Below are 72,089 nucleotides of genomic sequence, written 5' to 3' on the forward strand. Positions count from 1 at the left end.
GTCTCTTAATTAAAAGAAGACCCTAGAAGGCGTGTAGATAAACACTATGGCAGTTGAATTGTAGAAAGACTGAATAGCAAGTACACCTCCGTCTCAAGCCAATCGATGGAAAATTGGGGTCCCGATAATCATGGAAGACACATAAGGGCCACAATAGTGTAATAACGTAGGTAACATTTATTAAAAAGAAGAAAAAAACGCACTTACATATAAACGGTAAAAAATAGGCATGTCAAATTTGGAGCTCCGGCCGGAAGCCAACCAAAAAGACCCGTCCAGGTAGGTAGGGAAAGGTGCAGTCAACGGGGGGTGATCCGATACGACACTCGTTCCGCCCGACCGGTTTCGCGAAAACTCGCTTCCTCATGGGGCACGGGTAGCATACCGAATCACCCCCCTTAAATAGCAAAAAATAGTGGCCACTGGGCGTCATCGTACACACGTGAACGCGCATGCGCGCGTACCGGAAGCAATACAGGTCAGACCAAGTCTGACTCTAGTATGTCCTAGGCGCCAATGCGCATGCGCCCGCGCTCCGCGGAGCCCAGGGCCACAAAAACACGGGAAAATACCCGATCCGGATAAACAGGCATTAGATAAAAGAATCGCCAGCCGGATACCACGAAAACGGGGCCCGTGACTGGAGTATACCTGACCCCAAGACCGCACCGTGACGATCGAGGTGACCTCCGCATCACATGACCGAGACGCCGACGTCACACGTCGGCGTGCGGCCGCAGCGATCCCAAGCCACCAGAGAGCACGGCGCGGACCAGAAACAAGGGGGCCAGGCCTCGTTGTGGATTGCCAGCTCCACCTCCCTGACACACTGATTGGTCAGAGAAGCCAAGCCTCGTTGTGGGTGCGGTGAAGCTGCCGCACAGTCACAATAGCATCCCCAGGAAACAAATGGGGAAAATAAATATATAGATCGGCAGAGCACATCAATACTCTAGCGGACTAGAATTATAACTTTATGGCTGGCACAGCTATGCACCGCAAGACCCAAACGAATAAACAATAAATGAAACTAAAAAGTTAATACAAACATTAGTGATGTTTAAAAGGTGCTGACATTCTGTTGACTGCACCTTTCCCTACCTACCTGGACGGGTCTTTTTGGTTGGCTTCCGGCCGGAGCTCCAAATTTGACATGCCTATTTTTTACCGTTTATATGTAAGTGCGTTTTTTTCTTCTTTTTAATAAATGTTACCTACGTTATTACACTATTGTGGCCCTTATGTGTCTTCCATGATTATCGGGACCCCAATTTTCCATCGATTGGCTTGAGACGGAGGTGTACTTGCTATTCAGTCTTTCTACAATTCAACTGCCATAGTGTTTATCTACACGCCTTCTAGGGTCTTCTTTTAATTAAGAGACCGCTGGTCATCTGGGACCCCAATTTTTCATCGATTGGCTTGAGACGGAGGTGTACTTGCTATTCAGTCTTTCTACAATTCAACTGCCATAGTGTTTATCTACACGCCTTCTAGGGTCTTCTTTTAATTAAGAGACCGCTGGTCATCTGGTAAGCAGACATATTGATTTATGGTGGAGGTTTTTCTATTTATTGGATCGTCACCACAGCCTTAGATCATCACTTATGGACTGTTTCTTCTGTTTCCTTCACTTCACTGGGGATCAGGACTTTCTTTACGTTTTAGATCATTTATGGACACTGATCTATGTCATGACTTTTAGAAAAAAATAATCTTTTTTTGTATAGCGCATCTTGTTTTTTCCACTGAATTGTGTGCTTAAGCCTGTTGTGTTGCCTCTTTGCTAAAGTAGACCATATACTGTATATATATTTTTTTGTTTTTTTGGGCAAATTAAAATTGATTTTTTTTCACAAGATGTATCTCTAACATCTGATTTCCCCCCAATTCCTAAAATTTGTAGAGGATGCTGTAGGATAATTGAGGGGTACAGACCAGTTCCACTTTTATGACAGTGCTTGAGTAAATTTCCTTGAGAGGGGGTCTGCCTGAGCAGATGTACTAGATTTGCTGGTTCATTTACTAATTGAAAATCTCCAACAGGCATACTTTGACTTTGACTCCAGAATCAACACAGTGTAACAAGTTGTTGAAAGCTGATATATTGGCCAAGTTGTATAAGACTCTTACATTGGGGGTGAGGTGTGTTTTTCTGGCACTAAGATTGGCTACAACCAGTGTTGATTCCCACTAAGACACACCCTAGACTGTTTTGTGTGTAGTCTTCCCAAAGAAATGTAATTCTGGGTGGCCCGGACTAACCTCAGTCACTGGATGAGATGGCTGCTGTAATGGAAGCATACAACTGGGCAAAGGGCTTCTCAGAGGGCCCTTAATCAAGAGGATAGCTGCTCAAGAGCAAGGATGCACCTGGTCAATGGATGTAATATTCCCATCAAAGCCACCCCAACACACTGACTTCTTGAGATTTGGCAAGTTAATACAAAGTATAGAAATGTGAAAATATGCACTTACCCAATTACATAAAGTAAAAAGCAGCAGACTCAAAAATGTTATACAAACATAAATATCATAAGAAAAAAAGGGGAGTTGCGCTAAACATGTGAGTATGCCTTATCACAAGGTCATATAAATAATGTGAATGATGTGAATGGTTCACAAGCATAGAAAATAAATAAAGTCCAATAATAAATGTGAAGACACTACAGAAAAAGTCCACAGCGTGTCCCATCTATAATGTTAATCCTGCTGCCAAGGTGAAAAAATCTGGAGCCATCACCCAATAAGAAATTCTGACCCTTACCAGAATTTCAGATCCTAACTGATCAAGTCGTGCAGAAATAGCCAAATCAAATGGATAGCAGCGCAGCTTGCCTTCTGATTGGATCCTCCAAAGGGTCACCAGTCCACCGACGGAGCAGCCAAGAAAAATAATAAAAATGCTAGCATAGTGTAAATCTGTGCGATGATTAACACATACAGGACATCCCCCAGTGAGTGATGGACAAAACAGTGTGCAATAGACCAAGAAACCACCACCGATGAACACACTGACCCTTACCAGAGCCTTTGATCCCTAGGGATCAGGTAAAGCAGAGGGGATGAACCAGCATGGAAAAACGGAGCTTCTTTAAAGTACTATCCTCAAGTCGCCAATGTACACCAGAATGTTCATAGGGAGAAAGAACTCACAATAGTCTGATACCGCATATACAATTTTAATAAAAGTAAGCAAACACACTTACAATAGCGAAGTATAAAAACAGCATGAATGAAAGCCGGCCGGCATGTCAGAACGGATTCGTCCTCAGCGTGCGGTGACGTCACCTTGGCAGCAGGATTAACATTATAGATTGGACACACTGTGGACTTTTTCTGTAGTGTCTTCACATTTATTATTGGACTTTATTTATTTTCTATGCTTGTGAACCATTCACATCATTCACATTATTTATATGACCTTGTGATAAGGCATACTCACAAGTTAATACAAAACCTTGTGATGTTCATTAATGGACCAACGAGTTCATCTGGTGGGCCAGTTCTAAAAGCAAGATGAGCCAATAACTGCTTATAAAGTATTATCTGGAGTTTGGCTTCCAAAAAGTTAGTGTATTTTAATCTACTACACCATCTCAAAACGTGAAGGTCCCTTTAGCCCACAATGATAAAGAGTAACTCTCTGATGAAATAACTAATGTCATGCTTCAGCCTAAGAATGGCATTGATGCCATTCAGAATCAATGTTAACCTGTACAAACTGACCCAGGTCCAGTGGTGGCATTTGCAGGATTAGAAACTGAGACCCCTCTTTTCTGAGTCAAACCTTCTAGATTTGGCACTCTTCCAACAAATATTTCTTAATTCTCAGATGAGGGAGCCCACTCTACATTTTGGTGGTTCTTTACTATGCCGCCTGATATCTGGAGATGGCCCCTTTAAAAAATATGTCCTCCAATATTATCAAACAGGAATTGTTTAACATGTTCTCAAGAACAGAGCTGTAAGCCAAGATCCTGGCTAGTCAAGGTACCTTATTTATGCCTGAGATTTTGAAGAAGCTCTGCAAATTGTTTAAAATTAAACACTTACAGGGGTTGAAATAAATAAAAAAAGGATTTTTAGGGAGAACCACACCTATTTTGCTTGTGAGATCCCCCTAAAATCTCTCTCAGACCGAAAGGGTCTCTGATGGATTTCCTTGGAGAACCTCGTAGAATTTTTTGTTGTTTTGCATGGGGTACCCTTTTAAAGTCAAAACCAAACTGAAATCATCTGGTAGGCATTTTTTTTTCATTCTTGCTGTGGCATGTACTACAGCTAAAGTAACATTTACAAATAAAAAAATAATACATTTTAAATGGTCGGTAAATGAAATCTCATTGCTGGGTCAGTACACAGACATTTTTAATGCTCCACTTTAAGCATTAAAAAACTAGCTTCTGGCTGAATGGAACTTTTTTCAACTTTTTTTGACACATGTTCCCCAGGACAGTGTTCCCGTACCCCCATGCTATTTTTTTTTTACAGCTCATTGCCTATTATTGCAGAAAATGGAAATGTTTATTTTAACACGGCATTCGGCGTGAACATTTATAGGACTTCAACCAATCCAGTTAATAAATAGTTTGAGGCCTGAGCAGCGGGTTCTTAGGCCTAGTTCTGTATAGGGTCTTTGCTCCTGAGGCAGCTTTCTGGAAGGATCTGTGTGCAATACACCAAGGTCCCAGCTAGGCTTAGATGGGGGACCTATTCGCAAGCTGAAAACCAAGGATTAAGTGGGGTCTGAAGAAGCTCACTGGAGAGAGCCAGAAGGAGGTTGGTGGGAAAGAGTCCATCTGTCCTATGGTGGTGTGAGTATATATCTCCCACTATTAAAATGTATCTACATTTTTATACGTGCATACAAAGTCAATTTTTCGAAAAAAAAAAAATCCAATCTACTATTAGGATGTGGCACCTTTGTATTGAGGGTGTTTGATTAAGACCCCAGGGCATTTGAAATCAATCTACAGTACAAACTAAAAGTTTGGACACACCTTCTCATTCAAAGAGTTTTCTTTATTTTCATGACTATGAAAATTGTAGATTCACACTGAAGGCATCAAAACTATGAATTAACACATGTGGAATTATACATAACAATATATTTCATATTCTAGGTTCTTCAAAGTAGCCACCTTTTGCAGCAGACACATCTCTAGAACTGTTAAGAGGAGACTGTGTGAATCAGGCCTTCATGGTAGAATATATGGAATGGACTTGAGATCTTTGGTTCCAACCCCTGTGTCTTTGTGCGACGCAGAAAAGGCGAACGGATGTACTCTACATGCCTGGTTCCCACTGTGAAGCATGGAGGAGGAGGTGTGATGGTGTGGGGGTGCTTTGCTGGTGACACTGTTGGGGATTTATTCAAAATTGAAGGCATACTGAACCAGCATGGCTACCACAGCATCTTGCAGCGGCATGCTATTCTATCCGGTTTGCGTTTAGTTGGACCATCATTTATTTTTCAACAGGACAATGACCCCAAACACACCTCCAGGCTGTGTAAGGGCTATTTGACAAAGAAGGAGAGTGATGGGGTGCTGCACCAGGTGACTACCTCTTGAAGCTCATCAAGAGAATGCCAAGAGTGTGCAAAGCAGTAATCAAAGCAAAAGGTGGCTACTTTGAAGAACCTAGAATATGAAATATATTTTCAGTTGTTTCACACTTTTTTGTTATGTATAATTCAGTTTTGATGCCTTCAGTGTGAATCTACAATTTTCATTGTCATGAAAATAAAGACAACTCTTTGAATGAGAAGGTGTGTCCAAACTTTTGGTCTGTACTATATATTCTATATATCTCCCTCACTAGAAAGAGCCTGGTGGATACAGGAAACAACTGATGATCCTATGGCTAAGTGAGTTAGTGACTGTGTGTAGCTTTTAAACTCTGGAGGGAGTACAGGTCACCATCAGCATAGAGATACTGTGGCTCATTCAGCAGTTGTGCAGTGCAGCCAGCAGGTTGTGAAATTGGGGAGTCTTCAAGTTGTCCAGTTCTACAGTTTTTGGGGTATCCCATGCACCCTCACCCTATCCCAATTCATCATTATCAATAAAAAAAACTTAAAAGCAAACCCCTAAAATGTTCTGTGGAGTCAGAATGCAGGAAATGCTGTGTTCCTGGCTGTGTGTGCTCTGATGGGGAAATAGGACAGAACGTTTAACAGCTCTTTAGGGGTTGCACTACATTATGTTGACAGATTAGGGTCTCATTGGATTTCCATGGGGTTCAGGTTCGGTATCCGAACATTTTTGGAGTTCACATAAACCAAACGTAGAGCAGTTCGGCTCATCCCTATTGGCATATGGCTCTCTTTATAACACTATTTTGTTAGCAAACATTTTTATATAGTTTGCCCCCAAAAAACATTAATTTGCTCACAAAAGATTTATATGTATTGGATCGATGTGTCAATGAGTACATCTAGTATGGATTACACATATTTGCACATCCTATAAAACATGTCTGCCTTGCTTCATTATAAAGCTAGTTAGTGGGGTTGCCAAGCATTTATGGATCCAAAACTCTCTAGTGGATGAAGTCCAGATTTATGTAGTCCAATGATGCAAATGGAAGATTGGTTTAAATAAAAAACTCTGGTGGCCTTGCATTGCTTCCAGGTACTGTATTTAATGAGTGCACTTTTTTATAAATTCAGTATATCTAAAACTTTCTCGACAAAAATATATAATAATCTACAGACAATACTCTGGTTTATGCTTAGGCTTTTCACTGATTACTTAAGTCTGATTCCCAGTGTAATTATAAAGAAAATTGCCCACTGTTGCTCTGTTCAAGGTTATATCTGGCAGCTGTTTCTCTGAATTAAATCACATCATTTTTAGTTTCTGCATTTTTTTTCTTTTTTACATTTTGTATGCATCCTGGAGACTGTAAAGGCCAGAATGGTACATTTCCAGATGTTTTTTTTTTCACATAAAGCAGCAGACATGTACAGTGATGAGTTGACATTCTTGATGTTTTATCATGTTAATGCTTAGATACGTATTTTATTATTAAAAGGTATTTTAAAACAAGTTCAAGTTTCAAGTGCATATAAAGTACAAAGCTTAGCTTTGAAAGCTTTTACGACATTTTAGTCAAATATATACGTGCTTATTGGCCTAAAATCTAAAAAAAAAAAAAAAAGTACAGCGATTCAATTCCAAATTCTGATCTACCTCTTTTAAAAGCTGCCAGAATCAAAACAAGTCATTGACTCTTTCCACTGTATTTAATTGAGCGCAAACTGCTGCCAGACAATTGTATATTAAGTTGTGATAAATGAATATAATATAAATTATGCTAGCATACATTTTAAGAGTGTGAAGTGAAGCTTGGCTATACATTATTTTACAGGTGCATAGAAGCAGCTAGGCGACGCTAAAATTAAAGTACTATATGTGAAAGTTCTGTTCTGAATGTATGAAATGCAAAACTATAAAATTCCTGAAAATAACTGGATACCTGTCAAAAATGTGTGTGTGTGTTGTGTGTGTGTTTTTTGCCCCTTCCACACTGGTGGAGTCCGTCAGTGGACCTGCGCACTCAGCAAGTGATCTCTCCGCTGATTTCCACTGAGCAGGCAGATGAGAGATCCATGTCTGCTCCGCTGGTGCAGGGTGGACACGGACACAGCCAGGCTGTCCTCTATGGAGACTGTCTGATGGAAATGGACTGCTCTTTTTGACTCCGTTTCCTCCTGACTGTCATCCAATCCACTGGATGGATGGGGAACAGATCCCCATCCCTCTGTTTTTAGCAGACAGCATCAAATCGGATTTTGACACATGTCCGCTGACATCCGCCATAAAGAGAAATGGATGGTCCGATCGGGACTGTCTGAAAAACTGACAGGCTGAACAGATCAGTCAGTCAATGTGAAAGGAGCCTTAAAGCAGTGGCGGCCCGTCCATAGGGGCGCCCGGGCGCCGCCCCCCATCACACAGTCAGTAAAATAAAAAAAAAAAAAATTTTTTTTTTTTTTTAAATCTGTCCCTTTAAGAATTTTTTTTTTCCCAAAAAAGGGCCTTATGTCCGCGCGCCGGACGCCGGGAACAGTCCTTTAGGAGTAGCGCCACGTCTGTGCAATCACGGGATTGCAGACGCGGCGCTACATTGGCACAAAAAATATGCCTTTGTGGCGCTCTCCATCGCGCCACTTGCTTCTGGCGCGATGGAGTGTATTGTTATGGCCGGGCGGGTGCATACACTGTCTGTGTGCACCCGCCCGTCTCTGTGCTCGTTCCGACGTCACTGTAAAAACCGGAAGTGACGTCGGGTCAGCGCGAGCTCACTGCGCCCGACCGAGGAACAGGTAAGCCTGCCTGTCTCTACATCGACGGCCGCTTCACAGCTTCACAGCAGCATCCAACCCCTCCCGCGATTGGCACTATCGCATTATTCTTCGGTGGCCCCCCCCCGCTTATTCTAAGTTTTTTTTTTTCTATTTAATATTTGGCGGCACCCCCCCCCCCCCCGCTTATTCATAGTCTTCATTTGCATATAATATTCGTCGCCCATCCCCCCCCCCCCGCTTATTCAAACTCTTTTTTTTTGTAATATTCGGCGGCCCCCCCCCCCCCCGCTTATTCAAAGTCTTTTTTTTATCTAATATTCGGCGGCTGGCATCCACCCTCCACCCCCCCTGCTTAATCCAATTTCTTTTTTATATATTTTTTAATATTTTTTTAAAATATTTTTTAATATTTAATATTCAGCTAAAATAATGCCAGGCAACAACCCCCCCCCCCCCCCAATGTTTTTTTTAATTTAATATTAGTTAAATATATTAAGATTATTAACAGTTTATTTTTTATATTTGATTCAATTTAGCATTAAGTATAAAAAAAGTTTTTTTTTTAATAACTGGGGGGGGGGGGGGGTGGTCTGGTGGGGTAGTGTTACCGCCCGCTGTAGTGTTACTTGTGCTGTAATGAATTTTTACAAAGAAAATAAATGTTGTTAATAAATGGGTAAATGAATTATAAAAAAAAGATTTTTCCAATAACGGTTATTAAAAAAATCTTTTTTTTATAATTCATTTACCCATTTATTAACAACATTTCTTTTCTATGTAAAAATTCATTACAGCACAAATAGCGGGCGGTAACACTACCCCACCAGACCACCCCACCCCCCCACCCCCCACCAGTTATTAACATTTTTTTTTTTTTATACTTAATGTGCAGGGAAAATATCGGCCGTCAACACCACCCCACCCCCCGCTTGCAAATTGTCCTGCGACTTGGGACTGGAAAGTTGCAGGATAAGTTGGACCCGATGATTTCCAATGAGAACTGTTCATATCTGTGCAACTTTGAAGTAGTCCCTGCATTACTTTTGTCCCACCTTGATGTGACTTGAGGTCCATAGACCTCCAGAATACATAGGCATTGCTTCAAGTCGCTGCAAAATCGCACCAAAAAATTGTGGCAGAATCTTGCGACTTTCAGGCTAATGCAGTCTGAAAGTTGCACAATTCTACTGCAATTCTGATGTGACTTAAAGCAATGCCTCAAGTTGCATCAATGTGGGACCAAAGTAATGCAGGGACTACTTTGAAGTCGCACAGATATGAACGGTTCTCATTGGAAATCATGGGGTACGACTTGTCATGCAACATTTAAGTCCCAAGTCGCAGGACAAGTAATTCCTGCAGTCTCTGGTAATCTTGTGCAGTATGTCCGCAGTCTCTGGTAATCTTGTGTAGTATGTCCGCAGTCTCTGGTAATCTCCTGCAGTATGTCCGCAGTCTCTGGTAATCTCTTGCAGTATGTCCGCAGTCTCTGGTAATCTTCTGCAGTATGTCCGCAGTCTCTGGTAATCTCTTGCAGTATGTCCGCAGTCTCTGGTAATCTTCTGCAGTATGTCCGCAGTCTCTGGTACTCTTGTGCAGTATGTCCGCAGTCTCTGGTAATCTTCTGCAGTATGTCCGCAGTCTCTGGTACTCTTGTGCAGTATGTCCGCAGTCTCTGGTAATCTTGTGCAGTATGTCCGCAGTCTCTGGTAATCCTGTGCAGTATGTCCGCAGTCGCTGGTAATCCTGTGCAGTATGTCCGCAGTCTCTGGTAATCTTGTGCAGTATGTCCGCAGTCTCTGGTAATCTTGTGCAGTATGTCCGCAGTCTCTGGTAATCTTGTGCAGTATGTCCGCAGTCTCTGGTAATCCTGTGCAGTATGTCCGCAGTCGCTGGTAATCCTGTGCAGTATGTCCGCAGTCTCTGGTAATCTTGTGCAGTATGTCCGCAGTCTCTGGTAATCTTGTGCAGTATGTCCGCAGTCTCTGGTAATCTTGTGCAGTATGTCCGCAGTCTCTGGTAATCCTGTGCAGTATGTCCGCAGTCTCTGGTAATCCTGTGCAGTATGTCCGCAGTCTCTGGTAATCCTGTGCAGTATGTCCGCAGTCTCTGGTAATCCTGTGCAGTATGTCCGCAGTCTCTGGTAATCCTGTGCAGTATGTCCGCAGTCTCTGGTAATCTTGTGCAGTATGTCCGCAGTCTCTCTGGTAATCTCCTGCCCATTTCGAGTCCTTCATTACTAACAGTGTCATATTTTAGTTTGTTTGCACCGATCTGTAAGGCTGCGCTATATACCATGATTTGTGATGCTGGGGCTATATACTCTGTGCTGTGACGCTGAGCTGTATACTCCTGAGTGGAAGCAAGTGGAATACAGGGGACGGAGTGGTGGATTCTATAAGGGGTGTGGCTTATGAGAAGTGGGAGGGACCAAATGTGGAAGGGCGGGGTATTGCGCCCCCCCATCATAAAACTTCACCAGCCGCCACTGCCTTAAAGTGTTAACCAACCAAAGAAATATACAGATTCTGGTCCCTTAAAGCAGATTACACAGCACAGTGCTTGTGCTGTGTAATCTGCCCCCTTCTAAACTGTATGCCATCTCTATTCTGACCACAAAAATCTGGGCTGCTCAGCCCTGATCACTGCGGTCAAAGTATGTCCCTCCGTCATATGCTGCCCTGCTCTGCTCTCCTCTCTCCCCCCTCACTCACTCCTTCTTGCCTGTCAGCTGTGTTTGTGTCTCTGTCAGGGCCGATCCTAGGCAGGGTGCACAGGGTGCTTTGCACCCAGGCGCCTGCAGAGGTGGGGGCGCGAAGTGCCAGAGTTCTCCCCTCCCTCCTTTTATCTTTGTTTGTGTCTGTCCAGAACTAGTGTTCTGAGCATAGGTGTGTGTCTGTCCAGAACTGATGTGTGAGCATAGGGCAGTCCATCCAGCCTGGCAGTGCTCGGGGGACGGGCCGCTCCTCTTCCTGACACAAGGGTTCTAGTTTTCAGTGGCTGCTGAGTGCTGATGTGCAGGAATGAATTCCTCACACTGGGAGTCTTGTATCCCGCACTCCATCAACTCCAGTTAGAATGCCTTCCCCTCCCATCTCTATCTTGGGCTGCACAGAGAGAGAACCGAGGTGAGTCACAGTGTTCAGTGTGCTAATGGACAATAGGAGAGAGACAGGGTTTCATGTTTTGTTTATGTTGTCCTGATACAGAGGGTGAGTGAGTGTTGTCGTTCCAGGGCTTGAAGTGTGTTTCTAGCAAAAAAAAGCCTGAAAAAAAAGGAAAACTAATGTAGCCACCACATGTAAGGACTGGTTAGTGGAAACATATTGGGCAAGATTCAGATAGGTAAGCGGATCTTTAGATCCGCGTAACCTATCTGATTTACGTTACGCCGCTGCGGCGGCGTATCGTAAATCCCCCGGCGGAATTCAAATTCCGCGGCTAGGGGGCGTGTACAATTTAAATCAGGCGCCGATCGAACAGCGCATGCGCCGTCCGCAAATTTTCCCAGCGTGCATTGCTCCAAATGAGGTCGCAAGGACGTCATTGGTTTCGACGTTAACGTAAATTACGTCCGGCCGTATTCAAAACTCATCTCGGGAACGACGGCCATACTTAACATAGGATATAGCAGGGGTAACTTTCCGCCGGAAAAAGCCGAACGCAAACGACGTAAAAAAAAAGTGCCAGGCGGTCGTTCTTTTCTGAATCGGCGTAAATGCTCATTTGCATATCCGACGCGGAAAAGATATGGAAGCGCCACCTAGCGGCCGGCCTGGAATTGCAGCCTAAGATCCGACGGTGTAAGTCACTTACACCTGTCGGATCTTAGGCATATCTATGCATAACCTGATTCTATGAATCAGGCGCATAGATACGACGGCCAGACTCAGAGATACGACGGCGTATCAGGAGATACGCCGTCGTATCTTCTTTCTGAATCCGGCCCACTATCTTTTTTTTTTACCACTGGGGAGATTTCCTACACTTCTTGTCCTGTAGACAAAACATGAAGTTGGAGAAAAAAAAGAGTCTTTTGGATTATTCCCCTTGTTCTTGTTCTGGATTTGTATTTTCCACTACTTTCAGTCCCTGTTTTAGTAGACAAATAAATATATTTAAATAGAGATACAGACAGCAAATAAAATTTATAAAATTAATCCTAAAGAAGCGCTAACCGATCATTACTCCAAATTAAAAAACAAAAAAACTAGACCTGAGAAATTCCAGGTCAGTGGCTGAGAAATGTAGAGAGCCAATAGCAATAGCAGCCTAAATATTTCTTTTATGGTAGGTTTCCTTTAAAACTTTATATGATCAAATAAAAAATGGAAATTTTAATAGAAATGTGTAGAGTACATTTTATTTACGACATAACAATGTTAAAAGCGTTACTTTTTAGCCAGTGAAAGAACATGAATCTGTATTGTCATAAAAATTGAATAATTTAGCTAAACAATTAACATCCTGCCTTGTGATTGTGCCTTTATAACAGAAATGCAGCTAAAGAAACCATGAAAGCAATTAGAGACCAATAAAATATATGTGTATTTCCAGTAACCCCAAGAGAAGTAAAACACGTTGGGAAACGTATTGCTTTATAGCGCTGGAAATCTATTTACTATTATTAGTAACATACTTCAGCATGTGCTTTACCATACTCCCAATAATTAGTTTTTATATTTTAACATGTCTCTTTTTTTGTATAATGTTGTTGAAAAAAAAATTGAAATTGTAGAAGAACCCTGTGAAGCAGTTTTTATATCTTAACTATATTTTTAAGTCCCATTTTTGGACATGGAGAGAAAAATCCTAGTCACTAAACACACCGCTCCTTCACTGCTCCAAAGATGCTGCTAGCAGGACTTTTTTTTACCATCCTGCTAGCGCACCGCTTCAGTGTGAAAGCCCTCAAGAAAGTACGTTCTTACAAGAAATCAACTTACAAAAATTCATGAATGCATGCATGCATCTAGTTGCCACCCTCCACACGTAAGTGATTGAATCATGCTTATTTGGAAGAAGTTCTCCATAATCATATGTCCTAATTTCATTTATGTTCTTCCTTCTGGGTTTCTAATAAGCAAAGCCATGAAACATAGATTTTTTTTAATGGGTGGGGGCTTTTTAGGGGTTCTTTACACCTTTGTTATTGCTAACCTTTTTTGATTTTGTCTATTTAATTGAGATCTCTCTTTATTTATTTATTTTTAAATGGGTGGGCAAGTTTTTTGTGGTTCTTTACAGGTTATCCTTTGTTGTTTCTAACCTTTTTTGATTTTTACTATTACTTTTGGCCACTCTAATATATATATATATATATATATATATATATATATATATATATATATATATATATATATATATATATATATATATATATATATATATATATATATATTTGTTTTTGTTTTTTTTTGTTTTGTTTTTCAGTTGGGGATGTTTTACATTTCCAATTTCTTCTTTGATAATTTGGGAGTCACATGTCCTTTAAAATCCATGGTAACAGATGGTATATTTTTTGCCACACATGAAGAAGACCAGAAGTGGCTCATGATGCAATATCACCACAGTGGCCCATGATGCAATAGATGCCCTTCCTACCACAGGGATATCCTTAACTCCATGACTAAAGGTAATCCAATTTATAAGCTGACCTCAATTCACTGTCTAATTGGGCAACTAAGTGGCAAATGTGGTTTAATGTTGATAAATGTAAAGTTATGCACTTGGGGGCTAAGAATATGCATGCATCATACATACTAGTGGGAGTACAACTGGGAAAATCCATGGTGGAGAAGGATCTGAAGGTTTTGGTAGATCATAAGCTCAATAATAGCATGTAATGACAAGCTGTGGTTTCCAAAGTGAGCAAAGCCCTTTCATGTATTAGGAGAGGTATGGACTCCAGAAAGAGAGATCTAATTTTGCCCCTGTACACATCATTAGTAAGACCTTATCTGGAATATGCAATTCAGTTTTGGGCACCAGCTCTCAAAAAAGATGTTGGGGAACTGGAGAAAGTGCAGAGAAGGGCAGCCAAACTGATAGAGGAACTGAATTTATTCCCTCTTAAGAAGAGAGATTAAGGGGGGGTATGATCAACATGTACAAATACATAAGTGGTCCATATTGTGAACTTGGTGTTAAGTTATTCACTTTAAGGTCATCACAGAGGACAAGGGGGCACTCTTTACGTTTAGAGGGAAAAATATGTACTCTCCAAACACGGAAAGGCTTCTTCACAGTAAGAGCTGTGAAAATGTGGAATAGACTCCCTCCAGAGGTGGTTCTGGCAAGCTCAGTCGATTGCTTTAAAAAAAGCCTGGATTCTTTCCTAAATGTACACAATATAACTGGGTACTAACATTTATAGGTAAAGTTGATCCAGGGAAAATCTCATTGCCTCTTGGTGGATCAGGAAGGCATTTTTTCCCCTGCTGTAGCAAATTGGAGCATGCTTTGCTGTTTTTTTTTTTTGCCTTCCTCTGGATCAACTGTGGGTGTAGAATTATGTATATGGAATTTTTTTTTGGGGGTTGAACCTGATGGACTTGTGTATTTTTTCAACCTGACTAACTATGTAACTATGTCTGGGTATGTGGCATGGATGGAGTTAGGCTGAGGCCGTTATCGCCTATTACATGCTGGGCGTGTATGGTGTGCAGTGGCTGAGATTTTTCTCTCCTTGTTCTGTCGAGTTCATGGCAGACTCCTAGCCTGGTCGGAACCCACAGTAAAATACACTGGATGGGGGACATAAATGTCAGAGCGGAGACCCTAAAGTTGGCTTAGGTCCCTATCTTTCAAAAAATACTAATTCATGCACCCTTTTCTTACCCTTTCAAACATTTAAAATAATGCTTAAAAACCTTGTTTGTTTACCTGAATGTGCTGTCATGTTCCTTTCCCAGAGCCTCTTTTAAGTTAAGACAGGTGATTCAGTGCTGCAGACTGTGCCTGCCTCTGACTAGCTCCTTGTAGTGATATCATGACACATTGCTGCATTCTACCGGAGAACAGCCAAAGAAGTTACCATCTTAGCCTCTGTTTGATCGGCAGTGCCATAGTGCTGCACATGTGATCATTTATGACACCAGTCTTGTGATGGATGCATCACATGGTGGCAAATTATCTGAGGGAAAGAGCTGATGTAGAGACCTCACCGATGGGGTGACCTCCTTGACTATTGGGTCACAAGGATGTACTACTGGCCAGAGCCCTTCCAGTATGCAATGTGCATTCAATGCTGTAGGGGGCTTTGTGACAGACAAGAGTGCATCTATCCATGGAAAATGTTTACCAGCTCTCATATGTGAAAATGAACCACTCCCGGATAAGCAGGCAGCTAGCAAATCTCTGCTGCAGATGCTGCTAATTAAATACTTGAGTGACTCTGCCATCCTCCAAAACGTTTTCGCATCTTTGGCTGCTCCTTTCACTGCCATGGACTGGTCCACAGACCATGCTGCAACTATTGCCATGTGTGGTCTTCTTAAAGGGGTTGTAAAGGTAAAAAAAAAAAAAAATCTGAGAAATCCTCACTTCCTGTTCTTCTGTCTGTAACTACACACAGTAATGCAAGGCTTTCTCCCTTGTGTGAAGAAAGCCTCTTGAAGGGGGAGGGGGCGAGCAGGAGTGTCAGGACGCCCACTAACACACAGCTCCTTTCTCTATATGCAAAGTAGAGAGTGTCCTGACTTGTCTGCTCGCCCCCTCCCCCTCAAGAGGCTTTCTCCACACCAGGGAGAAAGACTCGCATTACAGTGTGGAGTTACAGACCGAAGAACAGGAAGTGAGGATTTCTCAGAAGAAATAAGGACATTTAAAAGCAAGATCGAAGGATGAGGTAAGTGAAGGAGGACTGCAATAAGGTAAAGGAAGCTATTTAGGGGGAAAAAATGACCTTTACAACCCCTTTAGAGTGGAGGTTCACCCTAAAAACTAATTTTTAACATTAGACTAAGCATAGTAAGGGCATTTACTTTCGGCAGGTCTTTTTTTTTCTCCGTACATACCTTTATATTCTGATTTGGTCCAGGGCTTCCGCGTTCCGATGACTCCGGGACTGGGCGTTCCTATCCCTGCCCTGGGCGTTCCTATCCTTCGGTTCGATTATTGACGGCTTGTGAAACAGGTCCCCTGTAGCACAACGCGCGTCACCAGATTTCCGGAAATAGCTGAGCTGCGAGTCGGCACTTTACGTCGCCTGCGCAGTCAGCTCTTCACGGCGTATAGTGCCGACTCGCAGCTCGGCTATGTCCGGAAATCTGGTGACGCGCGTTGTGAGCCGTCAATCATCGAACCGAAGGATAGGAACGCCCAGTCCCGCAGTCATCGGAACCCGGAAGCCCTGGACAAAATCAGAATATAAAGGTATGTACGGAGAAAAAAAAAAGACCTGCCATGCTAAATGTAATGTTAATTTTTTTTTTTTTGGGTGAACCCCCGCTTTAAGCACATCCATCTATTGTTAGCACATCCTTCTACCTGCCACTGTTAACATCCCCTGCTGTTGTTGTAAGTCTGGCACCATTGCCATCTACAAATTAGGCCATAGCTGCTGTTCATTGTAAAGGCATTAGAAATGTGGGGCCAGATCCTCAAAAGGGATACGCCGGCGTAACTGCTGTTACACCGTCGTATCCCTGTTTCTAACTATGGAACTGATCCACAGAATCAGTTTTCCATAGTTACAGTAGGCAGAAGATCCGGCATGTGTAAGGGACTTACACTGCCGGATCTTAGGATGCAGTACTGCATCTGCCGCTGGGGGCATTTTGTGTCGAAATGCCGCCTCGGGTATGCAAATTAGCACTTACGGAGATCCACAAAGCTTTTCAGCTTCGTTTTTTCTCCGTAAGTTTTAGTTTGCAAATGCAAAATTAGGGCTGCTTTTACAAAGTGTAAACTGTTTACACCATGTAAAAGCAGACCCTTCTGTCCAGCGACGCGATTTTTTTTTGTTTTGAATTTTTTTTTTTTCGCCGTATCTTTTTTTTTTCCCGACGCAACTTTATTGACCCCTCGCGATCCACAAAGCTCGGCGTAACGTAATTTCGCACTATGCACGTCGGGAAAATGACGTCACGAGTATGCGCAGTACAGCCAGCGCGGGAGCGCGCCTAATTTAAATGGGAATCGCCCCCATGAAAAGAGGAACGCCTTGCGCCGGCGGAATTTAAGTTACACAGCCAAAAATTTCTAGGTAAGTGCTTTGTGGATCGGGCACTTAGGTAGAATTTTTTTCCACTGCTTTATGACCCTAAATATTAAAAAAAAAAAAATATTGTCAGGGTCGATTATCTCCTTTGCATAAATATTTTTGTTGGGTTAGAGCAGTTTGTCTCTATTAATATCCAAATCTAATTAAAAAAAGTTACCAGTAGAAATTGTTTCATTTTTTTATGGGCTGGGTAAATACTGTGTTGACCATTCCTTTTTGTTGTTGTTGTTGCTGTTGAACTGCAGTGCATCGTCATTAAAAATGGACAACACATTAGATTTACTAAAACTGATGCTCACATAATCTGGTACAGCTGTGCATGGTAGCCAATCAACTTCTAATTTCACCTTGTTAATTTAAACTTTGACTAAAACCTGGAAGCCGATTGGTTTATATGCAGAGCTGCACCAGTTTTAGCAAATCTCTCCCTTTGCTTCCTCATGCTGCTCCTCAGTTGAAAAATTTGGAATACACACTGGGGTAGATTCAGGTACAGCTGCGCGCTCCTTACGGAGGCGCAGTGTACCCTTTTTACCCTGCGCCTACGCAAATTTACTGCGTTACGCTTAATTCATGAAGCAGTAGCCACGTAATGTGCGTGGGCGCTGCTCAAAAATGCCCGGCGTAAGCGCGCGCAATTTAAATGATCCCGTAGGGGGCAGGAATCGTTTAAATTAGGCACGTTCCCGCGCCGAGCGTAGTGCGCATGCTCCGTCGGGAAACTTTCCCGACGTGCATTGCGGTAAATGACGTCGCAAGGACGTCATTTGCTTCAAAGTGAACGTGAATGGCATCCAGCGCCATTCACGATTCACTTACGCAAACAACGTAAATTTCAAATTTCGCGACGCGGGAACGACGGGTATCCTTTAGCATTGGCTGCCCCTGCTTTTAGCATGTGCAGCCTTATGCGAAACCCGACGTACGCAAAGGACATAAACTGCGTACGCAGGGCTCGCGTAACGTTGTGAATCGGCGTTAGTATGCAATTTGCATACTATACGCTGACCACAACGGGAACGCCACCTAGCGGCCTGCGTAAGAATGCAGCCTAAGATATGAGGGCATAAGAGCCTAAGGCCGAGTACTCACGACCAAACATGTTCGCTCGAAATGTCCGACGGGCTGTTTCCGGCGTACAAGGCTGTTTTTTCATTTGGCCCGCTGGCTTGTACACACCAGCGGACCATATTTCCCTGCGGACCTGAACGCGTGCACGTAATCCACGTTTGACGTCACTATAAAGGGAAAGGCCAAAGTCAATGGCGACGCCCTCTGTTCCGCTTTTGCTAGTTACGGCTTTGCTCGTGTTAGTGAAGGTTTGGTTAGAGCTGATTCGCGCTTCTCGGTCTCCAGGCTTTAGCAGGTAGTATTTTCTCGTTCAGTGCGTGTGCTTGTGGGTACGTAGTTGGCATTCGGGTACAGGCGTGCAGTTCGTTCTGCTTTGCAGATTCGTACTGTGCGTTCGTATCTGTGTGTCGTGCGTTCTTTGCAGGTACCGCTGGATTTGATTGTGCTTTCTGTTGGAGTGTGTTCTTGACTGACCAGCCGGCCGGTTTGAAGCCATGATGGAGCGGCAGCGTCAATTTTCGCGAGTTGGTGCTGTTTATGGGATGGCTGCTGGATATGTTCATTATTCCAGTACTTTGGCCAGAAACAGGGGGCGGAGGCGTTTCTGGACCAAGAATTGGTTGCGCCAGCGTGACCAGTTCTCACATATGCCTCTGCTTAGGGAAATCCAGGAGAATAATCCTAATGGCTATAGGAATTTTCTCCGCATGACGGACCCCGTATTCAACAGTCTGCTGGATCTTCTGTCCCCCTATATCATGAGGCAGGACACTGTGATGCGCCAAGCCATCACGGCCGAGCAGAGGCTTATTGCCACGTTGCGGTACCTGGCGACTGGGAGGAGCCTGCAGGACCTCAAGTTCTCGACAGGCATCTCTCCGCAGGCGCTTGGGGTCATCATACCGGACACGTGTGCTGCCATCATCAAAGTTCTGCACGAGGAGTATATTAAGGTAAGTTCCCTCATTTGAACCTCACAATGTGTCTTTAATAATGTTGTCAACTAACATTTTTTTTTTAGTCCCAGATATGCTTTGTGTTTAACTAACGTTCCATTTTCTCCCTATGCATGTTGATATCAGCTTTTACATGTTCTTTTTATTTTGGCCTACCTGCATATTTGGATCTTACCCAATATTAACCTGTCCAGCATGCTATCTTCTGGCCAACCCCCACCTTGCCACTTTATATTTTTTGGGTTTTGTTTTCTAAAAACAGTTTAAACAACCCCCACCCCCCCTTAAAAGTGTTTTTGTCCCCATCAGAGGGCTGTGGAGTCTCTTATTAATTAAGTGGGCCTATCTATTTGTGCCCCGAAATTCTCCCTTCATAATTTGCAAATGCTATTTTAAAAATGTAAAGTTGCACAAGGATGCTTGTAGGATTATGTTTGCAATGTTTATGTGCCAAAGTACTAAATCTATTTTTTTGTTTGTCCCCACAGCTACCCTCCACACCACAGGAATGGCAGTCTGTGGCTTCCCAATTTGCCGAGCGGTGGGATTTTCCTAACTGCGGTGGAGCAATAGATGGGAAACACATCCGCATTGTGCCCCCACCCCACTCGGGGTCCTTCTATTATAACTACAAGGGTTATCATAGTATTGTGTTGATGGCGGTGGTGTCGGCACAGTATGAGTTTCTATATGTGGACGTGGGGAAGAACGGCCGGATGTCAGATGGGGGAGTGTTCTCACGGACTGATTTCTATGATCGTCTCCAAACTGGTGGTCTGGCATTGCCACCAGATGAAGATAATGTGGAAGGACTTCCGTTTGTGTTCCTAGCGGACGAGGCTTTCGGGCTTGGACCTCACCTAATGCGGCCTTTTCCCCAGAGGACCCTCACCTTAGAGAGGAAGGTGTTCAATTTTCGGTTGTCCAGGGCTCGGAGGGTAGTCGAGAATGCCTTTGGGATCCTCTCCAACCGGTTCCGCCTGTTCCTGACATCGATACATTTGGCGGAATATAAATTGAACACCATTATATTTGCCTGCTGCATTTTGCACAATTTTCTACGCAGGCATTCCCAGACGTACCTTGCCTCCATGGGCTCAGAGGCAGGACTACCCTCAGAGAACATTCCTGGCCTGGACACTGGTCGCGCTGGCTTGGCCCCCCAATCTGCTCGTGAGGTACGCGACAAATATGTTGAGTACTTCATGGGTCGGGGGGCCATTGCTATGCCAGATCATATTTCTTTCTAATTCGGCCCCCAAAAGAAAGGAATATTCTCAGAACTAATAAATAATTAGACCATTGGACTTTATACAGTTGTTTGTCATTACTGCTTTTTCTCTATTTTTCTGTCTTCCAGGTTCTCTCAAAAAATAGTGCACTTCTAGTGCCAAATTTACTTATTCAGATGTATTAACTAACCACATTTGCACATTATTCACTCATCTACAAACTGGGTATTGAGTCTAGAAATAAGAAGCCACTCATTTTTCTGCTTTTGATGTCACAACTATTTTTTTTTATTTTAGTCATTTTTCTACAAGAAATGTTTATTTTTTTGAGAAAATATTGGCTTAGAATTTTTTTAATTTTTTTCTTTATTGACAGTGATTAGCAATAATACAGATCTAAACACAATGTAATAATAATTTCACAGAAACTATACGCCATAATTGTTTGGCTTGTCTCCTATATATCTATCTCTAGAGATATATATATATATATATATATATATATATATACATTTCTAAACATATATTTTTTATACTTTTGTTCAAAATTCAAGGTTTTATTTATTTTGTTTTTCAATAACCCAGAATAATGTCTATGTTTTTTATTTTTGGGTATATTTTTAAATAAATTTTTTTTTGGATTTTTCTATTTTTTATTTTTTTTAAAGAAGACATTTATTTACATTTAGAAATGTTTGTGTATTGTTTTTCTACTAAAATATTTTTTGCTTTGTATTTGTTTGTGTATATATTTTTTAAAAGAATTTTAACACAACCAAAAAATATTATCTTTTTTAAAGATAATTAGTTAACTTATATCTTTAGGTGAGATTTCTTGTTCGTTCTGTGATCTGAAACTGTAAACATTTACAAACAAAAAAAGATCAACACCAAACCAAAATATAAAAAAAGAACAGCAGTCAGTCATGGATGGTGTGCTTTCACACTGGAACACGCCAAAATTTCAAAATGCACACATTCAGTGAAAAATCGCCAAATGTCATTGGTTAAACAGACAAATGGCCACATGTGCTATCTGACATCATGGGTGATCAATGTCTGTGTTTTGTGGGAGCAAACCCTTCTTCCTCTCAACTACTTGAGGATCGAGGAGGGGTTTGTACCCACAAAGCACAGACAATAGATAGTCTGTGATGGCAGATAGCACATATTGGCACACTGTGCATGCATTTAGAAATTTTGGCGTATTATAAAGTACAAAAATTAAAAATTGTTTTGTGGGCGGGGGATGGGCGGGGGATGGGCTTTTGTGTTTCAGTCTTTGACACGGCCCATCATGTCAATGATATTTTTGTAATTCTGTTCGATGACTAGCATCCTTTGGCGCATGTTGTCCATTTCCGTGCTGCACTCTGAAATGACATTTCGCACATTCTGCTCCATGACGACCATCCTTTCCCGCATATTGTCCATTTCCGTGCTGCACTCCATTACTTGCTGTACAATTATTGAAGCACTTGCACGTGAAAAATGTGCTACACCATCTTCATCCCCTAAAAACAAACAAATTGGCATTCAAAATATGTAAAGAGTTTCCGGCCTATCTGCATATGTTTGGCCCTATTAATGTTGGGGTGACACTGACCTGATGGCCTGATAATTTCCACATCCCCAATTTCTTCATCTTCTATCACTCCTCCTTCTTCCACCACCTCAGCCTCATCCTCCACGACTCCTCCTTCTTCCACCACCTCCCCCTCATCATCCACGACTCCTCCATCTTCTTCCATAACTCCTTCTTTATCCATCACTACCCCTTCAAAATCACGCAATTCTGCTTCGTCAAGTTCCGCCTCATCTTCAACGAATTCTAAATCCAGAGTTAAGTCTTCCTCCTCTCTTCCTTCCACATCCTCCTCTCTTCCTTCCACAGCCTCCTCCTCCTCAACATGTGGAGGTGTTTGATTTTGGGGGTGTCTGGCCCTCTCTGCCTCCTCCAATTGCTGGCGTCTTCTTTCCCCTATAAGAAATAAGAAAAAACAAAAGGTATACTCATCAGCACACTGATATTGGATATCATAAATCGCACACATTGCATAGACGATACATTTATGATGATTTTTGTTTGTTTATTCTTTCAGCAATCCTACATTTTTGGCGTAGTTCTAGGCCAAGCTCTGATCCTGCCCCTTTTTTGCAAAGAAGTGACACAAATGGATGTCCCCCCAAAACATTAATTCTCGTCGACCCTCCAAATAAATATCCTTTGATTGTTGAGACACAGGTGCTTTGCATTTCCAGATGTTAAAACATCATCTTTATTTGCATTTTGGAGAATGAATCTTGTTTGCCTGTCACATTCACTCAATTTAATTTATGTGATTTTGCTATTCAACAATGTTTGAAAACAAAGTTTGTGGCCAGTCAGCCATGTCCAGGTGTGTTGTTCCTGGACTCACCTCGCTTTTTTGCAAAACAATGTCATATTACGCGTGTTTACTATTTCACAAAATTTGTTTAAGGTTGTTATTTGACATAAACACAATACAGTATCTACACAGGTTCAAAAGTACAAGCAGGCCAAGGAGGCAGATGTAAAAAACTCCATGTCAACACATTATTGCAGACATTCCCCCCCCCCCCTTAAATAATATGGACTTACTTTTACGCAGAATTTTAAGGATCTTCTTCATGTGATGTGGCTCCCTCAATTTTAAATCGGACCAACGCTTCCGGAGTTGCTCCTTGGACCTGGTGACACCAAACATTCTCCTCATTCTCCTTGCCACCTTGTCCATTATGTGTGACTTTCTACGGTTCGGTGTTTTGTAGGGCCCACATTCACCATCATAATCCTTCCTCCTCATGATGTAAACCAACTCCACCATTTCTTCAAACGCCATATTAGTGGCTTTATATCTTTTAGGCCTGGATCGGGACGGTCCTGCCTCTGTCCCTTCACTTGCGCCATGAGAGCTCCGTGCCCGCTCGTGTGACATCGCCATCTTTCCTTCCCACAGAGATTAGGGGCGTGGAAACGAGGAAATGTCCCGTCAGGGGCGGAGATGAGGGCGGGGATTCTTGCATATGCGGAGTGTCGCGAATGCCAACAACGTATTGACGTAGGTTACACGGAGAATATTCGCGCGATTCCAGAACCTACACAGTTAACGCCATATTTACTTTTTCAATTGATTAGGGGCATGGCAAAGGTGACGAGGGCGGCGTTTCATACATACGCGGAGTGGATAAAAGGCGCTTGACGTGATTACGTAGGTTACGTGTTCATTCATCGAGCGTAACAAACGAGGATTTGGAGAGAGGCAGGTAAGAAATTTAAACATGGGATCAGCAGCGGGCTATAAAATGTAGAGCCATGGGATGGGGGTTTGGTCTGTTGGTTGCACAGTTTGATTAAGCTATTATGTCTCTTGGATACCAGAATGTGATTTTCGTACCCAAATGCTTTTGGAAACATCACAAAATAGAGATGGCCAAAATGCTGTGACTCATTAGTAATTATGTAGGGTGTTTTCAGATCAGGCCAAGTATTGTTCTGTGTTGGTTGGACAGAGGTCATTAGGAAGTTTCTTTCAGGTAATCAATGCTGAGGGGCAGGATATCTACACATGCAATAGTGCCTTGATGAATGCTGTCATTTGTAATAATTGTGTATGGTTGTACATTTCTATTATTTCCTGCAATGTAACCAAAGGGGCGGCATGTTTTTAAAAAATGTTAGCTACAACCAACCAATGGGGCCGAGCTGGCCAGCATTTTGGAAACAAGAGACACTGTGTTTGTATTTCTATATAGGTCCTAATTTTTTAACAACAGATTCTATCAATGTAAATGCTGAGCATTTTTTAAATCATGTTTTTGGTTTCTTGTTATTTTTGTAATCTAGAATAAAATCAAAACAATCAAGATTTACCAATGGATCTCCTGCAGACCCAAGAGATTATCCAGCACTTGCTGGATAAATTTAGGGAAATGCCCATCCTGTGGGATTCAAAGCAGCCCACCTACCACAACAAGGACGTACGAGCGGCAGCACTTGAACAGCTAGCAGCATACATGAGAACATGGGTGCCAGAATGCAGTGCCAACATGGTGAAGGATAAACTTGCCAACCTCAGGGGCACATATAGGAGAGCATACAAAGCTCACCAAAAGCAGCTAAGATCTGGAGCAGCAGCAAGACCACCAAAGGAACCCAAGCTGTGGTATTACAGCCAGATGTCATTTTTGCGTGATCAACTGGAAGGCAGGCCATCTATGTCAAGTCTGAATCCCAACCTTCCCTCCACGCTACCTTCCAGCGGGACTTCCCCAGATCACCACAGCCCTGCAGAGTCGGATGAAGAGGGCCTGGCTGACAGAGAGGCAGATCTGCGCCTCTACGATGATGAGGTATAGTAGTTTCATAACTATTTATGGAATAATATTAATTATTGTTTGATTCTTGACTTGATATTGGTTAATAAAATACAAGCTGGGAAGCAAAAATGAAAAGTGGTGGGCAAACAAATAGGTGTCAGGGATGACAACTGCAGGGGTCAGAGGGTAAGTCTGTTTTCAAGTTTAAATTCAATGCAAAAAAGAAGATTCAAGCATGAAAATGTGAGTGATTATATTTAGAAATATATTACAACATGTCCCTTTTTTTTACACAGGAAGAAGAGACCAGCCAGGAGGTGGCAGATCCTCTCCTCACTGACAGCCAGGCCGAAGGGGTCAGTGGCAGCCAGGAGGAGGCCGGGCCCAGTGGCGTTCAGCAGCTCCCCAGGACAACCACCACCAGCCAGGCTCCTCCCCTTTATATTAGGCCACCAGGCCGTAAGAAGAAATTGGGGGCAGTGGAGGAAGCCAGCCTCCAAATGATTAGGGAGGCGAGTGCCATCATGAGGGCCCCCCTCAACCCCACTGAGGCCTACAGTGCCTCCGTGGCACATGATCTGAATAAAGGCACGGAGGAGCAGAGGCAATTGGCCAAGGGCATCATCAACCAGGCCCTTTGGTGGATGGAGAGGGAGCTGCTGACCCCAGACACTGGGCTATGTGACCCGGCCCGGCTTGCTGAACATCATACTCCTGCTGCCACATCATCCCCACCTGCAAGGGCCCAGGGAAGACCCGCTGGAAGGCAGCCTGGAAGGAAGGTTGCAAGGAAGAGGAGACGTTGATGCCCTGCCTTCCATTTGATCCCCCACAAATGGCATCTTGTTTGGACTACCACAGCTTGGGTTCCTTTGGTTATGTGCTGCTGCTTCAGATTTTAGTTTGTGTGCCTCCTGAGGTTGGCTAGTTTAGCCTTCACCATGTTTGACAATGCAAGTTTGCATGTATTTTGCTAGCTGTTCAAGTGCTGCCATTCTGTTTTTGTTCCTTTTTATCATTTGCTAAAATAAAAGCCTTTTTCTTGAATTTAAAAACGTGCCTATTGTTTGGATTCTGTGGGTATTATTTTAGGCATAAAACATTACAAACAAATAAAATGTTTCATCTAAAATATTCACTAACTCATGTGGGGGGGGGGGGGCATTTGGTGTGCCAACATGGTAGACAATTTAAACAACCTTCAAAATAATCCAGGGAAATATACAAACAAATGCAAAATCCTAACAATTTGCTAATAAAAATTTCAAAATGGTGACATAACTATAAACACATAAATAAAGTGGGAAAGATAAACATTAAACATTAAAAGCAAAAAAATATACATGTGGAGGACCACTAAAAATATGATACGTCGGGCCAATAAAAGATTGCTAAAATCTTACTACATCACAGCTAACAAATGTCACTTTTCAGTATGGAACAACTCAGTTGAAATAACATGAGCTAAATAAATGATTATTTCTAGCAAGAGAAGAATGAATAAAACGACGGCATCAAGTGTTGTTTATTGTGTGGTTTGCTTCAGTGTTCTATTGCTAGAATTAATCTTTCTAGTGACGAATGTGCCATATCCCAAACACACGTGAGTTTTACCTGAACGAGCGCTCCCGTGGCCTCATTTAGTCTGAGCATGCGCGGGGTTTTTGTACGTTGGTTTTTGTACTCACCACCAAACATGTCAGTTCGGATAGGATTTGAGCGGACGGTTTTAAAACAAGTTTGCAAATAAATGTCTGCTGAAAAACGGCCTGGCGGGCAAATGTACGGTGAAATTCTGTACGCTCGTAACTACACACGACCAAACATGTCTGCTGAAACTGGTCCGCGGGCCAGTTTCAGCAGACATGTTTGGTCGTGAGTATGGGGCCTTATGCGACGCATATCTTAGGCTGCAGTCGGCGTAACGATCTCTCTGAATCAGGAGAAGTCGTTACGCCGGCGCAAGTAAGCAATTGCGCTGCGTAACTATGGTTACGCAGACGCAATTGCTACCTGAATCTGGGCCACTGTGAGTAACATTGATTCTTTACATGAAAAACTGCCTGGTTTCAGGACGAGTTCACACCAGAGCGCAGTGTGGAAAACCCGTGCTTTGTGTGCATTTTCGGCACTGCTTTAAAATTCACTGCACTGCATCAGTGTCCAAAAAAACACAATTACTTTTTTTTCTAGATGATATACAGTATGCCCATGTAATTACTTAGAAATGACAGCCTGTCTAAACAGGCTTGATAGCTGTGGTGCAAACCTATATACATGTAGCACTACCCCCGGAGGAGCTGTTGGATTGTTTTGGGTGGCATGTTACCTCTATTTCCTCGCCGTCTGGGGTATCAGATGAGAGTTGAGAAAAAGTTCAATGTCCAAACTTTAGACTTCTTTTTCTTTGATTTATTTGCTGAACTTGGCAAAAGAATAACATAAGTAGTTGAAGAGGTATAAGGGTAATAGGTTCAGGTGTACAACTTCTGTCCGGAAACACTCCTGTTTCCAGCAACACAGCTTTCGTCGCCACTTTAGCCAGAGTGGGTATTGCGCACCCGATAGGCCTCTCTCACTAGCCTAGCAGCAAAGATGACACACGGAAATTTGGTAAAGTCTCTGCCACAGACCTTCCTTCAGATGGAGATATGTTCGGTCCAAATTCCTCTCACACAGGATTCAGCACCCGGATCTCTCCTGATTAACTTCTTGCAAACTTAGAACTGACGGGCGACCATCATTCAGCCTTTCAGTAATTGTGCGTCCTTTGATGAAGTTCAAGGCCTCTCCTGAGATACCAGCCTTGTGCTCGGTGCTCTCCAAGACAGGTTCTTCATCGAGTGGCTTCATCCCTCAGGATGGACAGCACAGGACCACTCTGCAAGCGTAGATCCAGTCTGACTACCGGGCCTACTTAGTAGATCACAACCCTGGACCAACGTGGTCCCAGAGCCAGGAACACTTTAACACGCACCCCTGGCCAGGAGGGCCATGAGGGCCACACACAGGGGGTGGTGGGACGACAGATCCAGGATCGACGACGACCCCGGACCAATGGCGTCTGTCCCTTAAGTACTCCACCCCAGCATACACAGCAGGACAATCAACTTCCACTGATTGGCTGCTGAAGGGAAACACCCAAAACACCCTGACCTGACTGCTGCCACCCTTGGCCTGGGGTGGTAACAGCACCCCAGACAACAATAGTGGTCACTTACAGTCCAGCCATGGCTGGAACAAAGGCCCAAAATTTGGAAAGAATCATACAGTCCAAATCAACTAACTCTCAGACTACCCTCTAAATTTAAAGCAGCGCCAACTAAAAAGTAGTAGGCCGCTACATACATATTCATATTATATATTTGCATCATCCATGTCCAAAAAATACACTTTAAAAAAAAAAAAGTGCCATTGTTCAAATAAAAGACACCATTTTTTTATGGATGCAGAGTGCCTGCTCAAACTCTCAGAAATTGTGGCCTGTCCTTACAAGCTTCATAACTGTGCTGCAAAACGGTCACATTTTGTCACCCCTGGCAAATGGCTGATTTGTATCTGTATTAAACCTCTAGATCAGTTCCCCTTCTTAGGTCAGTGCAAAGTTCGATGTGACAAACTTTGCACTGACCGATACTGTACAACAGAAGGACTGGTCACAGAGTGTCAGGGACTGAACTAACAAGAACTGCTCCTATACTGCATGAATTGTATGTACAAGTGTTTAAGGAAACTACACTGCGAGAAATAAAAGTGCCCTCAGTACATGCTTATTCTTCTGAAAATGCTAAAATCTGGTTGTTACTATGATCCAGTTGCTATAATAGTTTTAAAATCACTAATCAGCTACAAGTGTGCAGATCAGGTCTTGCTAGTCAGCATACTTAGACCCCTTTCACACTGAGGAGATTTTCAGACGGCACAGCGCTAAAAATAGCGCTGATATACCGCCTGAAAAACTCCTGCACTGCATACTCAATGTGAAAGCCGGAGGGCTTTCACACTGAGGCGATGCGCTGGCGGGAGAGAAAAAAATCTCCTGTCAGCAGCATCTTTGGAGCGGTGAGAGGAGCGGCATGTATACCTCTCCTTCACCGCTCCTTCCCATTTAAAACAATGGCAAACTGCGGCAATACCGCCCGCAATGCGCCTCTGCAGAGGCGCATTGCGGGTGGTATTATCCCTTTATCGGCCGCTAGCAGGGGTTAATAACGCACCACTAGCGGCTGAATCCCACAGAAAATCCGACGGTATAGCGCCGCGCCTCCCGCCCCAGTGTGAAAGGGGTCTTAGTCTTCGTCAGTGAACTCAGAATGTTGATACCAACAGCTGACAACTAAAATGTTCATGATATCAGCCTATGTACACAATTTTATAAAAGGTTTTTGTTACCTGGTTACAGTTAGCAATGTAAGCAACTTATCAATTTAAAATGATGGGCTGCTAAGATGTAAAAAAAATGTTTCAAAGATTTCAATGTAATTTAAATTTATCATGCTGTTGTTGAGAACTACTAGAAATTCATATGTGTTGTAGGGTCGCCATAATCCAATGAGTAAATATATTTCTTTCAACAATTTAATTATCCATTTAGCAATTTACATAAATGAAACAGATTATACTGATTTAGTTTTGATTCTAGTAATTTAGAAATAAAAATAACATATTTATTTCAAGCTGAAATTTAATTAAAAAAAAAATGTCAAGGTACAGTACTCAAAAATATAATACTCACCTTGTCTTTGTTGTGTCCTCTGCAGACTCATCACTTTGTCCAGCAATTCTCATGTCTTGTGTCATTCAGCTTTCTGTGAGATCAGACCCTATCAGGCCTCGTACACACGATCGGTTAAACAGAGGACAACAGTCTGATGGACCGTTTTCATCGGTCAAAATCGATCGTGTGTCGCCCCATAGGTTATTTAACCATCGGTTAAAAAAAAGCCAACTTGCTTTAAATTTAACCGATGGATTCCTAACCTTTGGGAAAAAAACGATCATTTGTAGGCACAACCATCGATTAAAAATCCACGCACGCTCAGAATCAAGTTAGTTTTTTTCAGCAGGTCGTGTTTTACGTCACCGCGTTCTAACACGATCAGGTTTTTAACCGATGGTGTGTAGGCACGACGGACCAACAGTTAGCTTCATCGGTTAACCGATGAAAACGGTCCATCGGTCCGTTCTCATCGGATGGACTGATCGTGTGTAAGCGGCTTTAGAGTGCACAATGCTGACCTAAGTTTTCTGGAAAATTATGCAGAAAATGCACCTGATTTAACTACATCAGTGCCATTATCTGCATCATTAAGCCCAGCCCTCTGCCTGCAAAGCGCTGATGAGGAAGAGGATGTTTCCCGTTATTTCATTTGCTAGAAGATTGCTAGAAAAAGGTATATTTATGTATACATGTATGTGGAGGTAGAAGAATTTATTGTTTGAAGGAATAATGGACTTTCTAGGCACCAATGGTTGACACAGAATATAAATTTTATTGATGCAAACCCAGAGATCTGGGTAATTGAATCAACAATTACAGTACAAAAATATATAAAAGATTACATTAAAAACATTAGTAGGCATAGAATATCTCTAAAAATGCCAACAACCCAGGAGGGGCTATACTGAGACCACAAACAGTCCACTAGGGACAGCAACAGAGGTTGATGAACAAACGTAGACTTTTATAGGCGTTTTAGTATATAGGCTCTACATGTTTCGCAGGTTACTGCTTCTTCAGGAGCTTAAAAGAAAAAACTTTCATCCACGGTAATGGATGAGGAAAAGTGGAATTTCCAATGAAAGGTCTGGATCAAGAAAGTAACAAGTTCCAGGTTTCAGAAAAAATATATATATATATCTTTTCAAGTGAGAGGTAGGCTGGTGTATAAACCCAGGTATATGAACCACAGCAAATATAAGACTAGTCCAGATTTAGGAGAAAATGCAGAATCATACATACAAACTGCATATATGTGAATGAAGGGGAAATGTTCCCATAAGAGTTAGGATAATATCCCAAGCCTGTAAAGACCAGACCATTTATAAAAAGGCTGCGATGGTGTGAAGGGGTATCAAGCCTAGGTTCGCCTGCTATCTCAGCGCCACTACATAGGAGAGCTCACTAAAAAAAATGTATGTGGAGGTGCTTGGGGAGGGGAGGATCCCATGCTTTAAAATTATAACAATACTCTTTAAGTAAAGGTTTAACAGTTTGCTTCCACCAAATTTTAGTTATATAATTATAACCTGAAATTTATGTCCTATATTTTAATATCCTAAAAGGATTTCAGTGGTGGTCTATGTAACCATGTTGGTGGTAAAAATTAAAACAATTTTCCAGGCTACTATTTGCATTGCAAATGCCAAATCAGATAATAGATATTTTCTCATTTACCACAAATATCATATCTGTCAGCTGCATTTCCAAATCATATCTGTAATGGGAAATCTCTGAGAGGTGCTGAAAGGAAGTAGATGTTAACACTTTTTTTTTCATGGGAGTACAAACCTGATATATGTTTCACTAGGGATCTAAATTGGAGCATTTCAATATGCTTTATAAAGCATGGCTTTTACACAACTTAGAGAAAAATGTGAATTTCATATTGCTTTTCATATTTTCCATTTTTAGTCACGGTGCTCTAAAAAACGCAAATGTGCCTGAACATATTATACACTTGTTTTATACTTTGAATGTTCTTTAAAAAAAAATGCAAAAAAAATAAACAAACAGCCTTAAAGAGGAAGTAAACCCTGTTAAATAAAATGAAAAAAAAAAAAAAACCCTGCAAGACAAAGACATAATGAGCATGCATAGCATACTAGCTCATTATGTATTACTTACCTCAGATCAAAGCCCCCGCAGCGGTCCACGTCTCCCCCTCTGGCCGCCGACATGTTGTCCCGGAATTACTTCTGGAAATCGCGGCTCCGGCGCCACAATGATTAGCCGGAGCCACAATGACGTCACTCCCGCCGCGCATGCCGGCAATGGCAGGCAGACTGAAACAATGGCACATAGATGCCATTGCTTCAGTTTGCCCCAGTGTGCATGTGCCGATGCCGGGGACAGGGGATATCTCCTATACCATGCAGGTTTAGAAGATATACTGGGTACCTACCGGTAAATCTTAATATAGGCTTACCTGTTGCATAAAGTTGTAAAAAAGGTTTACAACCACTTTAAGTTAAAGGACAACTCAAGTCACTTGACGTACTTTACAACAGAAAACATATTTTTTGAAACCTATAGGTATATAATGTATGCATTAAATGTAAATACAGTACAGATGTCTTCTTTTTTTCTAGGGGTATGTTTTTTATATTCAGATAAAGCTCATTTATATATTTGACATTTTCATTTTTGCTTTTACTAAACTTTCAAAAGTTGGATAAATACATGGTAAATGTACCAACTACATAGCGCCTCCGGGGCAGAGTTAATTTTAATTTCAGCAAGCCCATAAAGTTGTTGTTATTATTTGGCCCCCAATAATCCTTCCTTGAAGAAGTGAAATTTTAAATGTAATGATCTAATGTTAGAATTAAATTGTACTTTTCTCATTCAGGGCAAAATTAAAAAATAATTTTAGAGCAGGTGGGGTAAGAAGCACATACCTACCTTCCATGCACTCAGCTGTAACCCCAATAACCTCCTGGAACCATATACAGGTTACTGAGATGATTTACTGTAGGGACTGTGTATTAGCACTATGTTTAAAAAACTGTTGGCAAGGCACAAGCTAATTTTAAATGAGGAAAGCTACATGTATGACATTTTTACCTGAGCGACAACAATACATACACAACGTTAATGCATGTCTTACCAGTGTAAATAGCGTAAGTGAAATAATTCTAGCTGCTCTAAAATTCGGCTCCAAATTCCTTTTTTTGGATAGGTCACAATTGCATCTGAAAAAAAAAAAAAAAAAGAAAAATTAAAATCTAAATGGAAAAATGTTACAAACTTGAAATGCAGATCTAATACCAGTATACACAGATAACATTTCTGAGTGACAGAGTGGGCACATTGCATCTGGAAATAAAAACAACACTGCCCACCTATTCCAATTATCACATCAGCCCCTCTCCTCCTTCTACCTCCCCTCCTACCCTCCCCCTGCCCTCTAACCCTCTTATACCCCCCATTATTTCCCTTCCTCTTCTCTCCTCCCTCCCCACTTTCTCCTTTCCCCCTCTTTCTCTCCTCTCCCTCGCTCTATCCTCTCCCCATCCCTCTGTCCACTCTCTCATCTCCCTCCCCCTCTATCCTCTCCCTCCCCCTCTATCCTCTCCCCCTCCCTCTGTCCACTTTCTCCTTTCCCCCTCTCTCTATCCTCTTCCCCCTCCCTCTGTCCACTCTCTCCTCTCCCCCTCCCTCTCACTATCCTCACCTTATTCCTCCCTCTGTCGGCTCGCTCCTTCCCCTCCCATCTCTGTCCACTCCCCCACCCCCCTCTATCCTCTCCCCGTCCCTCTCTCTATCCTCTCCCCGTCCCTCTCTCTATCCTCTCCCCTCTCTCTCTGTCCACACTCTCCTATCCCCCTTCCCTCTCTCTATCCTCTCCCCTCCCTCTGTCCACTCTCTCCTCCCCCCTCCCTCTCTCTATCCTTTCCCCCTTTCTACCTCTGCCCACTCTCCTCCCCCTCCATCTCTCTATTCTCTCCCCTCCCTCTTGTTATCCTCTCCCCTCCATCTCTTTATCCTTACCCCCTCCCTTTTGTCCACACTCTCCTCTCCCCCTCCTTCTCTCTATCCTCCCCCTCTCTCTTTCCTCTCCCCCCCTCCTCTTCTCCCTCCCTCTGTCCACACTCTCTTCGCCCCCTCTCTATATCATCTCCCTTCCCCCTCTCTATCCTTTCCCTCCCTCTGTCCACTCTCTCCCTCCCTCTCTCTATACTCCCCCCTCCCTCTTCATATCCTCTCACCCCATCCTCTGTCCACTCTCTCCTCCCCCTCTCTCTCCTCCCCCTCTCTCTATCTACTCACCCATCCCTTTTTATATCCTCACCCTCCCTCTCTCTATCCTCTCACACCCTCTCTCTATCCCCTTCCCCTCTCATTCTCTCTCCCCCTCTCTGCCCTCTTTTCCTCCCTTTCTCTGTCCTTTCTCACCCTCCCTCTATCTATCCTCTCCCCCTCCCTTTGTCCACTCTCTCCTCCCCCTCCCTATATCCCCATCTTCCCCCTTCCCCTCTCTGTCCTCTCCCCCCATCTCTCTCTGTTCTTTTCTCCCTCCCCTCCCTCTCTTCGGCTGGTCAAGATTTGCATAATGGAGCACCCAAGGTTTAGATGTATGTGACCATATAACCGCCAACTACAGATGACATGGGAACCTGTTGGTGATGTCACCACTTCAGGCTTTACTAGCGATTTTTCAAGCGCCACCACTGACTGACACAGGGAATCATGTGACCAGACCAGAGCTAAAATTCCACGGGTTCGGGGGTGCAAATTACTTGCCTTGCCCCAGGTGCTGACAACCCATGCTATGGCATTGGGAAGAAGGATGGTGCTGCCACCTCAAAATGTCAATGTTATCTCTATGTGCTGCTTACAAATGGTGATCTGCTGACAAGACACACCCAGGGGAAAGCAGAGCACAGCCCAGGAAAGGGAGGGAGGGTCTGTTTGAGCTCTCTGGTGTGATGTGATCCAATAACATGCTGGAAACCTTGAGGACTGGCCATGGGTGGATTGCCATCAGTTCATTGTACACTGTACATTGCAATGTAGTATTCATTTTTATCGCTTTTATTATTTTTACCATTATGGGAGTGAGAGGGCCTCATGTCTAAGTTTTTCCTAAGACCTCACAAAGTCTATTGCCGCCTCTGGAGCTATGCATTTACCATCATACTGTTACAACTTCCTTATTGCAATATTATCCAAAGAATGGTACATAACTTCAAAATGACAGGCTGAAAAGGTCAATGCAATTTGTGAGATTCCTCGGGACCTTGATATGCCTTAAAGAAAATGTGGGAACAAAATGATGCTGCATAGTTATCAGCTATGATTAAGCACCACATCCGATGTGAACGTGTTAGCTGTGCAGTTGGTCTGTATCCACTTGTCATGCTTTACACTCTTTCTTTTTACAAATTAAAGGTGAATATTGGAGTGTGGCTATCCAGCATCGTTTTGTTCCTGTGTCTCTGTTGCAAACAGAGCCGGCACCCAATCTAATTGTGGAGACAGCTGATCCTAGGAGGGGTAATTATCTTAGAGCGATGAACTCCTTAAAGGAAATGTAACCCGACTAAAGAAACATATGTTAGATACATACAATATAAATTAGTAAATTAATCACAGCCCCAAACAGCTATGCACTTACATGCCCCTACAAAGCACATAACAAAAACTGGTGGCAGCTAGTGGCAGCCCACGAGCCTAAGCAATACTGATATGGTATGGAAATTCTTTTCCTCCTTAAATGGTTAAAATATAGTGCATGCTTCCTGTGTGAAGAACCACTAACATGGGTGTAAGAACCCTAGCTCCCCTGAGCCTGTCCCAGAGCCATACTCATACAGGGGCTCATTTATGGCCCACTAATGCATGTGCAGCTGCTGCAGCATGACCAAGACGATGGTACCCCTGATTGGCATGTCATATATTAAGCATTGTCCCTGTTGAGTTTCATCCAGCCCCACACACTGGCAATTAATGATCACCTGAAATTGCTACAAACACTTTCAGCCTGCCTCAGTAAATCCCATAAGTTCCTATCCTAGCTCTTTATTACCAAGTAAGCAAGGCATACCTGTATGTGTGAACTTTCTCTACTGAGGAGTGGACAGCAGGTTGATGCAGTTGTTACATACATAACTTTTCTTTGAACGGTATGGCATTGGAGTACACACCTCTGGGTCTGCCCCTGCAGAACTGACAGAATCTCTGCCTCGGTGGGGCTCCTGTCCCCTGGTCCCCTCAACTGCAACACTGTGTGGCATCATTTTTCCTGTTGGTTGAGAGGAAGACTCATCTGAACAGGGCATTGAGGAGGAGGAGATGGTATCCTGACTGTCAGCAGAGCTACTCATTAACCCATTAAACATCCCTGCCCATGCTTGCTGAACCATAGATCTGTGGTTCGATGGGCCCTCGTGTTCAGTAATGTGGAAACATTACCTTGCACCTGCTGGTTGAGGGCAGGATCGGTCTTAGGCCCCGTACAGACGACCAAACATGTCTGCTGAAACTGGTCTGCGGGCCAGTTTCAGCAGACATGTTCGGTCGTGTGTAGGCCCGAGCGTGCAGGATTCCAGCAAACATTTGCCCGCCGGGCCTTTTCCCAGCGGACAAATATTCCTGGACTTGTTTTAAAACAGTCCGCTGGAATCCTGCCCGCTCGGACATGTTCGGTCGTCTGTACAGACCTACCGTACATGTCCAAGCGCCCGCCATCCCTCGCATGCGTCGAATGACTTTGACGCATGCGTGGAAGCATTTAACTGGCAGGCCCACCCACGTCGCCGCGTCATTGTCGCGGCGACACCACGTCATCGACGCGGCGACACCGCGGACACGCCCCACGTATTGTTTACGCGCGGCTTTCTGTACGATGGTTAGTACAGCCATCGTACAGAAAGCCCCGGGCAGACATGTACGGTGAAAACGGTCCGGCGGACCGGTTTCATCGTACATGTTTGCTGGTGTGTACACGGCCTAACAGGTATAGAAATGATGGCCGCAAACTTGACACAGCTCAAGCTGCACGTCCATGAAGGAGGACTGAATTCACCAGTTGGAAATTCAGGAGCTATAGCGCTAGTAATTTTGCCAAGCTGGCATTGGGCTGCTGGGCATAGAGGAGGCTGGGGGCGCACTTCGTATGTTCCAGCAGCTGTAGCAAAGAAACTTGCCTGCTAAATGATAAAGCTGGATATGGCATGGTGGGGTTTACAAAATCAGAGAAACATTGCAGCCCATGCATGCCCCTAGTCTGCGTGACACTGTACCCTCTCTTCTCCATTGGAAGAACAAAAGGGTAAACCTCTGACACCCCTTGAAAGACTTGTATCCCTATTGCTGGAGGCTGCTGTTGAGAAATCTTGTATAACGGGAGTAGAGGGGAAAAGGAAGGAGCTGAAAGATGAGGAAGAGTATGGCCCTTTTTTTTTTTTGACTAGCATTCAGGTGCTTCCTCCAGAAAGCTGCATATGTCTCATTATACATGTGGTACTTAAATAATACATGGTATTGCCATGCTTAATATGCTTCATAAATATGGGGTATGCTTGCCCTGATTAGGAATTAATGCTCTTGTGCCACCCTTGCTTTCTTAAGTACAGTGGTCAGATGGCAATATTAACGCCATTACCTCAATGGATTTATTATTGTCTGTTACCTTGAGTCTTACACCTGGTATAGTATCTCTGCCATCTGGCTTGCCATTCTGTAATCCAATATCACCATACCTTTTATACCATTGCCCTCTCACTGCCTACAGTATATTTTGGGCTACAATAGTAATACAGAGATAAATGGAAAAACAGAAGCAATGTTATAATATAAAGAATGTGGATGAATGTACTGTACCTGCTATACAAAATGTGGCAAAATAAATACATTTGCTGTTAGAGATAAATAATTAAGCCTTTTTTATTTCGGAACTTCTGATTTGATATTCAGCCTCTAGTTAGAAAATATACAGCAAAGTAATTTGAATTGAGAAGCTCTATACCCCTTGCTATTTCAATATAATAATGTCATCAATATGACATTATTTGAAAATACTTAATAGATGTAGTTATTACATTTTCAAGGTATCCAAGCTTAACATCATGTTCTAAAGTTTTAAAATTTGGTTTGTATGGCCAAGTCCATAAACATATGTGAATTATTAATACTTTTATTTTTAATTTGCAAAAGTAGAGCACATTCATATCAATGTTGGCGCTGGAGTAGGCCTTTCTTGAAGTTTGCCAAGTTTTGGCTACACAGCATTTCTTTAAAATGTGTTACTCCAATTTAGGAAAAAGATCACATTACAGAAAAAGTGTTCTTGTGAAATATGTCACCTTTATTCAAAGTATAAGCTTGTGTGGTTAGCTAAATCGGCTGATTGTGGATAAGATTGTAACTAAAATATGATTTGTTTACGTAACACACATACAAAGTAACATGAAAAATAAGGCCTGCAAATAAAACAGTTTCCGACTAATCAGAGATGGTAGTTCAATTTTAACTGTTGGAAATTGCATAATAGTACAATATAGTATACAGTATTTTAGTATAGTAGAACTAAGATGGATTGTATAATAAATTCCTGCCAGAACTTCTCTTTTTGTTTAAAAAAGTTAAAACCTCTCTAGCTTTAACTGCAGCATATGTCCCCATTTGGGACACATTTTCTCACTTCATTTCCCAGAGTCAGAGGGACAGGAAATTATGATAAATCTCACCAATGGTGATTAAAATTACAACAAAAATGCATTTTAGTAGACTTTTTTTTTCGCTATGTGTTCCTTTCTTTCCCATTAACCCTCACTCCCTAATTTCGTGTTGTAGTGTCACAAGAGTGCCATTTAGACACACAGTGAGGTGAGATTCCCCAAATAGAGTCAGATAACAGTACAAGCTCAATAGACTTAAAGTGGATGTAAACCCACTCTCATCCTTTCTAAACTAATGCCATAGTGCTGATCTATAAGGATATAGATGCCTCCTGCATGTGTCCTTACCTGTCAAATGTCTCCCCTCTGACTGTTATGGGTCCTGAAAAACTGCATATTCTGTGGGTGGACCTGTTGTCTGGAGCTCGGTGGGTGGAGTCGTGATGTCAGTAGACTCTCCGCCCACCTCTACACTCCCCTTGTCAACATGAATTTTTTCCTATGTATTTCTTACACTGAATTCTGCTATGATCACTAACATCCAGTCAAAATCCAGAAAAGTAACCACATGACTTCAGAAAAGGAGTTGGGGTGGGAATTAAAAAATAATGCCTGTCTGAAACTAGTGCATGAGATATGTAAATAACCTGTCACTCACACCAAGGGGGCGGAATGGACCAAGGTTTTTCTCTGTAAAAGTCTGTTTTATTTCACTGAACAATAAAAGTGGATTGCTCAGAGCTGGATTAACTCTGTGTGGCAAGACTGGGCACAGATGATAGGAAATGATATACTGTACGTTGTGACATCAACAAAAAAAATCTGGTTTACATCCACTTTAAGCATTTCTGCTCTAGTCAAAGATAAAGCTGGAGTTGGACTTATTTTGTATTGAATTTAATTGAGTTAATTCTGAAATTTTTGAAAACTACAATAATATCTACGTTGGACCTTTGGACAGTGATAGCTGATAAAATGCTCAAACCATTTAGGGATATCTGGTCTATCTAGATTTAAACAATGATGAAAAATTTGGAACCACCACCTAACACACACACACATATATAGATAAATGTATCTATATATATATATATATATATATATATATATATATATATATATATATATATATATATATATATACATTTATATATATATAGATGTATATATGTGCACATACATATCTATATATATAGATATAAACATAAACATATGTTTAAACATAAACATATCTATCTATCTATCTATCTATATATCTATATATATATATATATATATATATCTATATATATATATATATTGTGTAAGGGGGTTAGCTCGGTAGCGGGGTGTGTGACCCCCTGGATGGGTTCACTACACACTGAATTTATACCAGGAAGTGAAGCGCTCCGGCTTCACTACCTGGTTCCCTACGGCGCATGCGCGAGTTGCGCTGCGCCGCTGATTGGCTCCCGCTGGGCTCTGGGAGCCGAGTGTTCCCAGAGCACAACTGGGGGGGGGAAGGGAGGTGACGTTCTGTCCGCAGTTTACCCGAAACTGTATGGCCAGAAGTGGGTGCAAATACCTGTCTTTAGACAGGTATCTGCACCCTCTCCCCCCTGAAAGGTGTCAAATGTGACACCGGAGGGGGGAGGGTTTCCGATCAGCGTGAGTTCCACTTTAGGGTGGAGCTCTGCTTTAAGTTATTAAAAAGCAATATTTAAAATGCAGTATATTCATTAGGCTTAGTAATAATAATTGGTGGGATAATATAGCATCTAATTTAAATGCATAGGAAAAATTAGATTCACAGCTAGGAACTGAAAATAATTTAACACACAGCCATTAATGTCTAAACCGCTGGCAACAAAAGTGAGTACACACCTAAGTGAAAATGTCCAAATTGGGCCCAATTTACTATTCCCCTCCCCGATGTCATGTGGATCGTTAGTGTTACAAGGTCTCAGGTGTGAATGAGCAGCAGGTGTGTTAAATTTGGTGTTATCGCTCTCACTCTCTCATACTGGTCACTGGAGGTTCAACATGGCACAACATGGCACCTCATGACAAAGAACTCTCTGAGGATCTGAAAAAAATAATTGTTGCTCTACATAAATATGGCCTAGGCTATAAGAAGATTTCCAAGACCCTGAAACTGAGCTGCAACACGGTGGCCAAGACCATACAGCAGTTTAACAGGACAGGTTCCACCCTGAACAGGCCTCACCATGGTCTACCAAAGAAGTAGAGTGCACATGCTCAGCGTCATATTCAGAGTTCTTTGGGGGGAAATAGACGTATGAGTGCTGCCAGCATTGATGTAGATATTGAAGGGATGGGGGGGGGGGGGGTAGCCTGTCAGTACTCAGACCATAATGCGCACACTTCATCAAATTGGACAATTTCACTTAGGGGTGTACTCACTTTTGTTTCCAGCGGTAATAATGTAATAATGTTTACTAGGCTCTAGAACTAATATTGTACCTACAGAGTCAGAGTTTTCATATAAAAAGAGTTCAAGGTGTGGTCTTGTGTAGATATTATCAAGAATTGTAAGCACAATTACCTCACACTGAGTGGTCTTCATTGATCAAGACAATATAAACAATTGTAAGGGATTACGGATGCAGGTATCCAACAGGGATGCCCAGATCAGTGGGCCACACTTCAAGGACTCAGGAACCAGATAAAATATGATTAAATACATTTTAATAATATAATTAACACCCTTTCCAACACCAACAAACCATGAAATGGTAAAAGTGAGAAACAAATAATAAGTAATAGTGCAGCAAACCCAGAACAATAACTAACACGGGATTGGGAACAAGGGGAGGATACAGGGTACTGGAAGCAGGTAACAGGATACATGGCACATGATACATGATACAGGATCAGGCAGGAACACAGCTCACAGGGAGAACACTGAGGCCACAATATCCATTAAGGGAGGAATTATGGGCCAAATCCTCAGCCAGGCGGCGTAACTTAACTTTCAGCAGTTAAGTTACACTGACTTAAAGTTTCTACCTAAGTGCCTGATCCACAAAGCACTTACGTAGAAATTTCAAGCCGTGTAACTTAAGTGCCGCCGTCGTAAGGCGGTCCTCCTCTCCGGGGGGCGTTTACAATTTAAATGAGGCGCGCTCCCGCGCCGGCCGTACTGCGCATGCGTGTGACGTCATTTTCCCGACGTGCAGCGCGCGAACGTAATTGACGCCGGGCGGCTTTGTGGATTGCGACGGGACACTAAAGTTGCGATGGGAGAAAAAAAATATACGCGCCGGGAAAACAAATAATTATAAAAAAAAATGATAACGTCGCTCAGCATGCATCCCTGAGAGGGAGAACTCCATGCCAATTTTCAAAGAAAAAACCGGCATGGGTCCCCCCCCCAGGAGCATACCAGGCCCTTAGGTCTGGTATGGGTTGTAAGGAGACCCCCCCACGCCGAAAAATCGACGTAGGGGGTCCCCCTACAATCCATACCAGACCCGTATCCAAAGCACGCTACCCGGCCGGTCAGGAAGGGAGTGGGGACGAGCGAGCGCCCCCCCCCCCTCCTGAGCCGTGCCAGGCCGCATGCCCTCAACATGGGGGGGTTGGTTGCTCTGGGGCAGGGGGGCCCCCCCACCCCAGAGCACCCTGTCCCCATGTTGATGAGGACAGGACCTCTTCCCGACAACCCTTGCCATTGGTTGTCGGGGTATGCGGGCGGGGGCTTATCGGAATCTGGGAGTCCCCTTTAATAAGGGGGTCCCCAGATACCGGCCCCCCACCCTAAGTGAATGGATATGGGGTACATTGTACCCCTATCCATTCACCTGTAGGCAAAAAGTAAAAGTTATTAAACACACAACACAAGGGTTTTTAAAATAATTTATTATTCTGCTCCGGATGCCCCCCTGTCTTCTTTATTAGCTCTATTACCAGGGGGGGCTTCTTCTTCCACTCTCCGGGGGTCTTCTTCCACTCTCCGGGGGTCTTCTTCCACTCTCCGGGGGGGGTTTCTTCTTCCGCTCTCCGGGGGGGGCTTCTCCGGACTCCGGGGGTCTTCTTCCATCTTCTCCCCTCTTCCGCTGTTGACTCGGCGCCCCCCTGCCCCAGAGCACCCAACCCCCCCATGTTGAGGGCATGCGGCCTGGCACGGCTCAGGACGGGGGGGGCGCTCGCTCGTCCCCACTCCCATTCCTGACCGGCCGGGTAGCGTGCTTTGGATACGGGTCTGGTATGGATTGTAGGGGGACCCCCTACGTCGATTTTTCGGCGGAGGGGGGGTCTCCTTACAACCCATAACAGACCTAAGGGCCTGGTATGCTCCTGGGGGGGAACCCATGCCGGTTTGGATTTTACAAATTGCCGTGGAGTTCTCCCTCGGGAATGCATACCAAATGCCGTCGCTTGAATGGGCCTTTACAAGGTGTGACTAACTTTACACTTTGTAAAAGCAGCCCTAGTTTTACACCAGGCAAACTAACACTTACGGCGAAAAAACTAAGCACAAAAGCTTTGAGGATCGCCCTAAGTGCTAATTTGCATACCAGAAGAGGCATTTCGACTCGAAATGCCCCCAGTGGCGGATGCGGTACTGCATCCTAAGATCCGGCAGTGTAAGTCCCTTACAGATGTCGGATCTTCTGCCTAACTTAGGAAAACTGCTTCTGAGGATCAGTTCCAAAGTTAGAACCAGAGATACGACGGCTTACGCCGGAGTATCTCTTTTGTGGATATGGCCCTATATACCTTTCTAGCAGCCAGTTTCAGGTGGAGCCTAAATACTAAAATAAGCCGGCTGCTGGTAGACGCTCGCTGGTGGCCACCAGAACTGTGCCCTTCAGCTCTGGGAACAAAAGTGCCACCAGCAGTCCTGACATGAGTCCTAACAACAACATTAAGATAAGCAGTAACTTTGATACTTAAATTAGCCTTATAACGCACAAACTTAATCCAGTTCTTAACCCCTTCCATACAGGGAATTTTCACCCCTTCCTGCCCAGACCAATTTTTAGTTTTCAGCGCTGTTGCACTTTGAATGACAATTGCGTGGTCATGCAACACTGTACCCAAACGAAATCTTTATGTTTTATCCCCCCCCCACAAATAGAGCTTTCGTTTGGTGGTATTTGATCATCTCTGCGGTTTTTATTTTTTGCGCTATAAACAAAAGAGCGACAAAAAAAAAAAACACAATATTTTTTACTTTTTTATTTAATAAATATCACTATAATCGTATATTGATTGGTTTGCGCTAAAGTTATAGCGTCTACAAAATAGGTGATAGATTTATGGCATTTCTATTTTATTAATTTTTTTACTAGTGTCGATTTTTTACTGTGATCGTATCATTGCGGAGAACACATCGGACACTTTTGACACGTTTTTGGGACCATTCACATTTATACAGCGATTAATGCTATAAATATGCATTGATTACTGTGTAAATGTGACTGGCAGGGAAGGGGTTATCCACTAGGGGGCGCTGAAGGGGTTAATATGTTCCCTAATGTGTGTTCTAACTGTAGGGGGGAGGGGACTCACAAGGGGAGGAGACTGATGTGTGTTCCTCTGTACTGGGAACACACATTGGTCTCCTCACCGCTGACAGGAGGTGGATCTGTGTGTTTACACACACAGATCCACACTCCTGTCGTGATTACAAGCAATCGCGCCAGGTCACGAGCATTGCCGCGGCGCGCGCCCTAGATCGCCGGGAACACAGGACGTCATATGACGTCCACCCGGATCGAGAGAGGGTCCCTGCCGGCATCATTTTACAATGAGCCGGTAGGGAAGTGGTTAATGAACCATCTAAAATTGCATCAGTGGGTGACCCTGATGAAACCCTCCCACCTCATGGGAAATTGTTGGCAAAACAGTTGCTGCAGTGAATCAGATGTAAGAACTGTATGGGTATTTTGACAGTTGGAATAGGGAGATTCATCTCTCCACACTGTATGGTGTGAATGAAGAAATCTGTTAGATTTTTTCGATCAGCCCTTAGGCTGGACAAAATAAAAAAACTATATGTGTATGGCTAACTTTATAACAGGTAATTAGAAATACTAAAGCTGATCATTTTATTTTTTTCACTTCAATTAACCCATTATGCCATGAGGTCAACTTTATCCTCAAGCGGCTGCAGATGGACCATATTCTAATCTTCTTCCTCCTGCCACATTGACTTGAATTTTTAACCCATTTGTTATGCCGCGTACACACGATCATTTTTCGGCATGTAAAAAACGACGTTTTTCAGCATGTAGAAAAAACAACGTTTTTTCCAACTTCATCATTAAAACGACGTTGCTCACACACGATCATTTCAAATTACATTTTTTTAAAACTTTGTTTTTTTCATGCCGAAAAATGATCATGTGTACGCAGCATTAGAGCTAAACATGGTCAATAACCTTCTGGCCCCCTCCACTTCCTCCTGTACAGATTTGTCCATTCAGCAATCTCTATAACAGTCTAACAATGAGTAGGGCCCAGCTACAGTTCTTATCACTTTCTATGTGTTTGTGAATGCTACCTTTAGCATCAAACTAAAGGTAGGCAGTGTTGCAAGTAACGGCGTTTAAATAAACGCCGTTACATAACGATTGGCCTCTTGCAGGTAACTAGTAATCTACCTGATTACTTTTACCCTCTCGGCAACGCCGTTCCCACTACATGGGCAGCGTTACCGAGATTACATTGGGCACGCGGGTGGGGGCAGTCCGGGCAGACTCTGGGATCGTCGTCTGACTGAGTGATGATGAATGATCACTGTCAGTCACTGTCAGGGCCGGTGGGATGGAGCTGGCCTGGCCAGTGTGGATTGTGATTGGGCGAGGAGGGTCACATGACTGCACTGTTCTTCTTGTCTCTGATTACATTCGTCGCCGCGGGTCATGTGTCGGACTCGTGAGTGGGTGGCGCTGGCGCATGCACGCGCCTGGAGTCTCCCGCCCGTGGCCACCTGCAGTGTCGTCGGGGGAGTCCGGCGCTCAATTTCGAGTCCGACAACTCAGAGTCCTCCTCATCCTCACCTGCAGTGACTTCACCTGACTGGTCTGAGTCACTAAGACAGTCACAATCCAGCCGCCGACATCTCCCGTCCCCCGCGGAGGCTCCGCTCCACCTCCTCGAAGCCGAGGATCGGATTGGGAGGGGGGGAGCGGCCTAGTCTAAGGCCTTAGGCCTGGTGTGGCGATTGGCGAAATATGTACTTTGTGCTGCACTGCTGCTGCTTACTGGCTGAGCTGACTCAGCCTGCACTGCTGATATTGCTTGTAAGCTTAGAATACTCCAATTATCTGTCTATATAACAGCCTGTTATATATTTATAGACAGATAATTGGAGTCTTTTAAGCTTTACAAGCAATATCAGCAGTCAGTCAGCTCATCCAGTATAGCACAAAGTTCATATTTCGCCACACCAGGCCTAAGGCCTAGTAAGAAATATTATTCCAGAGGGGGTAAAGCTGAGTCTGACCATGACCATACACAGTACAAATTTTGCTTAGTTGGTGGCCCAGCCCTGTAGGGCCATTTTCAATTCCACCCGACATTCTTTGATTGAGAAACCTAAGGAGTCTGACAGCAAATTGTTGGTCATGCACAGGTTGCATCCGATGCAGCCCAACAGGGGTGATTCCTCCATCTGTGCTGGGTTTTTTTTTGTGTTTTTTTTTCACCCTGCAGATATGTAGAATAATATAGCACAGTAATTTGCTGGGCACGTGGAGGTGGAGTGTGATGAATTTGACGTAATTGCATGAGAATATTAAAAAAAAAAATCTCAGTTACTTTGCCGAGTAACTAGATACTTTGCCAATGAAGTAACTGAGTCACTAACTCAATTACTTTTTCGGACAAGTAACTTGTAACTGTAACTAATTACTTTTTTAAAGGAAGATGAGCAACACTGAAGGTAGGTGACATTTTATCAGTATACTGAAAAAAATGGTTTGTTACTGTATAACAGCCTGGCAGCTAGAATTTTCATAAGGAGAGGTCAACATTGGCAACTGCCATATTTCTCTCATGACAGGTTTCCTTTGACTGGTCTATAGATTTGTGTTTTATACATTGATGAAGAAATAGGTGGAAACTACCTTAGCTATATGCTATGTACAGTATATAAAAACCTAACTAATGTAGGTTGCAGGTTCTTCATACACTGTCCTTATACAAATAATTTAATTTGTTTTTCTAGTTTTAAATAGAATGGGGAAATGCAGTACTGTCAGGGTTCCATGACTGCCTCTGAAATGATGATGCCAGTTATCATTTCAGAGATGGAAATGACACCAGCTTGACCGAGGTGGAATATGCCTGTTCTACTTCTCAGTCTAAAGTTGCCTCTACAAAGCCAAGAAAAGGCCAAAAGAAAATGTGCTACAGCATTAGGACTTCCTCTTATGAGCTCCAAACCCTAAATTTGTATAGTTTCCCTGCAAAGCTGAAATAATAATAAGGAAAAGCAAATCTCTACTTTCAAAAGTCTTAAAACAAACCATTAAATCTTATCAATAAAATGCATTAATTATGGATACCTCTAATGCCCTGTACACACGATCGGTCCATCCGATGAAAACGGTCTGATGGACTGCTTTCATCGGTTAACCGATGAAGCTGACTGATGGTCCGTCGTGCCTACACACCATCAGTTAAAAAAACGATCACGTCAGAACGCGGTGACGTAAAACACAATGATGTGCTGAAAAAAAACCCGAAGTTTAATGCTTCCAAGCATGCGTCGACTTGATTCTGAGCATGCATGGATTTTTTACCTGATGGACGTGCCTACAAACGATCGGTTCGGTATCTATCGGTTAAATTTAAAACAAGATTGCTTTTTTTTAACCTATGGATAAATAACCGATGGGGCCTTCACGTGATCGGTTTGGTCCGATGAAAACGGTCCATCAGACTGTTCTCATCAGTTTGACCGATCGTGTGTACGCGGCATAACTGTTTGACATAGTGAAGCTACTTAATTGTATGGATAGTGTAAAGATGCACTCTAGTTATCCAAACATGATAAAAGAAAATTCCTGTTTACTTATTTCATCTGAACATGAAGGGTTAATTGAAGTGAAAATTCACACATTTTTTATGTGAACATTCTCAGCTCAATTAGTAATTCAGCTTTTGTATTTCTAATCTGCTGGCCATATACATATAATTTATTTAGGCCTGATAAAAAAAATCTAACATATTTCTTCATTCACACCATACAGTGTGGATGGATGAATCTTCCATCCCGTCAAAATACCCATACGGTTGTTTCATGTGATTCAATTCATCAACTGTTTTGCCAACAATTTTCCATGGGGTGGGAGGGTTTCAATAGGGTCACGCACTGATGAAATTTTAGCTGGTTCATCAAGAACTGGATTACGTTTGTGCATTATAAGGCTAATTTAAGTATCAAAGCTATTGCTTATCTCAATGTTGTTGTTAGGACTCATGTCCGGACTGCTGGTGGCACTGTTGTTCCCAGAGCTGAAGGGCACAGTTCTGGTATCCACCAGCAGGTGTCTACCAGCAGTCAGCTTATCTTAGTATTTAGGCTCCACCTGAAACTGGCTGCTAGAAAGGTATTTAGGGCCAGATTCTCAGACGAGATACGCCGAAGTATCTACTGATACTCCGGCGTATTTTCAAATTTGCCGCGTCGTATCGTTATTTGTGATTCACAAACAAGATACGCCGGCTTTTGGCTAAGATCCGACAGGCTTACGGCTTTGTACGCCTTCGGATCTTAGGCTGCAATACTTCGGCCGCCGCTGGGTGGAGTTTGCGCCGTTTTCCTGCGTCGGGTATGCTAATGAGCATTTACGGCGATCCACGACGGTTTTCGCGTTCGTTACGTCGTCGCTAGTAATTTTTTCCCGTCGCAAAGTTAAGCCTCGTTTTACATGCCTTAACTTTACACGAGCCATGTTAAAGTATGGAAGTCGTTCCCGCTTCAAATTTTTTTTGCGTAAGACGTCCGGGAATACGAAAGTACGTTATGCACGTCGCCGTTCAAAAAAATTACGTCACTTCGCGCAAAGCACGGCGGGAATTTCCTAACGGAGCATGCGCAGTACGTCCGGCGCGGGAGCGCGCCTAATTTAAATGCTACACGCCCCATTTGAATTGGGCGGGCTTGCGCCGGATGTGTTTACGATACACCGCCGCAAGTTTACAGGTAAGCGCTTTGTGAATCAGGCACTTACACTGAAAGCTTGTGGCGGTGTAACGTAAATGCGATACGTTACGCCGCCGCTAGTGTACGTGAATCTGGCCCATAATTCCTCCCTTAATGGATATTGTGGCCTCAGTGTTTTCCCTGTGAGCCGTGTCCCTGCCTGATCCTGTATCATGTATCCCGTGCCTTGTTCTCCCTTTGAGCTTCCTCCATTTTTGTATATAATGTGCGTTAGTTAATTCTTAGTTAATGGTTCATGTTCATGGTTTGTTGGTGTTGGAAGAGTGTTAATTGTATTATTAAACTTTATTTAATCATATTTGATCTCGTTCCAGAGTCCTTGAAGTGCAGCCTACTGATCTGGGCATCCCTGTTGGATACCTGCATCTGGTATCCCTTACAGTTGTTTATATTGTCTTGATGAATGAAGATCACTCAGTGTGAGGTAATTGTGCTTACAATTCTCGATAATATCAATACAGGACCACACCTTTAACTTGTGTTATATGAAAACTCTGACTCTGTAGGTACAATATTAGTTCTAGAGCCTAGTACACATTATTAGAAAATTGGACTAACAATTGTTCTATTTTTTCTGAATTTTTAAGCTATGTTAAAAACGAGAATGTCATTAATGGGAAGAAAAAGCTTGAATGACACAAGGAAAACTTCCCAAGTATGTAGCTATGCTCCAGTTTAGAATCGGAAGTGATGTAATGTGCATGTGACCATTCTAATCATAGTAACATTATTATTATTATTATTATTATTATTATTATTATTAATAATAATAATAGTATTCAAAATGATAATATTTATCAAAATAAAAAAAGTAATGATGATAATAATAACTATTAATCATAACTCTTTATTTCTAGTCCAATATATAATCTGTATACTGATAAACTGTATACTGACATTCACATATTACTACAACAGACATTTCAGTGTATATCTCCTTAAAAATATTGTATCATTCTGTATATAATAATTCTTTTGTGTTTATGAAAATTAGTTCTGTTGCCATCTGATAAAATGTCATAAAATACTGATAAAATGTCACCTACCTTTAGTTTCATGTTAAAGGTAGCATTCCCCATCTCAAAGAAAGTAACAAGAGCTGTAGCTGGGCCCTACTCATTGTTATGCCGCGTACACACGGCCGTTTTTTGTCTTGTAGAAAAACGTTGTTTTTTCTCATGAAGAAAAACAACATAAAAAATTGAAGCATGTTCGAATTTTTTTTTTTTGTCGTTTTTCAGAAGACATAAAACGACATTTTCCCCACACACGGTCATTTTAAATGACGTTTTTAAAAATGTTGTTTTTTTTCATCACAAAAAACGACCGTGTGTACGTGGCATTAGACTATTATAGAGATTGATGGGAGGACAAAGCTGCACAGGAGGAAGTGGAGGGTGTCAGAAGGATATTAACCATGTTTAGCTGTAAAATTTAAGCAAAAGGCAATGTGGCAGAAGGAAGAAGATTAGAATATGGTCCATGTGCAGCCGATTGAGTATAACGTTGACCTCATGGCCATCATTTGTGTCACATGTGATGATGATAAGGAAAGTTTTCAGCGTGAGAAGGAGAATGTTTCTGGCTCAGACTGCTTAGCTAATACTGCAAGTTGCATGCCTGCCTGCTTGCTTGCTTGCATACTGTAGCCATAAAACAGAGGGATGGTTATGGAGTAGCCTAATCAAAAGAGAAAAAAACGGGGCATTGGGGAAACCCTGAAACAAAAGCCAAATTTAAATATTAATAAATGACTCTCAGCATTCAGCTTGCAGCAGCTTTACAAAGACAGATGACTACTTGTCAGAAACCATGAATCAGACCGAGACAGACGTACAGTTAAATCACACTTGTTTAATAATAATAACAAAAAGATAAACAGAGTAAACATAGTCAAAACATAGCCAGAGTTCAGGAACTGGATCGGATAGTCAACCAAGCCAAATGTCAGGGAGCCAGAGATAAACATAGTAGAACAGCAAGCAGGATTAGGAGCCAGAAGGAATGTCAGCCAAGCAACTCTTTAACAGGAACGCAGGAGATAGTCTCTGTGATGTTGACCAAGGTGAATGCAGAGATCATCTGAGCTGGACCGCTTAAGTAGGCAGGACTGACGAGCAGAATCATCAACAGGTGAGTCACTGTGGAGAGATAGGAGCTGGCAACTAGCCGACAGCTGAGCAGTCAGCTCAGAAAATGAAGGGCTGAGCCCAGCCCTGACACTACTGTTTCCTCCCATATGAACTATGCCCCTATCTGCAACAACACTGCATTGTCACTTGGTTCATTCTGCAGGAACCCTGAACAATTACTGCCACTATAGTCTATAGTATAGGCATGATGGCGATTTTTGTTTTAGTCACAGTGCAAGCCTAAGGCACCAGACAAGGCAATGATGGGAAAAACGACCCTTTACCTTGACTGTTTCATGATCCTGGGAAATATATTAACCAGTACCCTAAGGCCTCGTACACACAATAGGTTAAACAGAGGACAGCGGTCTGATGGACCGTTTTCATCGGTCAAAACCGATCGTGTGTGGGCCCCATAGGTTATTTAACCATCGGTTAAAAAAAAAGCTAACTTGCTTTAAATTTAACCGATGGATTCCTAACCGATAGGTAAAAATCCACGCATGCTCAGAATCAAGTCGACGCATTCTTGGAAGCATTGAACTTTGTTTTTTTCAGCACGTCGTTGTGTTTTACATCACCGCGTTCTGACACGATCGTTTTTTTAACCGATCGTGTGTAGGCGCGACGGACCATCAGTCAGCTTCATCGGTTAACCAATGAAAACGGTCCATCGGTCTGTTCTCATTGGATGGACTGATCGTGTGTATGCGGCATAAGCCTTCGCACTGCACCAGTGGCCTGAAATGGCTCGCTCTGTATTGCAGGTGCTCTCTTGTCCACTGTACAGCCTGCATTACACAAAGCTTTTAGCATGGTGGATGGCAATGGATTTTCTATTAAAAGCAGAGAATTATTGAATAAAAAATGAAATGAGAATCTTCCTTTGTCATTTATTTTTCCTGACAACCGAGGTCAGACCTGAAATAAGGTACCACATGATGGCTAAACTACTTTAAATAAACCTCTGCTATTTAATCTACAGTTCCACTATGTTTCTGTGTTTTTTTATGGCTCACATCTTTCTATGATTATTCACTCCCTTACTCTCTAACAGTCCTTTATGACTAACTATAATTGTAGTTACTGTATACCTTTCTGTCTTATGACCTTTTTAGGAATGTAAACAGATCCTAGCATGCATATGATATTGTGGTATTCTTTATGAGGTCAGATTTAGGCCACTTGGATGTCTGGAATACAGTATTTTACTTTTTATTACATTTATTCTTTTCATTTGTCTTGTAAGGAGAATCCGTAACACAATATGTACATACACACAGATGTCCAATTTATGTGCCTGCTAATGTACCCATGAACACATGTGTAACATCTATTTAACTGTGTGTATCTTTGCCATTTTAATCAGTCAGGAGCAGTGCTGCTGTACTGAAGTTCTACTCATACATAATGGTCTCACCACTATTTTGTGTTATTATAAGACAATCCTTTTTATATGATTTTTTTTTCTTGGCTCTCAACACTTTTACATCCTGAAGTAATTTAAACCTTTAATAATAAAAGTTGTCTTTACATTCTATTCTCATATACTGAACACGACTTAATGCAAAGATTGTTGATATTATGCATTTACATTTGATGAATACTGTACATGGTCCAAAAGAAAAAAAAAAACAAGGAGATGAAAGGTATGGGCCCATACCAGAGACCTGAGACACTTGTGAATCTGATGAGCAGGGCCCATTATTTATATAAATACGTATAGCATCTACTGATGTCCTTAGCACGCACTGTTATTATTGTTCTTAAAAAATGTGAATAACAGCCCAGCCAGTACAGATTTATTTTAATATACACTATGGGCCAGATTCGTGAAAAATTGCGGCGGCGTAACGTATCCCCTTTACGTTACTCCGCCGCAAGTTTTCGTCGTAAGTGCTTGATTCACAAAGCACTTACGTGTTAACTTGCGGCGGCGTAACGTAAATCTGTCCGGCGCAAGCCCGCCTAATTCAAATGGGGCGTGTGTCATTTAAATTAGACGCGCTCCCGCGCCGAACGTTCTGTGCATGCTCTGTGTGAAAATTTCCCGCCGTGCTTTGCGCGGAATTACTGCGCCCGACGTATTTTTTGAACGGCGATGTGCGTTGCATCATTTCGTATTTCCGGACGTCTTACAGAAAAAAAAAAAATAGAAATTCGACGCGGGAACGACGGCCATACTTTAACATGGCTGGTCTAAATGTAAGCCATGAAAAAGCAGGCTTATGTTTGCGACGAGAAAAACCGACTACCGACGACGTAAGAGAATGCGACGAACGCGCGTACCTTCGTGGATCACCGTAAACAGCTAATTTGCATACCTGACACTGGAAAACGACGCAAACTCCACCCAGCGGCCACCAGAAAATTACACCTACGATCCGAAGGCGTACGAAGCCGTACACCTGTCGGATCTATGCCAAAAGCCGTTGGATCTTGGTTTGAGGATTCCAAATCAAGATACGACACGGCAAATTTGAAAATACGCCGGTGTATCAGTAGATACGCCGGCGTATTACTGCTGTGAATCTGGCCCTTTATTTTCAAAAGTATTGGGACACTTGCCTTTACACATGTGAACTTTAATGGCCTCCAGTCTTAGTCTGTAGGGTACAATATTGAGTTGGCTGAGGGATACCTTATTCCTTATGCCCTATTTGACCACCTGTAGTTCAGTGGTCACTTACATCTGGTAAGCAGTTTGTGTAAATCACATTGGGTGCGGAGCAGGATCTTCTTTGATTACCATTTCCCTTCACTTGTTGTGTCTGTCACATGGAACACGGAGGAGGACTTCTTTCTATATCTGCTTTTATGGACATATATATCACTAATTGCATGACTTTGTGTTTATCATGTTGCTAGTGTGTTTTATGTTTATTTCATGCTTATGACTATCAATGGGATCATATGGCTGCGATTTTTAAATCATCAATTGACTTGATTTTTACTCCTTAGCGAAGCACTGTTGTATATCAATATTGAGTTGGCCAACACTTTGAAGCTATAACAGCTTCAACTCTTCTGGGAAGGCTGTCCACAAGGTTTAGGAGTGTGTCTATGGAAATGTTTGACCATTCTTCCAGAAGCGCATTTGTAAGGTCAGGCACTGATGTTGGACAAGAAGGCCTGGCTCGCTGTCTCCACTCTAATTCATCCCAAAGGGGTTCTATCGGGTTGAGGTCAGGACTTTGTGCAGGCCAGTCAAGTTCCTCCCCCCAAAACTTGCTCCTCCATGTTTTTATGGACCTTGATTTGTGCACTGGTCCAAATCATTTGGTGGAGGGGGGATTATGGTGTGGGGTTGTTTCTCAGGGGTTGGGCTTGGCCCCTAAGTTCCAGTGAATGGAACTCTTAATCCGTCAGCAATAATAAAAAGATAGCTGTAAGCGCAAAAGACAGTGTAGCTGCGGACATAAAAGTGGGCAATAAATAAACAATATTAGTCCATTAGTCCATAAAGGTCAATTCTTAAAATACGGTAGGTACCTTGTATACCCTTCCATGCCCTATTTTATTGTGTATCCTGTAAGTGTATTACTTACCATGTGATTAAATTGAACCTAAATACTATACTCAGGTGGTGCTTCCTTGTTCTCTCCTACTCTAAACCATCAGCATACCAAGACATTTTGGACAATTTCATGCTCTCAACTTTGTGGGAACAGTTTAGGGATGGCTCCTTCCTGTTCCAACATGACTGCACACCAGTGCACAAGGCAAAGGGTGGACTAATTTAATATTGAACCCTACGGACTAAGACTGGGATGCCATAAAAGCTCATGTGCATGTAAAGGCAGGATGTGTCCCAATACTTTTTACAATATATGGCAAGTCCTAGAAAAATAAATTGCATACAAATATAATGGCTTTATTGGCATTCCAAACTGGTGAACAAGCATTTAAGTTTTATGGGTATTTTAATGCAGGGCAAGACAAAGACCAACTGATGAAAAAGGTAAAATATCATTTTATTGATAACCATTAATAAAGACTGTTGCCCCTCCGGCGATATAACCGACCAACACCTCCCCCAGGCCCCCTGACTGAACCACAAGAGTCGGTTATCAATGACTTGTCCATAGGCTTATGGCATTTAACTGGTGTTATTATGTTAAATACTACATGGCGCTACCTTACGTACTCACTGATGCCGTGATCAACTGTGTTACCTTGCTTATGTCACGCCATAATTGTACTACCAGAAGTATTGTCATACTTTGTTTGTACTTGTGCATTTTTATACGCATATATGTATGACTATCTTTTTCCTTAATAAAAATCTTTTTTGTGGAAAAAAAAAAAAATAAAGACTGTTGACAGACTTTGACAGAAGGGTTTAGTTGGTTAGACTGACTATACCTGACTAAAAAGCAATTGTGGATGTGGCTATTGTGTTCTGATAACCAGTGCCAACAAATGTCAGAATACCCTAACAGGGGCTACATCTGATTGTATGCAGCCATTGTTCAGCCTACAATTCTCTTGGCTCCTTCAATTTTTCGATTGAAGGATGTTGGTGGGAGAGGGTCTACAGGGCCACTTACTAAGTGAATTTCAGCAGTTTATCAGGAACTATTCAAAATCCGAACAGTGTATTACCAACTTTAGTGATTGCGCTGAAGCTTTGCAATCTTTAATCATTCAATAGCATTTAAGTGAATTTTCTCCACTTTGATTCAACTAGGGGACAATTCCCTTGCATAGTGAACAGCTGTTTTGTCTCTGGTAAATTAACCCTTTGATTAGGTGCAGTTAGTTAAATGAGTGTTTTAGGCTACAGAGAAGTGGTTCTTTGATGTCACTAAGGTGATTGGGTTGATATGTTCAAATCTAAAGATTTGTGATGTACAGCTTGTCTCCTCCCCCACCCCATTTTTATTTTCAGAACATCATATTTTACAGACAAGGTGGGTTCAAAAATAAGGGAATGAGTAAGGTAAAATATATAGCACCTTGTGATTCTATTGGAGTTACTTATTGTTGTAGCATCCCCCTGACACCTAGAGACATGACAGTACCCTCAGAGAGAGGGTGGGCTGACATTTCACCTTAGGAGTAGACATAACAGTACATGTAACAGATGGGCGTTAGTAACTATTAGGTAAAAACACAAAAAGGATTTTTTTTACTCACAGTCCATGGGAGAGAGGGTTACGGTTGCAGTTGCTCGAGTTAACAGAACTTCATCACTTCACTTGTCGCAGCACAGGAAAAGGGGCCTTTAAGTCAAACCGACACTTGTTCTGTGAACAATTTGATCAATTGCTGACCAACCTCCAAGGGACTCCACCCTGTTCCTAATTTTCTACAGGAGACGAGACAGCCGAGGACGAGAGGATGTCCATGATAAGAGGAACACTGAACACAGGCTCTGCTGGGAAACTGAGTGTTCTGCCTATCACGGAACAGGACCAGGAGGAGGCGCGGCTTTTGAACAATGGACGCCCGCAGTCTGACTCTGCATACAGAGTCTAATACCGGCGTATAAGACAACCCCCAATTTTTGGGGGATATTTTGAAGCATAAAGGGTCGTCTTATACGCCGGAAAAAATGTTTCTGGAATATCTTGTTATTTCGGATGCCTCTGTCTCCTTCCCACAGTGGGCAATGGGGAGATGTGTTGACGTATTGAATGTAACTCTGAAAGAGACTAAAAAATGTATTCAAATGAGAAGTCAATAAAAAATATAAAATATGTATTTTAATGAGGAATTGGTATTAGGACACAGTATATGTGCCCTAATAATATAGTGTGCACTCTTTTAAAGAATTGCATACCCAATTCTTTAAAAGGCTTTTATTGCGTTCAGTTTGGGTCTGCTATTTCTAACAAAAGCAGGCACTGTCAGAGATAAAATGTAAGCATGGTTGGGAAATACTGTTAAAAGCTATTCATCTCAACACAGTGTATGTACAGTAAAGATGAGTGAGTGAGTCATTAAAGCTGTGATAAAATTATTTCCATTAGGCAAAGCTTGTGTATAGTGTGTTGTTACTGAATTGTTGGGAGAACCTTTTTCTCTTGTCCTTTTTTTATAGCCCTGGAGTCAGGGATGGACTGGCCATAGGGACTACAGGGAGTTTCCCGGTGGGCCGATGGCTCAGTGGGCCGTTTTTTAAAACATAGATGCTGCTTGGAGGACTTTTTTAACGCCCTGGCAGCGCCCCAGTGTGAAAGCACTCGGGCTTTCACAATGGGACTGCAGCGGAAGTGTTTTTCAGTCGCTTTACAGGCACCCAAAAGCGCCTAAAAAACGCCTCAGTGTAAAAAGGGATCCTACACTCACCCCCTCTCTTTTACACTCACTCTCTTTTTCTTACACTCACCCCCTCTCCCTCAACCATCCCTCTCTCTCTCTCATTCCCCTCTCTCTCACCCTCTCATGATATACAATAATGGATGTAGGGGCCTTTTGGTGGGCGTGATTTTTCGGGGGGGGGGGGGGGGGTTGGGGCTGCATTTTATTGAATTAAAGTGGGCCGGTCTGGATGAAGTCCTGGGCCGAATTTTTGTCCCCGTCCAGCCCTGCCTGGAGTTATGGATTGGTGATATTGTAGAATGTTTTATGTGCTTTCAGTGGAAAAGACAAACCTGAAACTGTGATACTTTTGGTGATGAGTAAGTTTCTCTTCAAACAAAAATTAGATTTGTAATCCAAAAATGTGGCAAACAAGAAAAAAATAAAAATGTGGGTTTTTATAATACAAACACATAAGGCTTACAGTAGAGTCATTTAAAAAGTACTTAGTGATCACCCCTAAATTATTATTCTGTCAGAAATAAATGTGAATAGTATAGGTAAAATGTTTTAGATCCCCTTTATAAATGGCACTGAATTGTACAAACTGCTTACAAAACAGTTGGAGATGATATTTGTGAATACCTGAAAGCAGATTCATTTTATTGGCAGGTGTTACTGAAGAATAGCCAAATGAGTAATATTTGGCATATGTTTATGTTAGATGACTTGCAGAGCTACCATTGCAGACATCACTGGAAAGCAATGTTGGAAGCTGATCTTGAGCACCATATGGGAAATAACGTCTGCATTGCCAAATCAGATTCCACTGTGTCTCTATTACATATCACAGAGGAGAACTTTGTGCCATCTTAGCTTTAGTAAGAGTGAAAACTTCCATTACTCTAACAGTCAGACACTATGTGCAAAATATATTATTGGTATAGGTAATGTAACCATTGAAATCACTGCTATTACTGTTTGTAGATGAATCAACCAAGGTCAGAGTGTGCATAAAAAATGCAACTATACAAAAATATGTAATATCGTTGCAGTAGGTCTGCCAATTGTAAAAAGTATTTGCATAACCCAGAGACAAGTAAAGGAAAATACATTTTTAATAAGGAAGGTAAAGCAACCAAACGTAGAAAAAAATATTGAACTACAAGCAAGCATTCTAAAGAACCTGAGCTCTCAAGAACAAGGTTTTTAAATTACTGTATATACTCGAGTATAAGCTGTCCCGAATATAAGCTGAGGCACCTAATTTTACCACAAAAAATTGTGAAAACTTGATGACTCGAGTATGAGCCTAGGGTGTCCATGTTCATGCCTCACTGTGCCTCACTGTGTCCATGTGCATGCCTTACTGTGTCCATGTGCATGCCTCACTGTGCCTGTGTCTATGACTAGACTTACGTTTAACATGGGAGTATATAGAAGGGGTGCCCGGCTTTGAAAAATCGGTGCTCCCCGGCCATAGGTCCCACAGACAGCAAACTTTGCACACATGTAGAGGAGAACTGGGGCTACATGTGTTTTGGGTCCAGGGGACCTACGACCGGCGAGTACCGGGTCATGAAATTTACCGGAAAAATTACTGTTTAAAATGGAAGTCTATGAAAGAGGTGCCCGACTTTTAAAAATCGGTGCTCCCCGGCCGTAGGTCCCCTGGACAACAAGCTTGTAGAGGAAGAGTGGGGCTATATGTGTGCCAAGTCTGGTACTAGGCCCCCAAAGTCTCCTAAGAGATTAGATGCAAAAAGTTGACTCGAGCATAAGCCGAGGGGGGACATTTTCAGCACAAAAAAATGTGCTGAAAAACTTGGCTTATACTCGAGTATATACGGTATATAAAATTGCTTTGTGCTCCAAATCATCATCCAGTGACTGCTAATAGCATCTTGTTAGCATTTAATGGAAGCATGTGCCAAACATGTGCCAAAGAGAGGGCCATAAGTGGAACCACACAGTTAGGTATAGGCTAACTAAAAAAAGAATAGGCACAAAAAATTACCTCTTCCAAAAATACCATCATCCAATCTGTGTGATGTAGGAGCGCTAAACCGTATGCAAATGTGTTTTAATGGGATGGGTGGTTTGTGGTCCTAGAGGCTGCTCACCAGCAACTTTGGCGTCTTGCTGGACCCCTGAGGAGTTTGTTAAAGTTTTGAAAGGATGGGAGTGCCACACCAGCTTGTACAGACTTTTTAAAAGATTTTTATTTTGTAGCAGCCAATGCATTTCGGGGGCTCAGCACTCCCCCCTTATCGGGGCTAAAAACAGGCTGATGCAAGCACTTGGATTGGAAAATGACCATCATGAAATTGAATCAATGTATTTGTGATTCAATGAAAACACAATGGGCCAGATTCAGAGAGATCGGCGCATCTTTACATAGGCGTAGAGCATCTCATATGCGCTACGCCGTCGTAACATTGAGAAGCAAGTACAGTATTCACAAAGCACTTGCTCCCATATGTACGCCGGCGTAACGTAAATGGGCCGCGTAAGCCTGCCTAATTCAAAGTAGCAAGGCAGTGGGCGTGTTGTATTATAATTAACCGTGACCCCATGTAAATGAATGGTCGATCGAACGGCGCATGCGCGCGCATGCTCAGAATCACCTTGCAAATACTACCTAAGATACGTTGGCTCAATGCTTTCGACGTGAATGTAACTCCCAGCCCCATTCACGTACGACTTACGTAAACTACGTAAAATACGACGCTGTTCCCGGGCCCATACCTTAACATGACTTACCCCTGCTTTATGAGGGATAACTATACGCCGGACGTACGCCTTAAGTTCAAAGTAAATCATTAAAAAATAGTCCATATAGTGCTAGAACTGAACACTAAAGTGCATAGTGACAGATTAAAAAAAAATACACCTAGTGCACCTCCACCGTGATAATGAACAGGATGCAAGCTTACCAGATCTCTAGACTACACATTATAGGAGTCTAGAAAGGCATTTAAATAATGATCCAGCACTCAAAGAGAATCCCTCAGTGGTTAGACCAGGAAGGAAGGTAACATGGCTGGACAAACAAACCCCTGGTGTTCCTCATACATGACCAATAAGGAAGAAAAAGGGGGTCCACATAGTGTAAAACCGTAAACACATTTATTTTGAGAAAAGGTTACTAAACACTTACTGCAATCCAGTGAATAGTCAGCTGATAAAATGGCAGTTCCCAGGATAAAAACGACTTGTATACAAGTTCAATTGGCGTGGTTGGTTCAGACATAGACTGTGTTACCTTCCTTTCCAGTCTAACCACTGAGGCCCCGTACACACGACCGAGTTTCTCGGCAGAATTCAGCCAGAAACTCGATCAGAGCTGGATTCTGCCGAGAAACTCGGTCGTGTGTACACTTTTCAGCGAGGAAGCCGACGAGGAACTCGTCGGGCCAAATAGAGAACATGTTCTCTATTTCCTCGTTGTTCAATGAGGAAAGTCGGCCCGCCGAGATCCTCGGCGGCTTCAACACTGAACTCGACAAGGAACTCGATGTGTTTGGCACGTCGAGTTCCTCAGACGTGTGTACGGGGCCTGAGGGTGCACCAGGTGGATATTCATCTAAACAATCACATTTCTTTGGCTAATAAATCAATCAACTTTTTTTTCATCTGTCACTATGCACTTTAGTGTTTAAGCACTACGAGTTATATGGACTATTTTTTACTGATTGGCTTTGAACTTTATTTATTTATCACTTTTTTTTTATTATGTATGTTCTTGCACAATTGGTTCTATTGTGATATTGCAAGCAGCTTTATTTCACTTAGGTTATTATCACCTGCACAGTAATGATTTTTACTACTTTACAGTTTGGGTTTCTTGCTACCATGGGTTTGCAGTGTTTGCCACGGTAACCATAATTCCCATGTCTGTCCTTTGAACTTAGCTCAGCTAGCCTAGAAGCCTAGAAGGGTCAATAAGGGGCTTTTGGATAAGCCAGCCCCCTCACTGAAAAGAGATTAAAGGTCAGCAGGAGGGACAACTGAGCCCTTCATGGGGCACAGAAGACCAGCACTCTCAGAAGTGTTAGTTTTTAGGCAAACTTTAAAGTGGTTGTATAGTCTATTTTTTTACTTTTACCTACAGGTAAGCCTGCAATAAGGCTTACCTGTAGGTTAAAAGAATGGCCCGGATTCACAAAGCACCGACGTATCTCGAGATATGCCGCGTAAGTGCAAATATGCGCCGTCGTATCTGTGCGCCGTGCCCACAAATTAAGATACGCCAGAAAATAGGCTTCATCCGACCGACGTAACTTGCCTACGCCGGCGTAGAGTGGGCGCATATTTACGCTGGACGTATTTGGCGCTCCCATAGATTTTCTATTCACATATGCAAATGAGGGAGATACGCCGATTCACAAACGTACTTGTGCCCGGGGCATAATATACGCAGTTTGCGTAAGTTGTACGTCCGGCGTAAAGTTATTCCCCATATATGAGGTGCAACCCATGCAAAGGTATGGACCAGGGAACATAAGCCGCCATATTTTACGTAGTTTACGTTGGACGTGAATATGGCTGGGCGTAGGTTACGTTCATGCCATAGGCAGTGATCCGGCGTATCTTAGGCAGTTGTTCCGACGTGATTGTGAGCATGCGCACTGGGATGCGTCCACGGGACGGCGCATGCGCCGTTCGTTAGATGTATCTGTCTGGCACTCGGCCCATCATTTGCATGGGGTCACGCCTCATTCGCATGTCTCACGCCCACTTCCACCTACGCCGGCTTACGCCTTAGAAACCCAGCGCAGATTTGAGAGCAAGTGCTTTGTGAATTCGGTGCTTGCCTCTCTGCGCTGCGTCGGCGTAGCGTACAAAAGATACGCTACGGCGGCATAAATATGCGCCGATGTCTGTGAATCCGGGCCAATATCTCCTAAACCTATACGGGTTTATGAGATATTCCCCTTGCAATGAGCCGCTGACTTCAGCGGCGCATGCGCATCTGGGATTCTCGGCTGAGAGCCCGGCAGACGCCGGACCTTGTCAGAAAGAAGTTTCCCACGAGTATGCGCGGGATTGCGTCACGAGCCACTCACAGCGCTGGAGCCGCGATACCTGGAAGTCCAAATATCAGCTGCCTCGGCGTGGATCGGGTGAGATATAGACACCTCGTTCTAAGGTAAATATTTCATAATGAGCTAGTATGCAGCATACTAGCTCATTATGCCTTTTACCTTACAGGTGTACCAAAAAAATTATGTGTCAGTGGGTATACAACCGCTTTAATGAATGTTCACCTAAGCAATAGAGGGTTGTTCAACAGTGAAGGTAGCAAGAGAGGTAGGTATTCTGTTTTCTCTCATAACTGGTACATGCTTTATTTTTTTAGATTTCTACTTATGTAACATTTGTAAAAAGTGATTATATGTTCTGGTGTGTGAAGTTGTAAAATGAGCACTCCTGACTGCAGCACTACGGTCCTCAGTTTGAATCCCAGCCAGTATATGATTTGCATGACGTTTGCATGTTCTTCCTGTGCCTGTGCTGAATTCTTCTGAGTACTGCAGTTTCTTCCCACTCTCCAAAGACTTGTTGATAATTGATTGGGCCTCTGTCTAAACTGGCATTAATATGTGTTTATATGAGATAGGAACCTAAGGCTGTGATGAGGCTGAAGCATTATGGGTGGAACTGCATACAGATGTGCGTAGTTCAAAATTAATCATTGGAGTTTGTTATAAACCACCCAATGTTAATGAGGAGGTGGAGACTCAGCTCCTTGCACAGATGGAAAGGGCTGCAAGGTCTGGGACGGTGATAATAATGGGGGATTTTAACTACCCAGAAATTGACTGGATTAATGGCACTTCTGGGACAGTTAAAGGACAAAAATTTAAAAACCTATTGCAGGACAATTTTATGGTGCAGTTTATTGAGGCCCCAACTAGGAATGATGCCCTGTTGGACCTCATAATTTCAAACCATGCAGAGCTTATTACTAATGTTCAGATAAAGGAACACCTGGGTAGCAGTGATCATAACATGATTTCATTTAATGTTAACTATAAGCAAGAAATACATACAGGAAATATTAAAACACTACATTTTAAGAGAGCAAATTTTCCAAGGATGAGGGCTGCTCTCCAGGACTTGGACTGGGAGGGACTATTGGCACAGATGAACACAGAACAGAAATGGGAATTCTTCAAAAAGACTGTGTGGAACCTCACTGCAAAGTATGTTCCCATGGGCAATAAGTTTAAAAGGCTAAAAATAAAACCTATGTGGCTCACGGTCAAAGTTAAAAAAGCTATAAACAATAAGAAAGTAGCTTTTAAAAAATATAAAAATGAAGGAACACTAGTGTTGTTTAAATGTTACAAAGAATATAACAGGATATGCAAAAAGGAAATCAAGGATGCAAAAATTCAAAACGAACGACAGATTGCAAAAGATAGTAGGACAAACCCCAAAAAATTCTTTAAATATATTAATAGTAAAAAGGTGAAGTCTGAGCATGTAGGCCCCTTACAAAATAATCTAGAGTGGGTGACTGGGGACAAAGAGAAGGCAAATTTACTAAATGTTTTCTTCAGCTCTGTGTATACAATGGAGCATGGGGGAGCTCATGTCCAAAATGGGGGTGGGAGTGACACAGCCCCAAATCCACAATGGCTCAAAAGTGATATGGTCCAGAAATATTTAGACAGAATAAAGGTGGATAAAGCACCTGGACCTGATGGCATCCATCCACGGATCCTAGGTGAGTTGAGCTCTGTCATTTCAAAGCCACTGTATCTAATATTTAGGGACTCATTAAAGACAGGAATAGTACCACTGGATTGGCGCAGGGCCAATGTGGTGCCCATATTTAAAAAGGGAACAAAGTCCTTACCAAGTAACTATAGACCTGTTAGTTTAACTTCTATAGTTGGGAAGATACTGGAACGTTTAATAAAAGACCACATGGATGAGTTCTTGCTGGAAAAAAACTATTTAAGCAGCAGACAACATGGATTCATGAAAGACAGAAGTTGTCAGACAAACCTGATTTCCTTTTATGAAGAGGTAAGTAAAACCCTGGACAGAGGCGTGGCTGTGGACGTGATATATTTGGATTTTGCAAAAGCGTTCGATACAGTTCCGCACACACGGCTCATGTGTAAGGTAAGGTCTACAGGATTGGATATATCAGTTTGTAAATGGATAGAAAACTGGCTGAAAGACAGAATTCAGAGAGTCGTGGTTAATGATTCTTACTCTGAATGGTCCAATGTTATGAGTGGTGTACCCCAAGGTTCAGTGCTGGGACCCTTACTTTTCAATATATTTATAAATGATATTGGGTCTGAGATCAAAAGTAACATTTCTGTCTTTGCAGATGACACCAAGCTATGCAGTGGAATAACGTCCTTACAGGATGTCTCCAATTTACAAGCCGACCTCAATGCTCTGTCTGATTGGGCGACTAAGTGGCAGATGAGGTTTAATGTAGATAAATGTAAAGTTATGCACTTGGGGGCTAAGAATATGCATGCATTATACATACTAGGGGGAGTACAACTGGGGGGGTCTGTAGTGGAGAAGGATCTGGGGGTTTTAGTTGATCATAAGCTCAATAATGGCATGCAATGCCAAGCTGCGGTTTCCAAAGCGAGCAAAGTCCTTTCTTGTATTAAGAGAGGTATGGACTCCAGAGACAGAGATATAATTTTGCCCCTGTACAAATCATTAGTAAGACATCATCTGGAATATGCAGTTCAGTTTTGGGCACCAGTTCTCAAAAAGGATATAGGAGAACTGGAGAAAGTGCAGAGAAGAGCAACCAAACTGATAAGAGGCATGGAGGAGCTCAGCTATGAGGAAAGATTAGAGGAACTAAATTTATTCACTCTTGAGAAGAGGAGAATAAGGGGGATATGATCAACATGTACAAATATATAAGAGGTCCATACAGTGAACTTGGTGTTGAGTTATTCACTTTACGGTCATCACTGAGGACAAGGGGGCACTCTTTACGTCTAGAGGAAAAGAGATTTCACCTCCAAATACGGAAAGGTTTTTTCACGGTAAGAGCTGTGAAAGTGTGGAACAGACTCCCTCCAGAGGTGGTTCTGGCCAGCTCAGTAGATTGCTTTAAGAAAGGTCTGGATTCTTTCCTAAATGTACAGAATATAACTGAGTACTAAGATTTGTAGGTATAGTTGATCCAGGGTAAATCCGATTGCCTCTCGGGGGATCAGGAAGGAATTTTTTCCCCTGCTGTAGCAAATTGGATCATGCTCCGCTGGGGTTTTTTGCCTTCCTCTGGATCAACTGTGGGTATGGAGTTGGGTGTATAGGATTTTACTGTGTTTTTTTATTTTGTTTTTTGTGGTTGAACTGGATGGACTTGTGTCTTTTTTCAACCTGACTAACTATGTAACTATGTAAGGCTGTGTAGCGCTCACCCCCGAAGGAGTCGCTGGTTATTGAATAGGATGGCCTGTTACCTCTGTCGTCTAGGGTAGTTGATGAGAGCCGTAGTAATGGAATGTCCACACAACAGGTGTCTTTCTCTTGCACTTTTATTTACCCAACAAGGTAAAACAATAAAACTTTCAGTGGAGGGTAAAGATGTAGAAGGAGGAGAAATAGCAGACTCAGGCATAACGATACGGAAACAGTCCTGCTTCCAACCACTTGGTTTTCTTCGTCGCCACTCTCGCCGGAGTGGGTTTAGTGTACCTGGACAGGCCTCTCACACCGACCTGGCAGCCAGAGTATCACTCGGAACTTTGAAGGCAGGAAGCCTCTGCCACAGACCCTCCCTGTAATGTAGATCACGGAGACTATTCTCCTCAGTATGCTTTGGGCCGGTATCTCCCTCAGGTAGTTTTGCAGTTAGGTACCGACTGACAGGTGACTAACGTCCACCCTCTCAGTGTCCGGATACCTTGATCCCCGGTGGATCGTCGAAGCCCTATTGGAAGGCCAGCCTCTCTTGGCTCTCCTCAGGCGGACTCCCCACCGAACAGCTTCCCCTCAGAGGAACAACGCTTGGGATCTTCTCAGGATTGGGGACCCAGTCGATTACTGGGGCCCCGCCACAGCTTAAATGTTCCGAACCATCATGGCTACGGAACCAGGAGCATCGCGTGGCATGCGCACCCCGGCCTGGTAGGCCATCTCGCCGGGGGCCGTGATGTGTGGTCACCCTGAAGGTGGGTGCCACACCGGAAAAAGAACCCCGCCTCCCAGGTGTCTGTTCCAGAAGTACCCTCTCTCAGCATGCCCCGCGAGAGAACCTCTCTCCTCATTGGCTGCTGGTAAACCGCACCCAAGCCTCGACTCTACTGCTGCCACCTGTCGCCCCGGGTGGTATGACACCCCAGCCACAACAGAATGGGCACACAGCACAGCCAAGCCGAAACAGAGACCCTTTTAGAATTCAAATTAAAATCAGAGTCACTTATACTCTGATTACCCCCTTAAATTTTGTCAGCACCGGTACTTAGAAGTAACCCGGCGCTAAAGCTGTAATCTCCTTGAGGGCAAAGACTGATGTGTATATGTGCTGTGTGAATTGACTGTAATGTATGAAAAGATTATTATTGCTGTCTGGTACTAGTCAATGCATTTTGTCAGATCTTCTGTTAAAATCTAATTTCTGTTTTTTTTTTTTTATTCTTTCTATGCTTTGTCTATAAGATTCAATTATGTTCTACAGTGGTCTGGAAGATCCAGCCTATTCTTTCAAAGCTATTTACAAATGTCACTGATCCCCTCCACTACAAATAATTATGTTCTTAATGTTTCAGCATATTATCTCCCACTCATATGATACTCCATACAATACAGATATTAATAATACCAATGAACATCTCTATCTTTTAAAATGGCAACTGAAGAGAGGCAAAGAAACTGCACCACACAGGGTAGTTGCATAGTGTGTGATGGTGATTGTTGCAAATAATGTCACGATCACTTTTTGTGATGAAAAAAAATGTCATTTTTTATCATGAAAAAAATGACATTTTTCCAACTTCATCATTAAAAATGATGTTGCCCACACACCATTGTTTTTGAAAAATTATGAACAAAGCGACGGCACTCTAAAGGGGAAGTTCTTGAGGCTGCTTTTAGATGGTTACTTGTTAGTAAAAGACGATTCGTGCTTTTTTGTCTGTTACAGCGTGATGAATGTGCTTACTCCATTATGAATGGTAGTTTTACCTCCGGTCTCATAACTTGCTTCTGGGCATGTGCGGGTTTAAAACATCATTTTAGCCCACACACGATCATTTTTTACGACACAAAAAATGACATTTTAAAAAATGACATAAAAAATTGAAGCATGTTCGAATTTTTTTTTGGTCGTTTTTCAGAAGACAAAAAATGATGTTTAGCCCACACACGATCATTTTAAATGACGTTTTTAAAATGTCATTTTTTTTCATCACAAAAAGTGATTGTGTGTACGGGGCATAAGAGAGAGGTGCCTAAGGTTGAAGAGCAACATTTAATAAAACTGTGTTACACTGTTACCCTGTCATTTCCTCTTTTTGGTGAATGATGTCTATCCTTTGATGGGAGGATACGCTCTTTTGGAGGAAAGAAAATGTTTTTGAAGCCTCTATCTAATGATATCTAATCAATAAGGCATGTTTTGGCCCAAGGGCCCATGATTCTGGTGAGTACATTAATAGCATCACTAGTGGTGAAGCACTTCTTGCATTTCTGTTTCAGGATCACTCTTATAAGAAGCACGGTGGATGGGGTGAAACTTTAAAAATAACAATATTGAAGTTAGTGTTCAAACAGTATTAAGGACTTTCTCGTGTTTAACCACTTCCCGCCCAGCCTATAGCACAATGACAGCCAGGCGGTGGTTCAGTTATCCTGACTGGGTGTGCACATCGTGGCGATCAGTGGTGTGTCAGTCTGACACACTGCTACACCGATCTCTGTAAAGATCAGTGTCCAATCATGGCTGATCACGATGTAAACAGGAAGAGCCGTTGATTGACTTTTACTCACTCTCATCTGACAGACACGAGTAGATGAGAGCCGATTGGCTGCTCTCCTGACAGGGGGGGTCTGTGCTGATTATTTATCAGTACAGCCCCCCCCTCGGATGCCCACCCAGGACCACCAGGATGCCGCAATGGGCCACCAGGGATGGCCACCACACTGGACCACCAGGTATGCCACCCTAGACCACCAGGGAAAAGTCAATCTGTGCCCAGGCATCTGCCAATCAGTGCCCAGGTAGCTGCCAATCAGTGGCAAACAACAATGCCTACCAGTGTCAGTGATGCCTATCAGCGCAGTTTATCAGTGCCAGTCATCAGTGCCCATCAGTGCTGCTTTTCAGTGCCCATCAGTGCTGCCTATCAGTGCCCAGCAGTGCCGTCTATCAGTGCCACCCATAAGTACCCATCAGTGCAGCCTTTCAGTGCCCATCAGTGTCGCCTATCATTGCCCATCAGTTCCCACCAATGCCACCTATGCGTGCCCATCAGTACCACCTATCAATGCTCAGCAGTGCTGCATATCCGTTTCACCCACCAGTGCCGCCTATCAGTGCACATCAGTGCCGCCTATCAGTGCCCATAGTCTGTGCCCATCAGTGCCATCTCATCAGTGCCATCTCATTGGTGCCACCTCATCAGTGCCACCTTTTCAGTGCCCATCAGTGCAGCTTATCAGTGCCCATAAGTGAAGGAGGAAACATACTTATCTACAACATTTTATAACAAAGAACATTTTTTTTTTCATTTTTTTTCCAAATTTTTGTTTTTTTTTATTAATTTAACAAAAAATAAAAACCCCAGAGTTGATCAAATACCCCTGAAAGAAAGCTCTATTTGTGGGAACAAAATAATTTAGTGTGGGTACAGTGTAGCATGCCCGCTCAATTGTCATTTAGAAAGTGACAGCGCTGAAAACTGAAAATTGGCTTGGGCAGAAAGGGGGTGTAAGTGCCTGGTATTGAAGTGGTTAGACAGTATTAAGGACTTTCTTTTTTTTGTTTTTTGCTTTTTCACGGTTGTTTCACATTTTTGCATTTTTTTTCACAAATATGAATGTATGACTAATTTTGTCACATGATGTTGAAGTACATGTTTAACACTGTGAATTTTTATGGTGGTTTTTGAATCACTAATCAGAGATGTGGTAGAATTGATGGTTTTGTGAAACATAGACACATATAATAGTTTGGAAGATTAGCTAGCGAATACTTTATTTATAAGGTTTTGGATTGTTTAGTGTGTTGCACACTTAAAAGGGCAGGCTGTCACACCTTTTATTAAAATAGTAAAAAAAAATGTTTTGCACATTTTAGGTGGCACCATTTATATTAGCGTAGAATTTGAATTTTTGATAGTGCTAACCTGCCCCTTCATGCCCTCTACACATTCCTATTGGTCAGTGAGGATGGCCATTAAAGTAATGTGTCAATAGGAATATCTTCATGTTTCCTACATATTCCTATCGGTCATCAAGGATGGCCATTATAGTGATAAGCCAACAGGAAAACTAAGGTTGGGCTTAGCTGTAAGCTTCAACAGTAATGGAAACTCAGAGCCAGCTAGGATTCAACAGTGACAGAGGTTTAGGCAACCACTGAAGGTAAGTGAAAGCATCTCTGGGTGTCTTTATGTTATATTTGTAAGAGTTTTTTTTTTTCTTTTAAATGATAGATTCACTTTAATACTCATGGTGGGTAGGAAGAGTTGATTGTGTATGTCAACCATTAAAAGCACAATGAATAAGCCAGAATGATTACTTGATTTTCCAAGTTTTACTCATGCTTTAATCCATTGTTCACTTTGGCCATTACCCTGTTTATTATAGAGATCATCGGTGCTCTTACAGTCTAAATACACACTGTATAAATTGTACTGACTCTAATAAACAGCATGTGTCATTTGTCTATGCATTGTTTATTGTGTTATATTCCAAGGTACCCCTTGTCTTTGAAAAGTTTCACAATGTGTATGTTTATCTTCTTATTCCATAATTCTGTGGCATTTTCAAAAACTGTTATGGTAATGTCTAAATATGTAAAAATATCCACCTATAATATGCCAAGAAGTAATCTAAAACACAAAGAGTAAGCTGGTATTTATTTTTTCCTATGTTATTTTCTCTGTTAAAAGTTGAAAGCCAAAAAAAAACCTTAACTGGCAGATTTTACACCTGAAAAATGTTTGAAAATTAATTTTCATTTAAAAAAAGGCAAATCTGTTTGCTGAATAATTTTACAATGAGAACATTGTTTTTTTTTGTGCTGCAACATTTTAGCTTTCTTAAAGCAGACTTTAAGCTGAAATGTTTGCTCTTGAAGTAATATTAAACCTACAATTTGTATTTTAAAAAAAATAACAAACGTGTTTTGCTTACCTGCTCTGTGCATATTGAAATATTTTGTTTCAGGAATTTCAGTTTATTCTGAAAAATGTATTTATTTAGTTACCCCCGAAATAAATTTTTATTTATTTTGTTTTGTTAAAAAATGCATTTGTCCGAAAATCCGAATTAAGGTTGAATCTGTCAATTGAATGCTTATGGTGTCTGTCGATTGTTCTAAGAAGATTAGACGAATCAGCTAAACTGTACGACGCCGCAATCGTACATTTCTTGACGAATGCTCCACCCACAAGCTATAGTAGAATTTTAATGTTGTATGACTAGTAATAATTATATTTATTATATTTATTAATTATTATTACTAGTCAACCAACATTAGAATTCTCTATTGAGTCAAAACGCGTAGGGCCACGCACAATTTTTAGAGATCTAGAGATTTTCCTTTCATGAAGAAAGTCCTATCATCCTGTGCAAATTTTGCATTTACTGTTGCATGTATTTTATTTGTGTCGTAAGATTGCATTTAATAAAATTATATTTGTATTTTATATATAATTGTCATAGTGGTGCCTTTCTGCATGTTCTAAAAAAAATTGACGGAGCAACTGAACTGTACACCGCCGCAATCGTACATTTCCGGTCCAATGTTCCACCTACAAGCTATAGAAGAATTCTAGTGTTGTATGACACTAGTAATAATTATATTTATAAATTATTATTATTAGTCAACCAACATTAAAATTCCTCTATAGCCTCTATATCTATATAAATTCCTCTATAGCCTATGGGCCGAGCATTTGACCGGAAATGTACGATTGCGGCGTAGTACAGCTTAGCTGCTCCGTCAAATCTTCTTAGAACATTCGACAGACACCATAAGCCTTCAATGACAGATTCGACGTTTGTATGTTTTTCTCTGCTTCGTTGAATCTTTGTCGTTCATGTCCAATGGTCTACCCAACATTGTCTCTATAATGATGAATCTTTTCTCTCTACTGTATGTCGAATCTTTCCTCTCTACATAGAATAGTCTTGGACTAATAGAGTTAAGGTTAGGCACATTCGACCGCAGGTTCGATAGACACAGATTGCTATTGTCACTGTCATGTCGAATGTCCTATCTATATTGAACTGTTGTAGCAACGAAAACGAAAATAAAGCATTTTTTCTATGTCGGATCTGTCGGATTTTCGGATTCCATGTGTTCATTTTTGTTTGTTAAAACGATAACGAAAATACCAGAAATTCGGACCAAAATGCATTTGGACGAAAAAAAATGCACATGTCTAGCGATTATAACTGTATTAGAAAGTGTCTATAACATTGCATGTTTACAACTACTATAACATGTAAAAAGAGTGCAAAAATGGCTCTGCCAGCAAATGGGTTAAAGGAATTGAACTATTCTATCTGGTTTGGTTGGAATCCCACACATGGACTCAGGGAGTCCCTTACTGATCAACAACCCCTACTTGGTCACCTTACTAGAATCACACTGTATATCTTTTGTCATATTAAAACATTATAGTGTATTTATCCAGTTATAGCAGTACACATACAACATTTTATTTTACCACAGTATGTCAGCTGAGTTCAGCACACTATCAAATACATTGCTGTCTATAAAATGTTCAATATGTTAGTCAGTTGATGATCCACAACTAATGTGAAAAAGAGATACTATTAGTAGACTGGAACATTTATCTGCAAAC

This window comes from Rana temporaria, chromosome 1 (assembly GCF_905171775.1).
Source record: "Rana temporaria chromosome 1, aRanTem1.1, whole genome shotgun sequence".
In the NCBI taxonomy this organism is placed as follows: domain Eukaryota; kingdom Metazoa; phylum Chordata; class Amphibia; order Anura; family Ranidae; genus Rana; species Rana temporaria.